This window comes from Mustelus asterias, chromosome 23, assembly GCF_964213995.1.
Source record: "Mustelus asterias chromosome 23, sMusAst1.hap1.1, whole genome shotgun sequence".
NCBI lineage: Eukaryota > Metazoa > Chordata > Chondrichthyes > Carcharhiniformes > Triakidae > Mustelus > Mustelus asterias.
Genome location: NC_135823.1, coordinates 31,451,063 through 31,523,151, shown reverse-complemented (window position 1 = coordinate 31,523,151; position 72,089 = coordinate 31,451,063).

Sequence of the window (72,089 nt, the reverse complement as noted above, 5' to 3'; positions counted from 1 at the left end):
TCCCCATCACCACTGACATTCCATCAACACTGATATTCACATCAACACTGACATTCCCATCACCACACACATTCCCATCAACAATGACATTCCCATCAACACTGACATTCCCATCAACACTGACATTCCCATCACACTGACAATCCCTTTAGCATTGACATTTCCATCAAAACTGACATTCCCATCAATACTGACATTCCCATCAACACTGACATTCCCATCAACACTGAGAATCCCATCAGCATTGACATTCCCATCAATACTGATATTCCCATCAGCACTGACACTCCCATCAACACTGAGATTCCCGCCAACACTGACATTCCATCAATATTGACATTCCCATCAACACTGACATTCCCATCAGCAATGACATTCCCATGAACACTGACATTCCATCAACACTGACATTCCCATCAACACCGACATTCCCATCAACGCTCATATTCCCATCAGCACTGACATTCCCATCAGCACTGACATTCCCATCAACACTGATATTCCCATCAGAACTGCCATTCCCATCTGCACTGACATTCCCATCAGCACCGACATTCCCATCAACACTGTCATTCCAATCAAGACTGACATTCCCATCAGCACTGATATTCCTATCAGCACTGACATTCCCATCAGCACTGACATTCCCATCAGCTCGACATTCCCATCAGCTCTGTCATTCCAATCAGGACTGACATTCGCATCAGCACTGACATTCCCATCAACACTGACATTCCCATCAACACTGTCAATCCCATCAGCATTGACATTCCCATCAATACTGATATTCCCATCAGCACTGACACTCCCATCAACACTGACATTCCCGCCAACACTGACATTCCATCAATATTGACATTCCCATCAACACTGACATTCCCATCAGCAATGACATTCCCATGAACACTGACATTCCATCAACACTGACATTCCCATCAACACCGACATTCCCATCAACGCTCATATTCCCATCAGCACTGACATTCCCATCAGCACTGACATTCCCATCAACACTGATATTCCCATCAGAACTGCCATTCCCATCTGTACTGACATTCCCATCAGCACCGACATTCCCATCAACACTGTCATTACAATCAAGACTGACATTCCCATCAGCACTGATATTCCTATCAGCACTGACATTCCCATCAGCACTGACATTCCCATCAGCTCAACATTCCCATCAACACTGTCATTCCAATCAAGACTGACATTCGCATCAGCACTGACATTCCCATCAAGACTGACATTCCCATCAACGCTGGCATTCCCATCAACACTGACACTCCCATCAGCATTGACATTCCCATCAACACTGACATTCCCATCAACACTGACATTCCCAACACTGACATTCTCATGAACACTGACATCCCCATCAGCACTGACATTCCATCAACACTGATATTCACATCAACACTGACATTCCCATCACCACTCACATTCCCATCAGCAATGACATTCCCATCAACACTGACATTCCAATCAACACTGACATTCCCATCAACACTGACAATCCTGTGAGCATTGACATTTCCATCAACACTGACATTCCCATCAACACTGACATTCCCATCAACGCTCATATTCCCATCAACACTGACATTCCTATCTGCACTGACATTCCCATCAGCACTGACATTCCCAACAACACTGTCATTCCAATCAAGATTGACATTACCATCAGCACTGATATTCCTATCAGCACTGACATTCCCATCAGCAGTGACATTCCCAAAACTGACATTCTCATGAACACTGAAATTCCCATCAGCACTGTCATTCCAATCAGGACTGACATTCGCATCAGCACTGACATTCCCATCAAGACTGACATTCCCATCATCACTGACATTCCCAAAACTGACATTCTCATGAACACTGACATCCCCATCAGCACTGACATTCCATCAACACTGATATTCACATCAACGCTGACATTCCCATCACCACTGACATTCCCATCAGCAATGACATTCCCATCAACACTGACATTCCCATCAACACTGACATTCCCATCAACACTGACAATCCCATTAGCATTGACATTTCCATCAAAACTGACATTCCCATCAACACTGACATTCCCATCAATACACATATTCCCATCTGCACTGACATTCCCTTCACAACAGACATTCCATCAGCACTGACATTCCCATCAGCTCTGACATTCCCATCAGCACAGACATTCCCATCAACACTGACATTCCCATCAAGACTGAAATTCCAATCAAGACTGATATTCCCATCAGCACTGGCATTCCCATCAGCATTGACATTCCCATCACCACTGAAATTCCCATCAGCACTGACATTCCCATCAGCATAGACATTCCCATCAACAATGACATTCCCATCAACACTGACATTCCCATCAACATTCACATGCCAATCAAGACTGACATTCGCGGCAACACTGACATTACCATCAACACAGACACTCCCATCAGTATTGACATTCCCATCAATACTGTCATTCCCATCAGCACTGACATTCCCATGAGCACAGTCATTACCATCAACACTGACATGCCCATCCGCACTGACATTCCATCAGCACTGACATTCCATCAACACTGACGTTCCCATCAATGCTCGTATTGCCATCAGTACTGACATTCCCATCAGCACTGACATTCCCAGCAACACTGATATTTCCATCAGAAGTGACATTCCCATCAGCACTGACATTCCCTTGAGCACTGAGATTCCCAACAACACTGACATTCCCGTCAACAATGACATTTCCATCCGCACTGACATTCCCATCAACACCGACCTTCCCAACAACACTGACATTCCTGTCAACAATGTCATTTCCATCCGCACTGACATTCCCATCAACACTGACATTCCCATCAACACCGACATTACATCAGCACTGACATTCCCATCAACACTGACATTACATCAACACTGACATTCCCATCAACATTGACATCCCCATCAGCACAGACATTCCCATTAGCACTGACATTCCCATCAGCATTGACATTCCCATCAGCACTAACATTCCCATCAGCACTGACATTCCCATCAACACTGACATTCCCAACAACACTGACATTCCCGTCAACAATGTCACTTCCATCCGCACTAACATTCCCATCAACACTGACATTCCATCCACACTGACATTCCCATCAACACTGACATTCCCATCTACGCTCATATTCCCATGAGCACTGACATTCCCATCAGCACAGACATTCCCATCAAGACTGATATTGCCATCAGCACTGACATTCCCATCAGCATTGACATTCCCATCACCACTGAAATTCCCCTCAGCACTGACATTCCCATCAGCACTGACATTCCCATGAACAATGACATTCCCATCAACGCTGACATTCCATTCAAAACTGAAATTCGAATCAAGACTGACATTTCCGTCAACACTGACATTCCCATGAACACAGACACTCCCATCAGCATTGACATTCCCATCAGCATTAACATTCCCAATAGCACTGACATTCCCATCAGCAATTACATTCCCATCAGCATTGACATTCCCATCAGCATTAACATTCCTCTCAACACTGACATTCCATCAACACTGACATTCACATCAACACTGACATCCCCATCAACACTGACATTCCAATCAATGCTCATACTCCCATCAGCACTGACATGCCCATCAACGCTGAAATTCCCATCACCACTGAAATTCCCCTCAGCACTGACATTCCCATCAGCACTGACATTCCCATGAACAATGACATTCCCATCAACGCTGACATTCCATTCAAAACTGAAATTCGAATCAAGACTGACATTTCCGTCAACACTGACATTCCCATGAATACAGACACTCCCATCAGCATTGACATTCCCATCAGCAATAACATTCCCATCAGCACTGACATTCCCATCAGCAATTACATTCCCATCAGCATTGACATTCCCATCAGCATTAACATTCCTCTCAACACTGACATTCCATCAACACTGACATTCACATCAACACTGACATTCCCATCAACACTGACATTCCCATCAATGCTCATATTCCCATCAGCACTGACATGCCCATCAACGCTGAAATTCCCATCAGAACTGACATTCCCATCAGCACTGACATTCCCATCAGCACTGACATTCGCTTGATCACTGAGATTCCCAACAACACTGACATTCCTGTCAGAAATGACATTTCCATCAGCACTGACATTCCCATCAACGCTGACATTCCCGTCAACGCTGACATTCATCAGCGCTGACATTCCCATCAACATTGACATTCCCGACAGCACTGACATTCACTTCAGCACTGACATTCCCATCAGAATTGACATTCCCATCAGCACTGACATTCCCATCAACACTGACATTCCCATCAATGCTCATATTCCCATCAGCGCTGACATTCCCATCAACGCTGACATTCCGGTCAGCACTGACATTCGCATCAACACTGACAGTCCCATCAACACTCTCATTCCAATCAACACTGACATTCCAATCAACACTGACATTCCCATCTGCACTGCTATTCCCATCAGCACTCACATTCCAATGAACACAGACAATCCCATCAGTCTGACTCTCCCATCGAAAGTGACATTCCCATCAATACTTTCATTCCCATCAGCACTGACATTCCCATCGACACTCACAATCCCATCAGTCTGACATTCCCTTCAACACTGACATTCCCATCAACACTTACATTCCCATCAGTCTGACATTCCCGCCAACACTGGCAGTCCCATCAACACTGACAGTCCCATCAGCATTGACATTCCCATCAGCATTAACATTCCTCTCAACACAGACATTCCATCAACACTGACATTCACATCAACACTGACATTCCCATCAATGCTCATTTTCCTATCAGCACTGATATTCCCATCAGCACTGACATTCCCATCAACGCTGATATTCCCATCAGAACGGACATTCCCATCAGCACTGACATTCCCATCAGCACTGACATTCCCTTCAGCACTGAGATTCACAACAACACTGACATTCCTGTCAACAATGACATTTCCATCAGCACTGACATTCCCATCAACACTGACATTCCCATCAACGCTCATATTCCCATCAGCACTGACATTCCAATCAGCACTGACATTCCCATCAACACTGATATTCCCATCAGAACTGACATTCCCATCTGCACTGACATTCCCATCAGCACTGACATTCCCAACAACACTGTCATTCCAATCAAGACTGACATTCCCATCAGCACTGACATTCCCATCAACACTGATATTCCCATCAGAACTGACATTCCCATCTGCACTGACATTCCCATCAGCACTGACATTCCCAACAACACTGTCATTCCAATCAAGACTGACATTCCCATCAGCACTGACATTCCCATCAGCACTGACATTCCCATCAGCATTAACATTCCTCTCAACACAGACATTCCATCAACACTGACATTCACATCAACACTGACATTCCCATCAATGCTCATTTTCCTATCAGCACTGATATTCCCATCAGCACTGACATTCCCATCAACGCTGATATTCCCATCAGAACGGACATTCCCATCAGCACTGACATTCCCATCAGCACTGACATTCCCTTCAGCACTGAGATTCACAACAACACTGACATTCCTGTCAACAATGACATTTCCATCAGCACTGACATTCCCATCAACACTGACATTCCCATCAACGCTCATATTCCCATCAGCACTGACATTCCCATCAGCACTGACATTCCCATCAACACTGATATTCCCATCAGAACTGACATTCCCATCTGCACTGACATTCCCATCAGCACTGACATTCCCAACAACACTGTCATTCCAATCAAGACTGACATTCCCATCAGCACTGACATTCCCATCAACACTGATATTCCCATCAGAACTGACATTCCCATCTGCACTGACATTCCCATCAGCACTGACATTCCCAACAACACTGTCATTCCAATCAAGACTGACATTCCCATCAGCACTGACATTCCCATCAGCACTGACATTCCCATCAGCTCGACATTCCCATCAACACTGTCATTCCAATCAAGACTGACATTCGCATCAGCACTGACATTCCCATGAAGACTGACATTCCCATCAACGCTGGCATTCCCATCAACACTGACACCCCCATCAGCATTGATATTACCACCAACACTGACATTCCCATCAACACTGACATTCCCAACACTGACATTCTCATGAACACTGACATCCCCATCACCACTGACATTCCATCAACACTGATATTCACATCAACACTGACATTCCCATCACCACACACATTCCCATCAACAATGACATTCCCATCAACACTGACATTCCCATCAACACTGACATTCCCATCAACACTGACAATCCCTTTAGCATTGACATTTCCATCAAAACTGACATTCCCATCAATACTGACATTCCCATCAACACTGACATTCCCATCAACACTGACAATCCCATCAGCATTGACATTCCCATCAATACTGATATTCCCATCAGCACTGACACTCCCATCAACACTGACATTCCCGCCAACACTGACATTCCATCAATATTGACATTCCCATCAACACTGACATTCCCATCAGCAATGATATTCCCATGAACACTGACATTCCATCAACACTGACATTCCCATCAACACCGACATTCCCATCAACGCTCATATTCCCATCAGCACTGACATTCCCATCAGCACTGACATTCCCATCAACACTGATATTCCCATCAGAACTGCCATTCCCATCTGCACTGACATTCCCATCAGCACCGACATTCCCATCAACACTGTCATTCCAATCAAGACTGACATTCCCAACAGCACTGATATTCCTATCAGCACTGACATTCCCATCAGCACTGACATTCCCATCAGCTCGACATTCCCATCAGCACTGACATTCCAATCAGGACAGACATTCGCATCAGCACTGACATTCCCATCAACACTGACATTCCCATCAACACTGTCAATCTCATCAGCATTGACATTCCCATCAATACTGATATTCCCATCAGCACTGACACTCCCATCAACACTGACATTCCCGCCAACACTGACATTCCATCAATTTTGACATTCCCATCAACACTGACATTCCCATCAGCAATGACATTCCCATGAACACTGACATTCCATCAACACTGACATTCCCATCAACACCGACATTCCCATCAACGCTCATATTCCCATCAGCACTGACATTCCCATCAGCACTGACATTCCCATCAACACTGATATTCCCATCAGAACTGCCATTCCCATCTGTACTGACATTCCCATCAGCACCGACATTCCCATCAACACTGTCATTACAATCAAGACTGAAATTCCCATCAGCACTGATATTCCTATCAGCACTGACATTCCCATCAGCACTGACATTCCCATCAGCTCGACATTCCCATCAACACTGTCATTCCAATCAAGACTGACATTCGCATCAGCACTGACATTCCCATCAAGACTGACATTCCCATCAACGCTGGCATTCCCATCAACACTGACACTCCCATCAGCATTGACATTCCCATCAACACTGACATTCCCATCAACACTGACATTCCCAACACTGACGTTCTCATGAACACTGACATCCCCATCAGCACTGACATTCCATCAACACTGGTATTCACATCAACACTGACATTCCCATCACCACTCACATTCCCATCAGCAATGACATTCCCATCAACACTGACATTCCCATCAACACTGACATTTCCATCAACACTGACAATCCTATGAGCATTGACATTTCCATCAACACTGACATTCCCATCAACACTGACATTCCCATCAACGCTCATATTCCCATCAGCACTGACATTCCCATCAGAACTGACATTCCTATCTGCACTGACATTCCCATCAGCACTGACATTCCCAGCAACACTGTCATTCCAATCAAGAGTGACATTACCATCAGCACTGATATTCCTATTAGCACTGACATTCCCATCAGCACTGACATTCCCATCAGCTCGACATTCCCATCAGCACTGTCATTCCAATCAGGACTGACATTCGCATCAGCACTGACATTCCCATCAAGACTGACATTCCCATCATCACTGACATTCCCAAAACTAACATTCTCATGAACACTGACATCCCCATCAGCACTGACATTCCATCAACACTGATATTCACATCAACGCTGACATTCCCATCACCACTGACATTCCAATCAGCAATGACATTCCCATCAACACTGACATTCCCATCAACACTGACATTCCCATCAACACTGACAATCCCTTTAGCATTGACATTTCCATCAAAACTGACATTCCCATCAATACTGACATTCCCATCAACACTGACATTCCCATCAACACTGACAATCCCATCAGCATTGACATTCCCATCAATACTGATATTCCCATCAGCACTGACACTCCCATCAACACTGACATTCCCGCCAACACTGACATTCCATCAATATTGACATTCCCATCAACACTGACATTCCCATCAGCAATGACATTCCCATGAACACTGACATTCCATCAACACTGACATTCCCATCAACACCGACATTCCCATCAACGCTCATATTCCCATCAGCACTGACATTCCCATCAGCACTGACATTCCCATCAACACTGATATTCCCATCAGAACTGCCATTCCCATCTGCACTGACATTCCCATCAACACTGTCATTCCAATTAAGACTGACATTCCCATCAGCACTGACATTCCCATCAGCTCGACATTCCCATCAGCACTGTCATTCCAATCAGGACTGACATTCGCATCAGCACCGACATTCCCATCAACACTGACATTCCCATCAACACTGACAATCCCATCAGCATTGACATTCCCATCAATACTGATATTCCCATCAGCACTGACACTCCCATCAACACTGACATTCCCGCCAACACTGACATTCCATCAATTTTGACATTCCCATCAACACTGACATTCCCATCAGCAATGACATTCCCATGAACACTGACATTCCATCAACACTGACATTCCCATCAACACCGACATTCCCATCAACGCTCATGTTCCCATCAGCACTGACATTCCCATCAGCACTGACATTCCCATCAACACTGATATTCCCATCAGAACTGCCATTCCCATCTGTACTGACATTCCCATCAGCACCGACATTCCCATCAACACTGTCATTACAATCAAGACTGACATTCCCATCAGCACTGATATTCCTATTAGCACTGACATTCCCATCAGCACTGACATTCCCATCAGCTCGACATTCCCATCAACACTGTCATTCCAATCAAGACTGACATTCGCATCAGCACTGACATTCCCATCAAGACTGACATTCCCATCAACGCTGGCATTCCCATCAACACTGACACTCCCATCAGCATTGACATTCCCATCAACACTGACATTCCCATCAACACTGACATTCCCAACACTGACATTCTCATGAACACTGACATCCCCATCAGCACTGACATTCCATCAACACTGATATTCACACCAACACTGACATTCCCATCACCACTCGCATTCCCATCAGCAATGACATTCCCATCAACACTGACATTCCCATCAACACTGACATTTCCATCAACACTGACAATCCTATGAGCATTGACATTTCCATCAACACTGACATTCCCATCAACACTGACATTCCCATCAACGCTCATATTCCCATCAGCACTGACATTCCCATCAGAACTGACATTCCTATCTGCACTGACATTCCCATCAGCACTGACATTCCCAACAACACTGTCATTCCAATCAAGATTGACATTACCATCAGCACTGATATTCCTATCAGCACTGACATTCCCATCAGCACTGACATTCCCATCAGCTCGACATTCCCATCAGCACTGTCATTCCAATCAGGACTGACATTCGCATCAGCACTGACATTCCCATCAAGACTGACATTCCCATCATCACTGACATTCCCAAAACTGACATTCTCATGAACACTGACATCCCCATCAGCACTGACATTCCATCAACACTGATATTCACATCAACGCTGACATTCCCATCACCACTGACATTCCCATCAGCAATGACATTCCCATCAACACTGACATTCCCATCAACACTGACAATCCCATTAGCATTGACATTCCCATCAACACTGACATTCCCATCAATACACATATTCCCATCTGCACTGACATTCCCATCACAACAGACATTCCATCAGCACTGACATTCCCATCAGCTCTGACATTCCCATCAGCACAGACATTCCCATCAACACTGACATTCCCATCAAGACTGAAATTCCAATCACGACTGATATTCCCATCAGCACTGGCATTCCCATCAGCATTGACATTCCCATCACCACTGAAATTCCCATCAGCACTGACATTCCCATCAGCATAGACATTCCCATCAACAATGACATTCCCATCAACACTGACATTCCCATCAACATTCACATGCCAATCAAGACTGACATTCCCGGCAACACTGACATTCCCATCAACACAGACACTCCCATCAGCATTGACATTCCCATCAATACTGACATTCCCATCAGCACTGACATTCCCATGAGCACAGTCATTACCATCAACACTGACATGCCCATCCGCACTGACATTCCATCAGCACTGACATTCCATCAACACTGACGTTCCCATCAATGCTCGTATTGCCATCAGCACTGACATTCCCATCAGCACTGACATTCCCAGCAACACTGATATTTCCATCAGAACTGACATTCCCATCAGCACTGACATTCCCATCAGCACTGACATTCCCATCAGCACTGAGATTGCCAACAACACTGACATTCCCGTCAACAATGACATTTCCATCCGCACTGACAATTCCCATCAACACCGACATTCCCAACAACACTGACATTCCTGTCAACAATGTCATTTCCATCCGCACTGACATTCCCATCAACACTGACATTCCCATCAACACTGACATTACATCAGCACTGACATTCCCATCAACACTGACATTACATCAACACTGACATTCCCATCAACACTGACATTCCCATCAACACTGACATTCCCATCCATGCTCATATTCCCATCAGCACTGACATTCCCATCAACACTGATATTCCCATCAGAACTGACATTCCTATCCATGCTCATATTCCCATCAGCACTGACATTCCCATCAACACTGATATTCCCATCAGAACTGACATTCCCATCAGCACTGACATTCCCATCACCACTGACATTCGCATCAAAACTGACATTCACATCAACACTGACATTACATCAACACTGACATTCCCATCAACATTGACATCCCCATCAGCACAGACATTCCCATCAACACTGACATTACATCAACACTGACATTCCCATCAACATTGACATCCCCATCAGCACAGACATTCCCATTAGCACTGACATTCCCATCAGCATTGACATTCCCATCAGCACTAACATTCCCATCAGCACTGACATTCCCATCTACACTGACATTCCCAACAACACTGACATTCCCGTCAACAATGTCATTTCCATCCGCACTAACATTCCCATCAACACTGACATTCCATCAACACTGACATTCCCATCAACACTGACATTCCCATCTACGCTCATATTCCCATGAGCACTGACATTCCCATCAGCACAGACATTCCCATCAAGACTGATATTGCCATCAGCACTGACATTCCCATCAGCATTGACATTCCCATCACCACTGAAATTCCCCTCAGCACTGACATTCCCATCAGCACTTACATTCCCATGAACAATGACATTCCCATCAACGCTGACATTCCATTCAAAACTGAAATTCGAATCAAGACTGACATTTCCGTCAACACTGACATTCCCATGAACACAGACACTCCCATCAGCATTGACATTCCCATCAGCATTAACATTCCCATCAGCACTGACATTCCCATCAGCAATTACATTCCCATCAGCATTGACATTCCCATCAGCATTAACATTCCTCTCAACACTGACATTCCATCAACACTGACATTCCCATCAACACCGACATTCCCATCAACGCTCATATTCCCATCAGCACTGACATTCCCATCAGCACTGACATTCCCATCAACACTGATATTCCCATCAGAACTGCCATTCCCATCTGTACTGACATTCCCATCAGCACCGACATTCCCATCAACACTGTCATTACAATCAAGACTGAAATTCCCATCAGCACTGATATTCCTATCAGCACTGACATTCCCATCAGCACTGACATTCCCATCAGCTCGACATTCCCATCAACACTGTCATTCCAATCAAGACTGACATTCGCATCAGCACTGACATTCCCATCAAGACTGACATTCCCATCAACGCTGGCATTCCCATCAACACTGACACTCCCATCAGCATTGACATTCCCATCAACACTGACATTCCCATCAACACTGACATTCCCAACACTGACGTTCTCATGAACACTGACATCCCCATCAGCACTGACATTCCATCAACACTGATATTCACATCAACACTGACATTCCCATCACCACTCACATTCCCATCAGCAATGACATTCCCATCAACACTGACATTCCCATCAACACTGACATTTCCATCAACACTGACAATCCTATGAGCATTGACATTTCCATCAACACTGACATTCCCATCAACACTGACATTCCCATCAACGCTCATATTCCCATCAGCACTGACATTCCCATCAGAACTGACATTCCTATCTGCACTGACATTCCCATCAGCACTGACATTCCCAACAACACTGTCATTCCAATCAAGAGTGACATTACCATCAGCACTGATATTCCTATTAGCACTGACATTCCCATCAGCACTGACATTCCCATCAGCTCGACATTCCCATCAGCACTGTCATTCCAATCAGGACTGACATTCGCATCAGCACTGACATTCCCATCAAGACTGACATTCCCATCATCACTGACATTCCCAAAACTGACATTCTCATGAACACTGACATTCCCATCAGCACTGACATTCCATCAACACTGATATTCACATCAACGCTGACATTCCCATCACCACTGACATTCCAATCAGCAATGACATTCCCATCAACACTGACATTCCCATCAACACTGACAATCCCTTTAGCATTGACATTTCCATCAAAACTGACATTCCCATCAATACTGACATTCCCATCAACACTGACATTCCCATCAACACTGACAATCCCATCAGCATTGACATTCCCATCAATACTGATATTCCCATCAGCACTGACACTCCCATCAACACTGACATTCCCGCCAACACTGACATTCCATCAATATTGACATTCCCATCAACACTGACATTCCCATCAGCAATGACATTCCCATGAACACTGACATTCCATCAACACTGACATTCCCATCAACACCGACATTCCCATCAACGCTCATATTCCCATCAGCACTGACATTCCCATCAGCACTGACATTCCCATCAACACTGATATTCCCATCAGAACTGCCATTCCCATCTGCACTGACATTCCCATCAGCACCGACATTCCCATCAACACTGTCATTCCAATTAAGACTGACATTCCCATCAGCACTGATATTCCTATCAGCACTGACATTCCCATCAGCACTGACATTCCCATCAGCTCGACATTCCCATCAGCACTGTCATTCCAATCAGGACTGACATTCGCATCAGCACTGACATTCCCATCAACACTGACATTCCCATCAACACTGACAATCCCATCAGCATTGACATTCCCATCAATACTGATATTCCCATCAGCACTGACACTCCCATCAAAACTGACATTCCCGCCAACACTGACATTCCATCAATTTTGACATTCCCATCAACACTGACATTCCCATCAGCAATGACATTCCCATGAACACTGACATTCCATCAACACTGACATTCCCATCAACACCGACATTCCCATCAACGCTCATGTTCCCATCAGCACTGACATTCCCATCAGCACTGACATTCCCATCAACACTGATATTCCCATCAGAACTGCCATTCCCATCTGTACTGACATTCCCATCAGCACCGACATTCCCATCAACACTGTCATTACAATCAAGACTGACATTCCCATCAGCACTGATATTCCTATCAGCACTGACATTCCCATCAGCACTGACATTCCCATCAGCTCGACATTCCCATCAACACTGTCATTCCAATCAAGACTGACATTCGCATCAGCACTGACATTCCCATCAAGACTGACATTCCCATCAACGCTGGCATTCCCATCAACACTGACACTCCCATCAGCATTGACATTCCCATCAACACTGACATTCCCATCAACACTGACATTCCCAACACTGACATTCTCATGAACACTGACATCCCCATCAGCACTGACATTCCATCAACACTGATATTCACATCAACACTGACATTCCCATCACCACTCACATTCCCATCAGCAATGACATTCCCATCAACACTGACATTCCCATCAACACTGACATTTCCATCAACACTGACAATCCTATGAGCATTGACATTTCCATCAACACTGACATTCCCATCAACACTGACATTCCCATCAACGCTCATATTCCCATCAGCACTGACATTCCCATCAGAACTGACATTCCTATCTGCACTGACATTCCCATCAGCACTGACATTCCCAACAACACTGTCATTCCAATCAAGATTGACATTACCATCAGCACTGATATTCCTATCAGCACTGACATTCCCATCAGCACTGACATTCCCATCAGCTCGACATTCCCATCAGCACTGTCATTCCAATCAGGACTGACATTCGCATCAGCACTGACATTCCCATCAAGACTGACATTCCCATCATCACTGACATTCCCAAAACTGACATTCTCATGAACACTGACATCCCCATCAGCACTGACATTCCATCAACACTGATATTCACATCAACGCTGACATTCCCATCACCACTGACATTCCCATCAGCAATGACATTCCCATCAACACTGACATTCCCATCAACACTGACAATCCCATTAGCATTGACATTCCCATCAACACTGACATTCCCATCAATACACATATTCCCATCTGCACTGACATTCCCATCACAACAGACATTCCATCAGCACTGACATTCCCATCAGCTCTGACATTCCCATCAGCACAGACATTCCCATCAACACTGACATTCCCATCAAGACTGAAATTCCAATCAAGACTGATATTCCCATCAGCACTGGCATTCCCATCAGCATTGACATTCCCATCACCACTGAAATTCCCATCAGCACTGACATTCCCATCAGCATAGACATTCCCATCAACAATGACATTCCCATCAACACTGACATTCCCATCAACATTCACATGCCAATCAAGACTGACATTCCCGGCAACACTGACATTACCATCAACACAGACACTCCCATCAGCATTGACATTCCCATCAATACTGACATTCCCATCAGCACTGACATTCCCATGAGCACAGTCATTACCATCAACACTGACATGCCCATCCGCACTGACATTCCATCAGCACTGACATTCCATCAACACTGACGTTCCCATCAATGCTCGTATTGCCATCAGCACTGACATTCCCATCAGCACTGACATTCCCAGCAACACTGATATTTCCATCAGAACTGACATTCCCATCAGCACTGACATTCCCATCAGCACTGACATTCCCATCAGCACTGAGATTCCCAACAACACTGACATTCCCGTCAACAATGACATTTCCATCCGAACTGACAATTCCCATCAACAGCGACATTCCCAACAACACTGACATTCCTGTCAACAATGTCATTTCCATCCGCACTGACATTCCCATCAACACTGACATTCCCATCAACACTGACATTACATCAGCACTGACATTCCCATCAACACTGACATTACATCAACACTGACATTCCCATCAACACTGACATTCCCATCAACACTGACATTCCCATCCATGCTCATATTCCCATCAGCACTGACATTCCCATCAACACTGATATTCCCATCAGAACTGACATTCCTATCCATGCTCATATTCCCATCAGCACTGACATTCCCATCAACACTGATATTCCCATCAGAACTGACATTCCCATCAGCACTGACATTCCCATCACCACTGACATTCGCATCAACACTGACATTCACATCAACACTGACATTACATCAACACTGACATTCCCATCAACATTGACATCCCCATCAGCACAGACATTCCCATCAACACTGACATTACATCAACACTGACATTCCCATCAACATTGACATCCCCATCAGCACAGACATTCCCATTAGCACTGACATTCCCATCAGCATTGACATTCCCATCAGCACTAACATTCCCATCAGCACTGACATTCCCATCTACACTGACATTCCCAACAACACTGACATTCCCGTCAACAATGTCATTTCCATCCGCACTAACATTCCCATGAACACTGACATTCCATCAACACTGACATTCCCATCAACACTGACATTCCCATCTACGCTCATATTCCCATGAGCACTGACATTCCCATCAGCACAGACATTCCCATCAAGACTGATATTGCCATCAGCACTGACATTCCCATCAGCATTGACATTCCCATCACCACTGAAATTCCCCTCAGCACTGACATTCCCATCAGCACTTACATTCCCATGAACAATGACATTCCCATCAACGCTGACATTCCATTCAAAACTGAAATTCGAATCAAGACTGACATTTCCGTCAACACTGACATTCCCATGAACACAGACACTCCCATATGCATTGACATTCCCATCAGCATTAACATTCCCATCAGCACTGACATTCCCATCAGCAATTACATTCCCATCAGCATTGACATTCCCATCAGCATTAACATTCCTCTCAACACTGACATTCCATCAACACTGACATTCACATCAACACTGACATTCCCATCAACACTGACATTCCCATCAATGCTCATATTCCCATCAGCACTGACATTCCCATCAGCACTGACATTCGCTTGATCACTGAGATTCCCAACAACACTGACATTCCTGTCAACACTGACATTTCCATCAGCACTGACATTCCCATCAACGCTGACATTCCCGTCAACGCTGACATTCATCAGCGCTGACATTCCCATCAACATTGACATTCCCCACAGCACTGACATTCACATCAGCACTGACATTCCCATCAGAATTGACATTCCCATCAGCACTGACATTCCCATCAGCACTGACATTCCCATCAATGCTCATATTCCCATCAGCACTGACATTCCCATCAACGCTGACATTCCGGTCAGCACTGACATTCGCATCAACACTGACATTCCCATCAACACTGTCTTTCCAATCAACACTGACATTCCAATCAACACTGACATTCCCATCTGCACTGCTATTCCCATCAGCACTCACATTCCAATGAACACAGACAATCCCATCAGTCTGACTTTCCCATCAAAAGTGACATTCCCATCAATACTTTCATTCCCATCAGCACTGACATTCCCATCGACACTCACAATCCCATCAGTCTGACATTCCCGTCAACACTGACATTCCCATCAACACTTACATTCCCATCAGTCTGACATTCCCGTCAACACTGGCAGTCCCATCAACACTGACAGTCCCATCAGCATTGACATTCCCATCAGCATTAACATTCCTCTCAACACAGACATTCCATCAACACTGACATTCACATCAACACTGACATTCCCATCAATGCTCATTTTCCTATCAGCACTGATATTCCCATCAGCACTGACATTCCCATCAACCCTGATATTCCCATCAGAACTGACATTCCCATCAACACTGACATTCCCATCAGCACTGACATTCCCTTCAGCACTGAGATTCACAACAACACTGACATTCCTGTCAACAATGACATTTCCATCAGCACTGTCATTCCCATGAACGCTGACATCCAATAAACCCTGACATTCCTATCAACACTGACATTCCCATCAGCACTGACATTCCCATCCACACTGACATTCCCATCAGCACTGACATTCCAATCAACACTGATGTTCTCATCAACACTGACATTCCCGTCAACACTGACATTCCCATCAACACTGACATTCCCAACAACACTGACATTCCAAACAGCACTGACATTCTCATCAGCACTATTTTTCCCATGAGTCTGATATTCCCATCAACACTGACATTCTCAACAACACTGACAATCACATCAACACACACAATTCCATCAACACCGAAATTCCCATCAATTCTGACATTCCCATCAGCACTGACATCCCAATCAACACTGATGTTCTCATCAACACTGACATTCCCGTCAACATTGACACTCCCATCAGTCTGACATTCCCGTCAACAGTGACATTCCCATCACCACTGACATTCCAGTCAAAACTGACATTCCAATCAGCACTGACATTCCCAACAAAACTGACATTCCCATCAGTCTGACATTCCCATCAGCGCCGACATTCCCATCAACACTGACGTTCCCATCAGCACTAACATTGCCAACAAAACTGACATTCCCATGAGCACTGACATTCCCATCAGTCTGACATTCCCATCAATACTGTCACTCCCAAAAGCACTGACATTCCCATCGACACTCACAATCCCATCAGTCTTTCATTCCCATCAACACTGACATTCCCATCAGCACTGACATTCCCATCAGTCTGACATTCCCGTCAACACTGACATTCCCTTCAACACGGACATTCCCATCAATCTGATATCCGCATCAACACTGACATTCCAAACAAGTCTGACTTTCCCATCAAGAATGACATTCCCATCAACAGTGACATTCCCTTCAGTCTGACATTCCTATCAACACTGACATTCCCAAAAACACTGACATCCCCATCAGCACTGACATTTCCATCGACACTGAAAATCCCATCAACACTGACATTCCAAACAACACTGACGTTCCCATCAACAATGACATTCCCGTCAACAGTGACATTCCCTTCAGTCTGTCATTCCCATCAACAGTGACATTCTCAGCAACACCGACATTCCCATCAACACTGACATTCCCATCAGTCTGACATTCCCATCAGCACTGACATTCCAAACAAGACTGACGTTCCCATCAACAATGACATTCCCGTCAACAGTGACATTCCCTTCAGTCTGACATTCCCATCAACAGTGACATTCTCAGCAACACCGACATTCCCATCAACACTGACTTTCCCATCAGTCTGACATTCCCATCAGCACTGACATTCCCATCAACGCCGACATTCCAATCAACAGTGACATTCCCATCAGCACTGACATTCCCATCAACAGTGACATTCCCATCAACACTGATATTCCCATCAGCACTGACATTCCAACCAACACTGACTTTCCCTTCAACTTTGACATTCCCGTCAATAGTGACATTCCTGTCAGCCTGACATTCGCATCAACACTGACATTCCCAACAAGACTGACATGCCCATCAGCACAGACATTCCTATTGACACGGACATTCCCATCAAAGCTGATAAACCCATCAACACTGACATACCCAACAACACCGAAATTCCCATCACCACTGACATTCCCATCACCACTGACATTCCAATCAGCACTGATATTCCCATGAAAACTAACATTCCGGCACGGTAGCACAGTGGTTGGGGCGGCACGGTAGCACAGTGGTTAGCACTGCTGCTTCACAGCTCCAGGGTCCCGGGTTCGATTCCCGGCTCGGGTCACTGTCTGTGTGGAGTTTGCACATTCTCCTCGTGTCTGCGTGGGTTTCCTCCGGGTGCTCAGGTTTCCTCCCACAGTCCAAAGATGTGCGGGTTAGGTTGATTGGCCAGGTTACAAATTGCCCCTTAGAGTCCTGAGATGCATAGGTTAGAGGGATTAGCGGGTAAAATATGTGGGGGTAGGGCCTGGGTGGGATTGTGGTCGGTGCAGACTCGATGGGCCGAATGGCCTCCTTCTGCACTGTAGGGTTTCTATGATTCTATGATTCTATGATTCCCATCAGCACTGACATTCCCAACAAACTGACATTCCCATCAGTCTGACATTCCCATCAGCGCCGACATTCCCATCAATACTGACGTTCCCATCAGCACTGACATTCCCAACAAAACTGACATTCCCATCAGTCTGACATTCCCATCAGCCCTGACATTCCCATCAACGCTGACATTCCCATCAACACTGACATTCCCAACAACGCTGACATTCCCATCAGCACTGACATTCCAATAAACCCTGACATTCCCAACAGCACTGACATTCCGATCAACGCTAAAATTCCAATAAATCCTGACATTCCCAACAGCACTGACATTCCCAACAACACTGACATTCCCATCAACACTGACATTCCCATCAGCGTTGAATTTCGCATCAACACTGACATTCCCATCAGCACTGCCATTCCAATCAACACTGATATTTCCATCAATACTGACTTACCCATCAGATTGACATTCCCATCAGCACTGACATTCACGTCAATGCTGACATTCCCATCAGCACCGTCATTCCCATCAAAAATGAAATTCCCATCAACTCTGACATTCCAATCAACAATGACATTCCCATCAGCACTGACACTCCAATCAACACAGACAATACCATCAGTCTGACATTCCCATGAAAAGTGACATTCCCATTAATACTGTCATTCCCAAAAACACTGACATTCCCATCAGCACTGAAATTCCCATCGACACTCCCAATCACATCAGTCTGACATTCCCATCGACACTCCCAATCCCATCAGTCTGACATTCCCATCAACACTGACATTCCCATCAGGACTGACACTCCAATCAACACAGACAATCCCATAAGTCTGACATTCCCATCAAAAGTGACATTCCCATCAATACTGTCATTCCCAACAACACTGACATTCCCATCAACACTGACATTACCAGCGACACTCCCAAACCCATCAGTCTGACATTCCCATCGACACTCCCAATTCCATCAGTCTGACATTCCCATCAACACTGACATTCCCATCAGCACTGACATTCCCATCAATATTGACATTCCCGTCAACAGTGGCATTCCCATCTGTCTGACATCCCCTAAGGGCTGACATTCCCAACAACACTGACATCCCAATCAGCACTGACATTCCCATCAGCACTGACATTCCCATCAACACTGACATTCACATCAGTGCTGGCTTTCCTATTAGTCTGACATTCCCATCAACACCGACATTCCTGTCAACACTGACAATTCCATCAACAATCACAATCCCATCAACAACGACATTCCCATCAATACTGACATTCCCATCAGTCTGACATTCCCAACAACACTGACATTCCAGTCAGCACTGACATTCCAATCAACACAGACAATCGCATCATCTGACATTTCCATCCAAAGTGACATTCCCATCAATACTGCCATTCTCAACAGCACTGATATTCCCATCAGCACTGACATTCCCTTCAACACTCACAATCCCATCAGTCTGTCATTCCCATCAACACGGACATTCCCGTCAGTACTGACATTCCCATCAGCCTGACATTTCCATCAACACTGACATTCCCAAAAACACTGAGATCCCCATCAGCACTGACATTGCCATCAACACTGATATTCCCATCAACACTGACTTTCCCATCATCACAGACATTCCAATCAACACGGACATTCCCATCAACACTGCCATTCCCATCAACACTGATTTTCCCATCAACACTGACATTCCCATCTTCTCAGACACTCCATTCAAAACTGACATTCCCATCAGCACTGACATTCCCACCAACACTGACATTCCCATCAACGCTGACATTCCAATAAACCCTGACATTCCCATCAACACTGACATTCCCATCAGCACTGACATTCCCATGAACAATGACATTCCCATCAACGCTGACATTCCATTCAAAACTGAAATTCGAATCAAGACTGACATTTCCGTCAACACTGACATTCCCATGAACACAGACACTCCCATCAGCATTGACATTCCCATCAGCATTAACATTCCCATCAGCACTGACATTCCCATCAGCAATTACATTCCCATCAGCATTGACATTCCCATCAGCATTAACATTCCTCTCAACACTGACATTCCATCAACACTGACATTCACATCAACACTGACATTCCCATCAACACTGACATTCCCATCAATGCTCATATTCCCATCAGCACTGACATGCCCATCAACGCTGAAATTCCCATCAGAACTGACATTCCCATCAGCACTGACATTCCCATCAGCACTGACATTCGCTTGATCACTGAGATTCCCAACAACACTGACATTCCTGTCAGAAATGACATTTCCATCAGCACTGACATTCCCATCACCGCTGACATTCCCGTCAACGCTGACATTCATCAGCGCTGACATTCCCATCAACATTGACATTCCCGACAGCACTGACTTTTACTTCAGCACTGACATTCCCATCAGAATTGACATTCCCATCAGCACTGACATTCCCATCAACACTGACATTCCCATCAATGCTCATATTCCCATCAGCGCTGACATTCCCATCAACGCTGACATTCCGGTCAGCACTGACATTCGCATCAACACTGACAGTCCCATCAACACTCTCATTCCAATCAACACTGACATTCCAATCAACACTGACATTCCCATCTGCACTGCTATTCCCATCAGCACTCACATTCCAATGAACACAGACAATCCCATCAGTCTGACTCTCCCATCAAAAGTGACATTCCCATCAATACTTTCATTCCCATCAGCACTGACATTCCCATCGACACTCACAATCCCATCAGTCTGACATTCCCGTCAACACTGACATTCCCATCAACACTTACATTCCCATCAGTCTGACATTCCCGCCAACACTGGCAGTCCCATCAACACTGACAGTCCCATCAGCATTGACATTCCCATCAGCATTAACATTCCTCTCAACACAGACATTCCATCAACACTGACATTCACATCAACACTGACATTCCCATCAATGCTCATTTTCCTATCAGCACTGATATTCCCATCAGCACTGACATTCCCATCAACGCTGATATTCCCATCAGAACGGACATTCCCATCAGCACTGACATTCCCATCAGCACTGACATTCCCTTCAGCACTGAGATTCACAACAACACTGACATTCCTGTCAACAATGACATTTCCATCAGCACTGACATTCCCATCAACACTGACATTCCCATCAACGCTCATATTCCCATCAGCACTGACATTCCCATCAGCACTGACATTCCCATCAACACTGATATTCCCATCAGAACTGACATTCCCATCTGCACTGACATTCCCATCAGCACTGACATTCCCAACAACACTGTCATTCCAATCAAGACTGACATTCCCATCAGCACTGTCATTCCCATCAACACTGATATTCCCATCAGAACTGACATTCCCATCAGCACTGACATTCCCAACAACACTGTCATTCCAATCAAGACTGACATTCCCATCAGCACTGACATTCCCATCAGCACTGACATTCCCATCAGCTCGACATTCCCATCAACACTGTCATTCCAATCAAGACTGACATTCGCATCAGCACTGACATTCCCATGAAGACTAACATTCCCATCAGCGCTGGCATTCCCATCAACACTGACACCCCCATCAGCATTGACATTCCATCAACACTGACATTCCCATCAACACTGACATTCCCAACACTGACATTCTCATGAACACTGACATCCCCATCACCACTGACATTCCATCAACACTGATATTCACATCAACACTGACATTCCCATCACCACACACATTCCCATCAACAATGACATTCCCATCAACACTGACATTCCCATCAACACTGACAATCCCTTTTGCATTGACATTTCCATCAAAACTGACATTCCCATCAATACTGACATTCCAGTCAGCACTGACATTCCAATTAACACAGACAATCGCATCATCTGACATTTCCATCCAAAGTGACATTCCCATCAATACTGCCATTCTCAACAGCACTGATATTCCCATCAGCACTGACATTCCCTTCAACACTCACAATCCCATCAGTCTGTCATTCCCATCAACACGGACATTCCCGTCAGTACTGACATTCCCATCAGCCTGACATTTCCATCAACACTGACATTCCCAAAAACACTGAGATCCCCATCAGCACTGACATTGCCATCAACACTGATATTCCCATCAACACTGACTTTCCCATCATCACAGACATTCCAATCAACACGGACATTCCCATCAACACTGCCATTCCCATCAACACTGATTTTCCCATCAACACTGACATTCCCATCTTCTCAGACACTCCATTCAAAACTGACATTCCCATCAGCACTGACATTCCCACCAACACTGACATTCCCATCAACGCTGACATTCCAATAAACCCTGACATTCCCATCAACACTGACATTCCCATCAGCACTGACATTCCCATGAATAATGACATTCCCATCAACGCTGACATTCCATTCAAAACTGAAATTCGAATCAAGACTGACATTTCCGTCAACACTGACATTCCCATGAACACAGACACTCCCATCAGCATTGACATTCCCATCAGCATTAACATTCCCATCAGCATTGACATTCCCATCAGCATTAACATTCCTCTCAACACTGACATTCCATCAACACTGACATTCACATCAACACTGACATTCCCATCAACACTGACATTCCCATCAATGCTCATATTCCCATCAGCACTGACATGCCCATCAACGCTGAAATTCCCATCACCACTGAAATTCCCCTCAGCACTGACATTCCCATCAGCACTGACATTCCCATGAACAATGACATTCCCATCAACGCTGACATTCCATTCAAAACTGAAATTCGAATCAAGACTGACATTTCCGTCAACACTGACATTCCCATGAACACAGACACTGCCATCAGCATTGACATTCCCATCAGCATTAACATTCCCATCAGCACTGACATTCCCATCAGCAATTACATTCCCATCAGCATTGACATTCCCATCAGCATTAACATTCCTCTCAACACTGACATTCCATCAACACTGACATTCACATCAACACTGACATTCCCATCAACACTGACATTCCCATCAATGCTCATATTCCCATCAGCACTGACATGCCCATCAACGCTAAAATTCCCATCAGAACTGACATTCCCATCAACGCTGACATTCCCGTCAACGCTGACATTCATCAGCGCTGACATTCCCATCAACATTGACATTCCCGACAGCACTGACATTCACATCAGCACTGACATTCCCATCAGAATTGACATTCCCATCAGCACTGACGTTCCCATCAACGCTGACATTCCGGTCAGCACTGACATTCGCATCAACACTGACAGTCCCATCAACACTGTCATTCCAATCAACACTGACATTCCAATCAACACTGACATTCCCATCTGCACTGCTATTCCCATCAGCACTCACATTCCAATGAACACAGACAATCCCATCAGTCTGACTCTCCCATCAAAAGTGACATTCCCATCAATACTTTCATTCCCATCAGCACTGACATTCCCATCGACACTCACAATCCCATCAGTCTGACATTCCCGTCAACACTGACATTCCCATCAACACTTACATTCCCATCAGTCTGACATTCCCGCCAACACTGGCAGTCCCATCAACACTGACAGTCCCATCAGCATTGACATTCCCATCAGCATTAACATTCCTCTCAACACAGACATTCCATCAACACTGACATTCACATCAACACTGACATTCCCATCAATGCTCATTTTCCTATCAGCACTGATATTCCCATCAGCACTGACATTCCCATCAACGCTGATATTCCCATCAGAACTGACATTCCCATCAGCACTGACATTCCCATCAGCACTGACATTCCCTTCAGCACTGAGATTCACAACAACACTGACATTCCTGTCAACAATGACATTTCCATCAGCACTGACATTCCCATCAACACTGACATTCCCATCAACGCTCATATTCCCATCAGCACTGACATTCCCATCAGCACTGACATTCCCATCAACACTGATATTCCCATCAGAACTGACATTCCCATCTGCACTGACATTCCCATCAGCACTGACATTCCCAACAACACTGTCATTCCAATCAAGACTGACATTCCCATCAGCACTGACATTCCCATCAACACTGATATTCCCATCAGAACTGACATTCCCATCTGCACTGACATTCCCATCAGCACTGACATTCCCAACAACACAGTCATTCCAATCAAGACTGACATTCCCATCAGCACTGACATTCCCATCAGCACTGACATTCCCATCAGCTCGACATTCCCATCAACACTGTCATTCCAATCAAGACTGACATTCGCATCAGCACTGACATTCCCATGAAGACTGACAGTCCCATCAACGCTGGCATTCCCATCAACACTGACACCCCCATCAGCATTGACATTACCACCAACACTGACATTCCCATCAACACTGACATTCCCAACACTGACATTCTCATGAACACTGACATCCCCATCACCACTGACATTCCATCAACACTGATATTCACATCAACACTGACATTCCCATCACCACACACATTCCCATCAACAATGACATTCCCATCAACACTGACATTCCCATCAACACTGACAATCCCTTTAGCATTGACATTGCCATCAAAACTGACATTCCCATCAATACTGACATTCCCATCAACACTGACATTCCCATCAACACTGACAATCCCATCAGCATTGACATTCCCATCAATACTGATATTCCCATCAGCACTGACACTCCCATCAACACTGACATTCCCACCAACACTGACATTCCATCAATATTGACATTCCCATCAACACTGACATTCCCATCAGCAATGACATTCCCATGAACACTGACATTCCATCAACACTGACATTCCCATCAACACCGACATTCCCATCAACGCTCATATTCCCATCAGCACTGACATTCCCATCAGCACTGACATTCCCATCAACACTGATATTCCCATCAGAACTGCCATTCCCATCAGCACTGACATTCCCATCAGCTCGACATTCCCATCAGCACTGTCATTCCAATCAGGACTGACATTCGCATCAGCACTGACATTCCCATCAACACTGACATTCCCATCAACACTGACAATCCCATCAGCATTGACATTCCATCAATATTGACATTCCCATCAACACTGACATTCCCATCAGCAACGACATTCCCATGAACACTGACATTCCATCAACACTGACATTCCCATCAACACCGACATTCCCATCAACGCTCATATTCCCATCAGCACTGACATTCCCATCAGCACTGACATTCCCATCAACACTGATATTCCCATCAGAACTGCCATTCCCATCTGTACTGACATTCCCATCAGCACCGACATTCCCATCAACACTGTCATTACAATCAAGACTGAAATTCCCATGAGCACTGATATTCCTATCAGCACTGACATTCCCATCAGCACTGACATTCCCATCAGCTCGACATTCCCATCAACACTGTCATTCCAATCAAGACTGACATTCGCATCAGCACTGACATTCCCATCAAGACTGACATTCCCATCAACGCTGGCATTCCCATCAACACTGACACTCCCATCAGCATTGACATTCCCATCAACACTGACATTCCCATCAACACTGACATTCCCAACACTGACATTCTCATGAACACTGACATCCCCATCAGCACTGACATTCCATCAACACTGATATTCACATCAACACTGACATTCCCATCACCACTCACATTCCCATCAGCAATGACATTCCCATCAACACTGACATTCCCATCAACACTGACATTTCCATCAACACTGACAATCCTATGAGCATTGACTTTTCCATCAACACTGACATTCCCATCAACACTGACATTCCCATCAACGCTCATATTCCCATCAGCACTGACATTCCCATCAGAACTGACATTCCTATCTGCACTGACATTCCCATCAGCACTGACATTCCCAACAACACTGTCATTCCAATCAAGATTGACATTACCATCAGCACTGATATTCCTATTAGCACTGACATTCCCATCAGCACTGACATTCCCATCAGCTCGACATTCCCATCAGCACTGTCATTCCAATCAGGACTGACATTCGCATCAGCACTGACATTCCCATCAAGACTGACATTCCCATCATCACTGACATTCCCAAAACTGACATTCTCATGAACACTGACATCCCCATCAGCACTGACATTCCATCAACACTGATATTCACATCAACGCTGACATTCCCATCACCAGTGACATTCCCATCAGCAATGACATTCCCATCAACACTGACATTCCCATCAACACTGACATTCCCATCAACACTGACAATCCCTTTAGCATTGACATTTCCATCAAAACTGACATTCCCATCAATACTGACATTCCCATCAACACTGACATTCCCATCAACACTGACAATCCCATCAGCATTGACATTCCCATCAATACTGATATTCCCATCAGCACTGACACTCCCATCAACACTGACATTCCCGCCAACACTGACATTCCATCAATATTGACATTCCCATCAACACTGACATTCCCATCAGCAATGACATTCCCATGAACACTGACATTCCATCAACACTGACATTCCCATCAACACCGACATTCCCATCAACGCTCATATTCCCATCAGCACTGACATTCCCATCAGCACTGACATTCCCATCAACACTGATATTCCCAACAGAACTGCCATTCCCATCTGCACTGACATTCCCATCAGCACCGACATTCCCATCAACAGTGTCATTCCAATTAAGACTGACATTCCCATCAGCACTGATATTCCTATCAGCACTGACATTCCCATCAGCACTGACATTCCCATCAGCTCGACATTCCCATCAGCACTGTCATTCCAATCAGGACTGACATTCGCATCAGCACTGACATTCCCATCAACACTGACATTCCCATCAACACTGACAATCCTATCAGCATTGACATTCCCATCAATACTGATATTCCCATCAGCACTGACACTCCCATCAATACTGACATTCCCGCCAACACTGACATTCCATCAATATTGACATTCCCATCAACACTGACATTCCCATCAGCAATGACATTCCCATGAACACTGACATTCCATCAACACTGACATTCCCATCAACACCGACATTCCCATCAACGCTCATATTCCCATCAGCACTGACATTCCCATCAGCACTGACATTCCCATCAACACTGATATTCCCATCAGAACTGCCATTCCCATCTGTACTGACATTCCCATCAGCACCGACATTCCCATCAACACTGTCATTACAATCAAGACTGACATTCCCATCAGCACTGATATTCCTATCAGCACTGACATTCCCATCAGCACTGACATTCCCATCAGCTCGACATTCCCATCAACACTGTCATTCCAATCAAGACTGACATTCGCATCAGCACTGACATTCCCATCAAGACTGACATTCCCATCAACGCTGGCATTCCCATCAACACTGACACTCCCATCAGCATTGACATTCCCATCAACACTGACATTCCCATCAACACTGACATTCCCAACACTGACATTCTCATGAACACTGACATCCCCATCAGCACTGACATTCCATCAACACTGATATTCACATCAACACTGACATTCCCATCACCACTCACATTCCCATCAGCAATGACATTCCCATCAACACTGACATTCCCATCAACACTGACATTTCCATCAACACTGACAATCCTATGCGCATTGACATTTCCATCAACACTGACATTCCCATCAACACTGACATTCCCATCAACGCTCATATTCCCATCAGCACTGACATTCCCATCAGAACTGACATTCCTATCTGCACTGACATTCCCATCAGCACTGACATTCCCAACAACACTGTCATTCCAATCAAGATTGACATTACCATCAGCACTGATATTCCTATCAGCACTGACATTCCCATCAGCACTGACATTCCCATCAGCTCGACATTCCCATCAGCACTGTCATTCCAATCAGGACTGACATTCGCATCAGCACTGACATTCCCATCAAGACTGACATTCCCATCATCACTGACATTCCCAAAACTGACATTCTCATGAACACTGCCATCCCCATCAGCACTGACATTCCATCAACACTGATATTCACATCAACGCTGACATTCCCATCACCACTGACATTCCCATCAGCAATGACATTCCCATCAACACTGACATTCCCATCAACACTGACATTCCCATCAACACTGACAATCCCATTAGCATTGACATTCCCATCAACACTGACATTCCCATCAATACACATATTCCCATCTGCACTGACATTCCAATCACAACAGACATTCCATCAGCACTGACATTCCCATCAGCTCTGACATTCCCATCAGCACAGACATTCCCATCAACACTGACATTCCCATCAAGACTGAAATTCCAATCAAGACTGATATTCCCATCAGCACTGGCATTCCCATCAGCATTGACATTCCCATCACCACTGAAATTCCCATCAGCACTGACATTCCCATCAGCATAGACATTCCCATCAACAATGACATTCCCATCAACACTGACATTCCCATCAACATTCACATGCCAATCAAGACTGACATTCCCGGCAACACTGACATTACCATCAACACAGACACTCCCATCAGCATTGACATTCCCTTCAATACTGACATTCCCATCAGCACTGATATTCCCATGAGCACAGTCATTACCATCAACACTGACATGCCCATCCGCACTGACATTCCATCAGCACTGACATTCCATCAACACTGACGTTCCCATCAATGCTCGTATTGCCATCAGCACTGACATTCCCATCAGCACTGACATTCCCAGCAACACTGATATTTCCATCAGAACTGACATTCCCATCAGCACTGACATTCCCATCAGCACTGACATTCCCTTGAGCACTGAGATTCCCAACAACACTGACATTCCCGTCAACAATGACATTTCCATCCGCACTGACAATTCCCATCAACACCGACATTCCCAACAACACTGACATTCCTGTCAACAATGTCATTTCCATCCGCACTGACATTCCCATCAACACTGACATTCCCATTAACACTGACATTACATCAGCACTGACATTCCCATCAACACTGACATTACATCAACACTGACATTCCCATCAACACTGACATTCCCATCAACACTGACATTCCCATCCATGCTCATATTCCCATCAGCACTGACATTCCCATCAACACTGATATTCCCATCAGAACTGACATTCCTATCCATGCTCATATTCCCATCAGCACTGACATTCCCATCAACACTGATATTCCCATCAGAACTGACATTCCCATCAGCACTGACATTCCCATCACCACTGACATTCGCATCAACACTGACATTCACATCAACACTGACATTACATCAGCACTGACATTCCCATCAACACTGACATTACATCAACACTGACATTCCCATCAACATTGACATCCCCATCAGCACAGACATTCCCATTAACACTGACATTCCCATCAGCATTGACATTCCCATCAGCACTAACATTCCCATCAGCACTGACATTCCCATCAACACTGACATTCCCAACAACACTGACATTCCCGTCAACAATGTCATTTCCATCCGCACTAACATTCCCATCAACACTGACATTCCATCAACACTGACATTCCAATCAACACTGACATTCCCATCTACGCTCATATTCCCATGAGCACTGACATTCCCATCAGCACAGACATTCCCATCAAGACTGATATTGCCATCAGCACTGACATTCCCATCAGCATTGACATTCCCATCACCACTGAAATTCCCCTCAGCACTGACATTCCCATCAGCACTGACATTCCCATGAACAATGACATTCCCATCAACGCTGACATTCCATTCAAAACTGAAATTCGAATCAAGACTGACATTTCCGTCAACACTGACATTCCCATGAACACAGACACTCCCATCAGCATTGACATTCCCATCAGCATTAACATTCCCATCAGCGCTGACATTCCCATCAGCAATTACATTCCCATCAGCATTGACATTCCCATCAGCATTAACATTCCTCTCAACACTGACATTCCATCAACACTGACATTCACATCAACACTGACATTCCCATCAACACTGACATTCCCATCAATGCTCATATTCCCATCAGCACTGACATTCCCATCAGCACTGACATTCGCTTGATCACTGAGATTCCCAACAACACTGACATTCCTGTCAAAAATGACATTTCCATCAGCACTGACATTCCCATCAACGCTGACATTCCCGTCAACGCTGACATTCATCAGCGCTGACATTCCCATCAACATTGACATTCCCGACAGCACTGACATTCCCATCAGAATTGACATTCCCATCAGCACTGACATTCCCATCAGCACTGACATTCCCATCAACGCTCATATTCCCATTAGCACTGACATTCCCATCAACGCTGACATTCCGGTCAGCACTGACATTCGCATCAACACTGACATTCCCATCAACACTGTCATTCCAATCAACACTGACATTCCAATCAACACTGACATTCCCATCTGCACTGCTATTCCCATCAGCACTCACATTCCAATGAACACAGACAATCCCATCAGTCTGACTTTCCCATCAAAAGTGACATTCCCATCAATACTTTCATTCCCATCAGCACTGACATTCCCATCGACACTCACAATCCCATCAGTCTGACATTCCCGTCAACACTGACATTCCCATCAACACTTACATTCCCATCAGTCTGACATTCCCGTCAACACTGGCAGTCCCATCAACACTGGCAGTCCCATCAACACTGACAGTCCCATCAGCATTGACATTCCCATCAGCATTAACATTCCTCTCAACACAGACATTCCATCAACACTGACATTCACATCAACACTGACATTCCCATCAATGCTCATTTTCCTATCAGCACTGATATTCCCATCAGCACTGACATTCCCATCAACGCTGATATTCCCATCAGAACTGACATTCCCATCAACACTAACATTCCCATCAGCACTGACATTCCCTTCAGCACTGAGATTCACAACAACACTGACATTCCTGTCAACAATGACATTTCCATCAGCACTGTCATTCCCATGAACGCTGACATCCAATAAACCCTGACATTCCCATCAACATTGACATTCCCATCAGCACTGACATTCCCATCAACACTGACATTCCCATCAGCACTGACATTCCAATCAACACTGATGTTCTCATCAACACTGACATTCCCGTCAACACTGACATTCCCATCAACACTGACATTCCCAACAACACTGACATTCCAAACAGCACTGACATTCTCATCAGCACTATTTTTCCCATGAGTCTGATATTCCCATCAACACTGACATTCTCAACAACACTGACAATCACATCAACACACACAATTCCATCAACACCGAAATTCCCATCAATACTGACATTCCCATCAGCACTGACATCCCAATCAACACTGATGTTCTCATCAACACTGACATTCCCGTCAACATTGACGCTCCCATCAGTCTGACATTCCCGTCAACAGTGACATTCCCATCACCACTGACATTCCAGTCAAAACTGACATTCCAATCAGCACTGACATTCCCAACAAAACTGACATTCCCATCAGTCTGACATTCCCATCAGCGCCGACATTCCCATCAACACTGACGTTCCCATCAGCACTAACATTGCCAACAAAACTGACATTCCCATGAGCACTGACATTCCCATCAGTCTGACATTCCCATCAATACTGTCACTCCCAAAAGCACTGACATTCCCATCGACACTCACAATCCCATCAGTCTGACATTCCCATCAACACTGACATTCCCATCAGCACTGACATTCCCATCAGTCTGACATTCCCGTCAACACTGACATTCCCTTCAACACGGACATTCCCATCAATCTGATATCCGCATCAACACTGACATTCCAAACAAGTCTGACTTTCCCATCAAGAATGACATTCCCATCAACAGTGACATTCCCTTCAGTCTGACATTCCTATCAACACTGACATTCCCAAAAACACTGACATCCCCATCAGCACTGACATTTCCATCGACACTGAAAATCCCATCAACACTGACATTCCAAACAACACTGACATTCCCATCAACAATGACATTCCCGTCAACAGTGACATTCCCTTCAGTCTGACATTCCCATCAACAGTGACATTCTCAGCAACACCGACATTCCCATCAACACTGACTTTCCCATCAATACTGACATTCCCATCAGCACTGACATCCCAATCAACACTGATGTTCTCATCAACACTGACATTCCCGTCAACATTGACACTCCCATCAGTCTGACATTCCCGTCAACAGTGACATTCCCATCACCACTGACATTCCAGTCAAAACTGACATTCCAATCAGCACTGACATTCCCAACAAAACTGACATTCCCATCAGTCTGACATTCCCATCAGCGCCGACATTCCCATCAACACTGACGTTCCCATCAGCACTAACATTGCCAACAAAACTGACATTCCCATGAGCACTGACATTCCCATCAGTCTGACATTCCCATCAATACTGTCACTCCCAACAGCACTGACATTCCCATCGACACTCACAATCCCATCAGTCTGACATTCCCATCAACACTGACATTCCCATCAGCACTGGCATTCCCATCAGTCTGACATTCCCGTCAACACTGACATTCCCTTCAACACGGACATTCCCATCAATCTGATATCCGCATCAACACTGACATTCCAAACAAGTCTGACTTTCCCATCAAGAATGACATTCCCATCAACAGTGACATTCCCTTCAGTCTGACATTCCTATCAACACTGACATTCCCAAAAACACTGACATCCCCATCAGCACAGACATTTCCATCGACACTGATAATCCCATCAACACTGACATTCCAAACAACACTGACATTCCCATCAACAATGACATTCCCGTCAACAGTGACATTCCCTTCAGTCTGACATTCCCATCAACAGTGACATTCTCAGCAACACCGACATTCCCATCAACACTGACTTTCCCATCAGTCTGACATTCCCATCAGCACTGACATTCCAAACAAGACTGACGTTCCCATCAACAATGACATTCCCGTCAACAGTGACATTCCCTTCAGTCTGACATTCCCATCAACAGTGACATTCTCAGCAACACCGACATTCCCATCAACACTGACTTTCCCATCAGTCTGACATTCCCATCAGCACTGACATTCCCATCAACGCCGACATTCCAATCAACAGCGACATTCCCATCAGCACTGACATCCCATCAACAGTGACATTCCCATCAACACTGATATTCCCATCAGCACTGACATTCCAACCAACACTGACTTTCCCTTCAACTTTGACATTCCCGTCAATAGTGACATTCCTGTCAGCCTGACATTCCCATCAACACTGACATTCCCATCAACGCTCATATTCCCATCAGCACTGACATTCCCATCAGAACTGACATTCCTATCTGCACTGACATTCCCATCAGCACTGACATTCCCAACAACACTGTCATTCCAATCAAGATTGACATTACCATCAGCACTGATATTCCTATCAGCACTGACATTCCCATCAGCACTGACATTCCCATTAACTCGACATTCCCATCAGCACTGTCATTCCACTCAGGACTGACATTCGCATCAGCACTGACATTCCCATCAACACTGACATTCCCATCAACACTGACAATCCCATCAGCATTGACATTCCATCAATATTGACATTCCCATCAATACTGACATTCCCATCAACGCTCATATTCCCATCAGCACTGACATTCCCATCAGAACTGACATTCCTATCTGCACTGACATTCCCATCAGCACTGACATTCCCAACAACACTGTCATTCCAATCAAGATTGACATTACCATCAGCACTGATATTCCTATCAGCACTGACATTCCCATCAGCACTGACATTCCCATCAAATCGACATTCCCATCAGCACTGTCATTCCAATCAGGACTGACATTCGCATCAGCACTGACATTCCCATCAAGACTGACATTCCCATCATCACTGACATTCCCAAAACTGACATTCTCATGAACACTGCCATCCCCATCAGCACTGACATTCCATCAACACTGATATTCACATCAACGCTGACATTCCCATCACCACTGACATTCCCATCAGCAATGACATTCCCATCAACACTGACATTCCCATCAACACTGACATTCCCATCAACACTGACAATCCCATTAGCATTGACATTCCCATCAACACTGACATTCCCATCAATACACATATTCCCATCTGCACTGACATTCCAATCACAACAGACATTCCATCAGCACTGACATTCCCATCAGCTCTGACATTCCCATCAGCACAGACATTCCCATCAACACTGACATTCCCATCAAGACTGAAATTCCAATCAAGACTGATATTCCCATCAGCACTGGCATTCCCATCAGCATTGACATTCCCATCACCACTGAAATTCCCATCAGCACTGACATTCCCATCAGCATAGACATTCCCATCAACAATGACATTCCCATCAACACTGACATTCCCATCAACATTCACATGCCAATCAAGACTGACATTCCCGGCAACACTGACATTACCATCAACACAGACACTCCCATCAGCATTGACATTCCCTTCAATACTGACATTCCCATCAGCACTGATATTCCCATGAGCACAGTCATTACCATCAACACTGACATGCCCATCCGCACTGACATTCCATCAGCACTGACATTCCATCAACACTGACGTTCCCATCAATGCTCGTATTGCCATCAGCACTGACATTCCCATCAGCACTGACATTCCCAGCAACACTGATATTTCCATCAGAACTGACATTCCCATCTGCACTGACATTCCCATCAGCACTGACATTCCCTTGAGCACTGAGATTCCCAACAACACTGACATTCCCGTCAACAATGACATTTCCATCCGCACTGACAATTCCCATCAACACCGACATTCCCAACAACACTGACATTCCTGTCAACAATGTCATTTCCATCCGCACTGACATTCCCATCAACACTGACATTCCCATTAACACTGACATTACATCAGCACTGACATTCCCATCAACACTGACATTACATCAACACTGACATTCCCATCAACACTGACATTCCCATCAACACTGACATTCCCATCCATGCTCATATTCCCATCAGCACTGACATTCCCATCAACACTGATATTCCCATCAGAACTGACATTCCTATCCATGCTCATATTCCCATCAGCACTGACATTCCCATCAACACTGATATTCCCATCAGAACTGACATTCCCATCAGCACTGACATTCCCATCACCACTGACATTCGCATCAACACTGACATTCACATCAACACTGACATTACATCAGCACTGACATTCCCATCAACACTGACATTACATCAACACTGACATTCCCATCAACATTGACATCCCCATCAGCACAGACATTCCCATTAACACTGACATTCCCATCAGCATTGACATTCCCATCAGCACTAACATTCCCATCAGCACTGACATTCCCATCAACACTGACATTCCCAACAACACTGACATTCCCGTCAACAATGTCATTTCCATCCGCACTAACATTCCCATCAACACTGACATTCCATCAACACTGACATTCCAATCAACACTGACATTCCCATCTACGCTCATATTCCCATGAGCACTGACATTCCCATCAGCACAGACATTCCCATCAAGACTGATATTGCCATCAGCACTGACATTCCCATCAGCATTGACATTCCCATCACCACTGAAATTCCCCTCAGCACTGACATTCCCATCAGCACTGACATTCCCATGAACAATGACATTCCCATCAACGCTGACATTCCATTCAAAACTGAAATTCGAATCAAGACTGACATTTCCGTCAACACTGACATTCCCATGAACACAGACACTCCCATCAGCATTGACATTCCCATCAGCATTAACATTCCCATCGGCGCTGACATTCCCATCAGCAATTACATTCCCATCAGCATTGACATTCCCATCAGCATTAACATTCCTCTCAACACTGACATTCCATCAACACTGACATTCACATCAACACTGACATTCCCATCAACACTGACATTCCCATCAATGCTCATATTCCCATCAGCACTGACATTCCCATCAGCACTGACATTCGCTTGATCACTGAGATTCCCAACAACACTGACATTCCTGTCAAAAATGACATTTCCATCAGCACTGACATTCCCATCAACGCTGACATTCCCGTCAACGCTGACATTCATCAGCGCTGACATTCCCATCAACATTGACATTCCCGACAGCACTGACATTCCCATCAGAATTGACATTCCCATCAGCACTGACATTCCCATCAGCACTGACATTCCCATCAATGCTCATATTCCCATTAGCACTGACATTCCCATCAACGCTGACATTCCGGTCAGCACTGACATTCGCATCAACACTGACATTCCCATCAACACTGTCATTCCAATCAACACTGACATTCCAATCAACACTGACATTCCCATCTGCACTGCTATTCCCATCAGCACTCACATTCCAATGAACACAGACAATCCCATCAGTCTGACTTTCCCATCAAAAGTGACATTCCCATCAATACTTTCATTCCCATCAGCACTGACATTCCCATCGACACTCACAATCCCATCAGTCTGACATTCCCGTCAACACTGACATTCCCATCAACACTTACATTCCCATCAGTCTGACATTCCCGTCAACACTGGCAGTCCCATCAACACTGGCAGTCCCATCAACACTGACAGTCCCATCAGCATTGACATTCCCATCAGCATTAACATTCCTCTCAACACAGACATTCCATCAACACTGACATTCACATCAACACTGACATTCCCATCAATGCTCATTTTCCTATCAGCACTGATATTCCCATCAGCACTGACATTCCCATCAACGCTGATATTCCCATCAGAACTGACATTCCCATCAACACTAACATTCCCATCAGCACTGACATTCCCTTCAGCACTGAGATTCACAACAACACTGACATTCCTGTCAACAATGACATTTCCATCAGCACTGTCATTCCCATGAACGCTGACATCCAATAAACCCTGACATTCCCATCAACATTGACATTCCCATCAGCACTGACATTCCCATCAACACTGACATTCCCATCAGCACTGACATTCCAATCAACACTGATGTTCTCATCAACACTGACATTCCCGTCAACACTGACATTCCCATCAACACTGACATTCCCAACAACACTGACATTCCAAACAGCACTGACATTCTCATCAGCACTATTTTTCCCATGAGTCTGATATTCCCATCAACACTGACATTCTCAACAACACTGACAATCACATCAACACACACAATTCCATCAACACCGAAATTCCCATCAATACTGACATTCCCATCAGCACTGACATCCCAATCAACACTGATGTTCTCATCAACACTGACATTCCCGTCAACATTGACACTCCCATCAGTCTGACATTCCCGTCAACAGTGACATTCCCATCACCACTGACATTCCAGTCAAAACTGACATTCCAATCAGCACTGACATTCCCAACAAAACTGACATTCCCATCAGTCTGACATTCCCATCAGCGCCGACATTCCCATCAACACTGACGTTCCCATCAGCACTAACATTGCCAACAAAACTGACATTCCCATGAGCACTGACATTCCCATCAGTCTGACATTCCCATCAATACTGTCACTCCCAAAAGCACTGACATTCCCATCGACACTCACAATCCCATCAGTCTGACATTCCCATCAACACTGACATTCCCATCAGCACTGACATTCCCATCAGTCTGACATTCCCGTCAACACTGACATTCCCTTCAACACGGACATTCCCATCAATCTGATATCCGCATCAACACTGACATTCCAAACAAGTCTGACTTTCCCATCAAGAATGACATTCCCATCAACAGTGACATTCCCTTCAGTCTGACATTCCTATCAACACTGACATTCCCAAAAACACTAACATCCCCACCAGCACTGACATTTCCATCGACACTGAAAATCCCATCAACACTGACATTCCAAACAACACTGACATTCCCATCAACAATGACATTCCCGTCAACAGTGACATTCCCTTCAGTCTGACATTCCCATCAACAGTGACATTCTCAGCAACACCGACATTCCCATCAACACTGACTTTCCCATCAATACTGACATTCCCATCAGCACTGACATCCCAATCAACACTGATGTTCTCATCAACACTGACATTCCCGTCAACATTGACACTCCCATCAGTCTGACATTCCCGTCAACAGTGACATTCCCATCACCACTGACATTCCAGTCAAAACTGACATTCCAATCAGCACTGACATTCCCAACAAAACTGACATTCCCATCAGTCTGACATTCCCATCAGCGCCGACATTCCCATCAACACTGACGTTCCCATCAGCACTAACATTGCCAACAAAACTGACATTCCCATGAGCACTGACATTCCCATCAGTCTGACATTCCCATCAATACTGTCACTCCCAACAGCACTGACATTCCCATCGACACTCACAATCCCATCAGTCTGACATTCCCATCAACACTGACATTCCCATCAGCACTGGCATTCCCATCAGTCTGACATTCCCGTCAACACTGACATTCCCTTCAACACGGACATTCCCATCAATCTGATATCCGCATCAACACTGACATTCCAAACAAGTCTGACTTTCCCATCAAGAATGACATTCCCATCAACAGTGACATTCCCCTCAGTCTGACATTCCTATCAACACTGACATTCCCAAAAACACTGACATCCCCATCAGCACTGACATTTCCATCGACACTGAAAATCCCATCAACACTGACATTCCAAACAACACTGACATTCCCATCAACAATGATATTCCCGTCAACAGTGACATTCCCTTCAGTCTGACATTCCCATCAACAGTGACATTCTCAGCAACACCGACATTCCCATCAACACTGACTTTCCCATCAGTCTGACATTCCCATCAGCACTGACATTCCAAACAAGACTGACGTTCCCATCAACAATGACATTCCCGTCAACAGTGACATTCCCTTCAGTCTGACATTCCCATCAACAGTGACATTCTCAGCAACACCGACATTCCCATCAACACTGACTTTCCCATCAGTCTGACATTCCCATCAGCACTGACATTCCCATCAACGCCGACATTCCAATCAACAGCGACATTCCCATCAGCACTGACATCCCATCAACAGTGACATTCCCATCAACACTGATATTCCCATCAGCACTGACATTCCAACCAACACTGACTTTCCCTTCAACTTTGACATTCCCGTCAATAGTGACATTCCTGTCAGCCTGACATTCGCATCAACACTGACATTCCCAACAAGACTGACATGCCCATCAGCACAGGCATTCCCATTGACACGGACATTCCCATCAAAGCTGATAAACCCATCAACACTGACATTCCCAACAACACCGAAATTCCCATCACCACTGACATTCCCATCACCACTGACATTCCAATCAGCACTGATATTCCCATGAAAACTAACATTCCGGCACGGTAGCACAGTGGTTGGGGCGGCACGGTAGCACAGTGGTTAGCACTGCTGCTTCACAGCTCCAGGGTCCCGGGTTCGATTCCCGGCTCGGGTCACTGTCTGTGTGGAGTTTGCACATTCTCCTCGTGTCTGCGTGGGTTTCCTCCGGGTGCTCAGGTTTCCTCCCACAGTCCAAAGATGTGCGGGTTAGGTTGATTGGCCAGGTTACAAATTGCCCCTTAGAGTCCTGAGATGCATAGGTTAGAGGGATTAGCGGGTAAAATATGTGGGGGTAGGGCCTGGGTGGGATTGTGGTCGGTGCAGACTCGATGGGCCGAATGGCCTCCTTCTGCACTGTAGGGTTTCTATGATTCTATGATTCTATGATTCCCATCAGCACTGACATTCCCAACAAACTGACATTCCCATCAGTCTGACATTCCCATCAGCGCCGACATTCCCATCAATACTGACGTTCCCATCAGCACTGACATTCCCAACAAAACTGACATTCCCATCAGTCTGACATTCCCATCAGCCCTGACATTCCCATCAACGCTGACATTCCCATCAACACTGACATTCCCAACAACGCTGACATTCCCATCAGCACTGACATTCCAATAAACCCTGACATTCCCAACAGCACTGACATTCCGATCAACGCTAAAATTCCAATAAATCCTGACATTCCCAACAGCACTGACATTCCCAACAACACTGACATTCCCATCAACACTGACATTCCCATCAGCGTTGAATTTCGCATCAACACTGACATTCCCATCAGCACTGCCATTCCAATCAACACTGATATTTCCATCAATACTGACTTACCCATCAGATTGACATTCCCATCAGCACTGACATTCACGTCAATGCTGACATTCCCATCAGCACCGTCATTCCCATCAAAAATGAAATTCCCATCAACTCTGACATTCCAATCAACAATGACATTCCCATCAGCACTGACACTCCAATCAACACAGACAATCCCATCAGTCTGACATTCCCATGAAAAGTGACATTCCCATTAATACTGTCATTCCCAAAAACACTGACATTCCCATCAGCACTGAAATTCCCATCGACACTCCCAATCACATCAGTCTGACATTCCCATCGACACTCCCAATCCCATCAGTCTGACATTCCCATCAACACTGACATTCCCATCAGGACTGACACTCCAATCAACACAGACAATCCCATAAGTCTGACATTCCCATCAAAAGTGACATTCCCATCAATACTGTCATTCCCAACAACACTGACATTCCCATCAGCACTGACATTCCCAGCGACACTCCCAAACCCATCAGTCTGACATTCCCATCGACACTCCCAATCCCATCAGTCTGACATTCCCATCAACACTGACATTCCCATCAGCACTGACATTCCCATCAATATTGACATTCCCGTCAACAGTGGCATTCCCATCTGTCTGACATCCCCTAAGGGCTGACATTCCCAACAACACTGACATCCCAATCAGCACTGACATTCCCATCAGCACTGACATTCCCATCAACACTGACATTCACATCAGTGCTGGCTTTCCTATTAGTCTGACATTCCCATCAACACCGACATTCCTGTCAACACTGACAATTCCATCAACAATCGCAATCCCATCAACAACGACATTCCCATCAATACTGACATTCCCATCAGTCTGACATTCCCAACAACACTGACATTCCAGTCAGCACTGACATTCCAATCAACGCAGACAATCGCATCATCTGACATTTCCATCCAAAGTGACATTCCCATCAATACTGCCATTCTCAACAGCACTGATATTCCCATCAGCACTGAGATTCCCTTCAACACTCACAATCCCATCAGTCTGTCATTCCCATCAACACGGACATTCCCGTCAGTACTGACATTCCCATCAGCCTGACATTTCCATCAACACTGACATTCCCAAAAACACTGAGATCCCCATCAGCACTGACATTGCCATCAACACTGATATTCCCATCAACACTGACTTTCCCATCATCACAGACATTCCAATCAACACTGACATTCCCATCAACACTGCCATTCCCATCAACACTGATTTTCCCATCAACACTGACATTCCCATCTTCTCAGACACTCCATTCAAAACTGACATTCCCATCAGCACTGACATTCCCATCAACACTGACATTCCCATCAACGCTGACATTCCAATAAACCCTGACATTCCCATCAACACTGACATTCCCATCAGCACTGACATTCCCATCAACACTGACATTCCCATCAGCACTGACATTCCCAACAAACTGACATTCCCATCAGTCTGACATTCCCATCAGCGCCGACATTCCCATCAATACTGACGTTCCCATCAGCACTGACATTCCCAACAAAACTGACATTCCCATCAGTCTGACATTCCCATCAGCCCTGACATTCCCATCAACGCTGACATTCCCATCAACACTGACATTCCCAACAACGCTGACATTCCCATCAGCACTGACATTCCAATAAACCCTGACATTCCCAACAGCACTGACATTCCGATCAACGCTAAAATTCCAATAAATCCTGACATTCCCAACAGCACTGACATTCCCAACAACACTGACATTCCCATCAACACTGACATTCCCATCAGCGTTGAATTTCGCATCAACACTGACATTCCCATCAGCACTGCCATTCCAATCAACACTGATATTTCCATCAATACTGACTTACCCATCAGATTGACATTCCCATCAGCACTGACATTCACGTCAATGCTGACATTCCCATCAGCACCGTCATTCCCATCAAAAATGAAATTCCCATCAACTCTGACATTCCAATCAACAATGACATTCCCATCAGCACTGACACTCCAATCAACACAGACAATCCCATCAGTCTGACATTCCCATGAAAAGTGACATTCCCATTAATACTGTCATTCCCAAAAACACTGACATTCCCATCAGCACTGAAATTCCCATCGACACTCCCAATCACATCAGTCTGACATTCCCATCGACACTCCCAATCCCATCAGTCTGACATTCCCATCAACACTGACATTCCCATCAGGACTGACACTCCAATCAACACAGACAATCCCATAAGTCTGACATTCCCATCAAAAGTGACATTCCCATCAATACTGTCATTCCCAACAACACTGACATTCCCATCAGCACTGACATTCCCAGCGACACTCCCAAACCCATCAGTCTGACATTCCCATCGACACTCCCAATCCCATCAGTCTGACATTCCCATCAACACTGACATTCCCATCAGCACTGACATTCCCATCAATATTGACATTCCCGTCAACAGTGGCATTCCCATCTGTCTGACATCCCCTAAGGGCTGACATTCCCAACAACACTGACATCCCAATCAGCACTGACATTCCCATCAGCACTGACATTCCCATCAACACTGACATTCACATCAGTGCTGGCTTTCCTATTAGTCTGACATTCCCATCAACACCGACATTCCTGTCAACACTGACAATTCCATCAACAATCGCAATCCCATCAACAACGACATTCCCATCAATACTGACATTCCCATCAGTCTGACATTCCCAACAACACTGACATTCCAGTCAGCACTGACATTCCAATCAACGCAGACAATCGCATCATCTGACATTTCCATCCAAAGTGACATTCCCATCAATACTGCCATTCTCAACAGCACTGATATTCCCATCAGCACTGAGATTCCCTTCAACACTCACAATCCCATCAGTCTGTCATTCCCATCAACACGGACATTCCCGTCAGTACTGACATTCCCATCAGCGTGACATTTCCATCAACACTGACATTCCCAAAAACACTGAGATCCCCATCAGCACTGACATTGCCATCAACACTGATATTCCCATCAACACTGACTTTCCCATCATCACAGACATTCCAATCAACACTGACATTCCCATCAACACTGCCATTCCCATCAACACTGATTTTCCCATCAACACTGACATTCCCATCTTCTCAGACACTCCATTCAAAACTGACATTCCCATCAGCACTGACATTCCCATCAACACTGACATTCCCATCAACGCTGACATTCCAATAAACCCTGACATTCCCATCAACACTGACATTCCCATCAGCACTGACATTCCCATCAACACTGACATTCCCATCAGCACTGACATTCCCAACAACACTGACATTCCAAACAGCACTGACATTCTCATCAACACTGACATTCCCATCAGCATTATTTTTCCCATGAGTCTGACATTCCCATCAACACTGACTTTCTCATAAACACTGACAATCACATCAACACACACAATTCCATCAACACCGAAATTCCAAACAAGACTGACGTTCCCATCAACAATGACATTCCCGTCAACAGTGACATTACCTTCAGTCTGACATTCCCATCAACAGTGACATTCTCAGCAACACTGACATTCCCATCAACACAGACTTTCCCATCAGCCTGACATTCCCATCAGCCCTGACATTCCCATCAACACTGACATTCCCATCAGCACTGACATTCCCATCAACACTGACATTCCCATCAGCACTGACATTCCCATGAAAACTAACATTCCCATCAGTACTGACATTCCCAAGAAAACTGACAGACCCATGAGGCTGACATTCCCATCAGCGCAGACATTCCCATCAACACTGACATTCCCAGCAGCACTGACATTCCCATGAAAACTAACATTTCCATCAGCACTGACATTCCAGTCAAAACTGACATTCCCATCAGCACTGACATTTCCATCAACACTGAAAATCCCATCAACACTGACATTCCCATCAGCACTGACATTCCAAACAAGACTGACGTTCCCATCAACAATGACATTCCCGTCAACAGTGACATTCCCTTCAGTCTGACATTCCGATCAACACTCACATTCCCAAAAACACTGACATCCCCATCAACAGTGACATTCCCAACAACACCGACATTCCCATCAACACTGACTTTCCCATCAGTCTGACATTCCCATCAGCCCTGACATTCCCATCAACACTGACATTCCCATCAGCACTGACATTCCCATCAACACTGACATTCCCATCAGCACTGACATTCCCATGAAAACTAACATTCCCATCAGTACTGACATTCCCAAGAAAATTGACAGACCCATGAGGCTGACATTCCCATCAGCGCAGACATTCCCATCAACACTGACATTCCCAGCAGCACTGACATTCCCATGAAAACTAACATTTCCATCAGCACTGACATTCCCAGCAAAACTCACATTCCATTAAGTCTGACATTCCCATCAGCGCTGACATTCCCATCGGCGCTGACATTCCCATCAACCATGACACTCCCATCAAAACTGACATTCCATTCAACACTGATATTCCCATCAGTCTGACATTCCTATCAACATTGACATTCTAATCAGCAATGAGATTCCCAACAATACTCACATTCCCATCAGTCTGACATTCCCAGCAGCCCTGACATTCCCAACAACAACGACATTCCCAACAACAGTGGCATTCCCATCAACACTGACATTCCCATCAGCACTGATTTTCCCATCAACACTGACATTCCCATCATCACTCCCATTCCAATCAACACTGACATTCCAATCAAAATTGATAATCCCATCAACACTGACTTTCCCATCATTCTGACATTCCCATCAATACTGACATTCCCATCAGACTGACATTACCAACTACACTGCCATTCCCTTCAACACTACCATTCCCATCAATCCCAACATTCCGTCAGCACTGAAATTCGAATCAACACGGACAATCCCATCAGTCTCACATTCCCATCAGAAGTGACATTCCCATCAATACTGTCATTATCAACAGCACTGGCATTCCTATCAACACTCACAATCCCATCAGTCTGACATTCCCATCAACACTGACATTCCCATCAGCACTGACATTCCCATCAGTCTGACATTCCCGTCATCACTGACATTCGCTTCAACACGGACATTCCCATCAATGTGACATCCCCATCAACACTGACATTCCAAACAACACTGACATTCCCATAAGCACTGACATTCCCATCAGCACTGACATTCTCATCAACAACACTGACATTCCCATCATCACTTTTTTTCCCATGAGTCTGACATTCCCATCAACACTGACATTCCAAAGAGCACTGACATTCCCATCAGCAATGACATTCCAAATAAGACTGACGTTCCCATCAACACAGACATTCCCGTCAACAGTGACATTCCCTTCAGCACTGACATTCCCATTAACACTGACATTCCCAAAAACACTGACATCATCATCAGCACTGACATTGCCAATAACACTGATATTCCCATCAACACTGACAGTCCCGTCAACAGTGACATTCCCAACAACACCGACATTCCCATCAACACTGACGTTCCCATCAGTCTGACATTCCCATCAGCACTGACATCCCCATCAACACTGACATTCCCATCAGCACTGACATTCCCATCAGCACTGACATTCCCATGAAATCTAACATTCCCATCAGCACTGACATTCCCAAGAAAACTGACAAACCCATCAGGTTGACATTCCCATCAGCGCAGACATTCCCAGCAGCACTGACATTCCCATTAAGTCTGACATTCCCATCAGCACTGACATTCCCATCAACGCTGACATTCCCGTCAAGACTGACATTCCCATCGTCACTGACATTCCCATGATCACTGACATTCGCATCAGTTTGACATTCCCGTCAACACTGACATTCCCGTCAACACTGACATTCCCATCATCACTGACATTCCCATGAGCACTGACAGTCCCATCAGTCAGATATTCCCATCAACACTGACATTCCCAACAACACTGACATTCCAAACAGCACTGACATTCCCATCAGCACTGACATTCTCATCAACACTGACATTCCCAACAACACTGACATTCCAAGCAGCACTGACATTCCCATCAGCACTGACATTCCAATCAACACTGATGTTCTCATCAACACTGACATTCTCGTCAACATTGACATCCCCATCAGTCTGACATTCCCGTCAACACTGACATTCCCATCACCACTGACATTCCCATCACCACTGACATTCCATTATAAACTGACATTCCTATCAGCACTGACAGTCCCATGAAAACTAACATTTCTATCAGCACTGACATTCCCAACAAAACTGACATTCCCATCAGTCTGACATTCCCATCAGCGCCGACAATCCCATCAACACTAACATTCCAAACAACACTGACATTCCCATCATCACTGACATTCCAAACAACACTGACATTCCCATCATCACTGACATTCCAAACAAGACTGACGTTCCCATCAACAATGACATTCCCGTCAACAGTGACATTCCCTTCAGTCTGAATTTCCCATCAACACTGACATTCCCAAAAACACTGACATCCCCATCAACAGTGACATTCCCAACAACACCGACATTCCCATCAACACTGACTTTCCCATCAGTCTGACATTCCCATCAGCACTGACATTCCCATCAACACTGACATTCCCATCAGCATTGACATTCCCATCAACACTGACATTCCCATCAGCACTGACGTTCCCATGAAAACTGACATTCCCATCAGTCCTGACATTTCCAAGAAAACTGACAAACCCATGAGGCTGACATTCCCATCAGCGCAGGCATTCCCATCAACACTGACATTCCCAGCAGCGCTGACATTCCCATGAAAACTAACATTTCCATCAGCACCGACATTCCCAACAAAACTCACAACCATTAAGTCTGACATTCCCATCAGCGCTGACATTCCCATCAGCGCTGACATTCCCATCAAACATGACACTCCCATCAACACTGACATTCCAATCAACACTGATATTCCATTAAGATTGGCATTCCCATCAACATTGACATTCTATCAGCAATGAGATTCCCAACAATACTCACATTCCCATCAGTCTGACATTCCCATCATCCCATACATTCCCATCAACACAGATATTCCCATCAATACTGACATTCCCATCAGTCTGACATTACCAACAACACTGACATTCCCTTCAACACTACCATTCCCATCAATACCAACATTCCAGTCAGCACTGAAATTCGAATCAACACGGACAATCCCATCAGTCTGACATTCCCATCAGAAATGACATTCCCATCAATACTGTCATTCCCAACAGCACTGACATTCCCATCAACTCTCACAATCCCATCAGTCTGACATTCCCATCAACACTGACATTCCCATCAGCACTGACATTCCCATCAGTCTGACATTCCCGTCAACACTGACATTCCCTTCAAAACGGACATTCCCATCAATCTGACATCCCCATCAACACTGACATTCCAATCAACACTGACATTCCCATAAGCAATGACATTCCCATCAGCACTGACATTCTCATCAACACTGACATTCCCATCATCACTCTTTTTCCCATGAGTCTGACCTTCCCATCAACACTGACATTCCAAAGAGCACTGACATTCCCATCAGCAATGACATTCCAAATAAGACTGACGTTCCCATCAACACTGACATTCCCGTCAATAGTGACATTCCCTTCAGCACTGACATTCCCATCAACACTGACATTCCAAAAACACTGACATCCCCATCAGCACTGACATTGCCATTAACACTGATATTTCCTTCAACACTGACATTCCCATCAACAGTGACATTCCCATCAACACCGACATTCCCATCAACACTGACGTTCCCATCAGTCTGACATTCCCATCAGCACTGACATCCCCATCAAAACTGACATTCCCATCAGCACTGACATTCCCATCAACACTGACATTCCCATCAGCACTGACATTCCCATGAAATCTAACATTCCCATCAGCACTGACATTCCCAAGAAAACTGACAAACCCATCAGGTTGACATTCCCATCAGCGCAGAAATTCCCAGCAGCACTGACATTCCCATGAAAACTAACATTCCCATCAGCACTGACATTCCCAACAAAACTCGCATTCCATTAAGTCTGACATTCCCATCAGCGCTGACATTCCCATCAACGCTTACATTCCCGTCAACGCTGACATTCCCATCATCACTGACATTCCCGTCAACACTGACATTCCCATCATCACTGACATTCCCATGATCACTGACATTCCCATCAGTTTGACATTCCCGTCAACACTGACATTCCCAGCATCACTGACATTCCCATGAGCACTGACAGTCCCATCAGTCTGATATTCCCATCAACATTGACATTCCCAACAACACTGACATTCCAAACAGCACTGACATTCCCATCAGCACTGACATTCTCATCAACACTGCCATTCCCATTAACACCGACATTCCCATTAATACTGACATTCCTATCAGCACTGACATTCCAATCAACACTGATGTTCTCATCAACACTGACATTCCCGTCAACATTGACATTCCCATCAGTCTGACATTCCCGTCAACACTGACATTCCCATCACCACTGAAATTCCAATCACCACTGACATTCCAGTCAAAACTGACATTCCAAACAGCACTGACAGTCCCATGAAAACAAACATTCCCATCAGCACTGACATTCCCAACAAAACTGACATTCCCATCCGTCTGACATTCCCTTCAATGCTGTCAGTCCCAACAGCACTGACATTCCCATCGACACTCACAATCCCATCAGTCTGACATTCCCATCAACACTGACATTCCCATCAGCACTGACATTCCCATCAGTCTGACATCCGCATCAACACTGACATTCCAAACAAGACTGGCTTTCCCATCAACAATGACATTCCCATCAACAGTGACATTCCCTTCAGTCTGACATTCCTATCAACACTGACATTCCCAAAAGCACTGACATTCCCATCAGCACTGACATTTCCATCAACACTGAAAATCCCATCAACACTGACAGTCCAAACAACACTGACATTCCCATCAGTACTGACATTCCAAACAAGACGGACGTTCCCATCAACAATGACATTCCCGTCAACAGTGACATTCCCTTCAGTCTGACATTCCCATCAACAGTGACATTCTCAGCAACACCGACATTCCCATCAACACTGACTTTCCCATCAGTCTGACATTCCCATCAGCCCTGACATTCCCATCAACACTGACATTCCCATCAACACTGACATTCCCATCAGCACTGACATTCCCATGAAAACTAACATTCCCATCAGTACTGACATTCCCAAGAAAACTGACAGACCCATGAGGCTGACATTCCCATCAACGCAGACATTCCCATCAACACTTACATCCCCATCAGCACAGACATTGCCATCAAAACTGATATTCCCATCAACAGTGACATTCCCATCAACACCGACATTCCCATCAACACTGACGTTCCCATCAGCACTGACATTCCCATGAAAACTAACATTCCCATCAGTACTGACTTTCCCAAGAAAACTGACAAACCCATGAGGCTGACATTCCCATCAGCGCAGACATTCCCATCAACACTGACATTCCCAGCCGCATTGACATTCCCATGAAAACTAACATTTCCATCAACACTGACATTCCCAACAAAACTCACATTCCATTAAGTCTGACATTCCCATCAGCGCTGACATTCCCATCAACGCTGACATTCCCGTCAACACTGACATTCCCATCGTCACTGACATTCCCATGGTCACTGACATTCGCATCAGTTTGACATTCCCGTCAACACTGACATTCCCATCATCACTGACATTCCCATGAGCACTGACAGTCCCATCAGTCAGATATTCCCATCAACACTGACATTCCCAACAACACTGACATTCCAAACAGCACTGACATTCCCATCAGCACTGACATTCTCATCAACACTGACATTCCCAACAACACTGACATTCCAAACAGCACTGACATTCCCATCAGCACTGACATTCCAATCAACACTGATGTTCTCATCAACACTGACATTCTCGTCAACATTGACATTCCCATCAGTCTGACATTCCCGTCAACACTGACATTCCCGTCAACACTGACATTCCCATCACCACTGACATTCCCATCACCACTGACATTCCATTATAAACTGACATTCCTATCAGCTCTGACAGTCCCATGAAAACTAACATTCCTATCAGCACTGACATTCCCAATAAAACTGACATTCCCATCAGTCTGACATTCCCATCAGCGCCGACAATCCCATCAACACTGACATTCCAAACAACACTGACATTCCCATCATCACTGACATTCCAAACAACACTGACATTCCCATCATCACTGACATTCCAAACAAGACTGACGTTCCCATCAACAATGACATTCCCGTCAACAGTGACATTCCCTTCAGTCTGAATTTCCCATCAACACTGACATTCCCAAAAACACTGACATCCCCATCAACAGTGACATTCCCAACAACACCGACATTCCCATCAACACTGACTTTCCCATCAGTCTGACATTCCCATCAGCACTGACATTCCCATCAACACTGACATTCCCATCAGCACTGACATTCCCATCAACACTGACATTCCCATCAGCACTGACGTTCCCATGAAAACTGACATTCCCATCAGTCCTGACATTTCCAAGAAAACTGACAAACCCATGAGGCTGACATTCCCATCAGCACAGGCATTCCCATCAACACTGACATTCCCAGCAGCGCTGACATTCCCATGAAAACTAACATTTCCATCAGCACCGACATTCCCAACAAAACTCACAACCATTAAGTCTGACATTCCCATCAGCGCTGACATTCCCATCAGCGCTGACATTCCCATCAAACATGACACTCCCATCAACACTGACATTCCAATCAACACTGATGTTCCCATCAGATTGACATTCCCATCAACATTGACATTCTATCAGCAATGAGATTCCCAACAATACTCACATTCCCATCAGTCTGACATTCCCATCATCCCAGACATTCCCATCAACACAGATATTCCCATCAATACTGACATTCCCATCAGTCTGACATTACCAACAACAGTGACATTCCCTTCAACACTACCATTCCCATCAATACCAACATTCCAGTCAGCACTGAAATTCGGATCAACACGGACAATCCCATCAGTCTGACATTCCCATCAGAAGTGACATTCCCATCAATACTGTCATTCCCAACAGCACTGACATTCCCATCAACACTCACAATCCCATCAGTCTGACATTCCCATCAACACTGACATTCCCATCAGCACTGACATTCCCATCAGTCTGACATTCCCGTCAACACTGACATTCCCTTCAAAACGGACATTCCCATCAATCTGACATCCCCATCAACACTGACATTCCAAACAACACTGACATTCCCATAAGCACTGACATTCCCATCAGCACTGACATTCTCATCAACACTGACATTCCCATCATCACTCTTTTTCCCATGAGTCTGACCTTCCCATCAACACTGACATTCCACACAGCACTGACATTCCCATCAGCAATGACATTCCAAATAAGACTGACGTTCCCATCAACACTGACATTTCCGTCAACAGTGAAATTCCCTTCAGTCTGACATTCCCATCAACACTGACATTCCCAAACCACTGACATCCCCATCAGCACTGACATTGCCATTAACACTGATATTCCCTTCAACACTGACATTCCCATCAACAGTGACATTCCCATCAACACCGACATTCCCATCAACACTGACGTTCCCATCAGCACTGACATTCCCATGAAAACTAACATTCCCATCAGTACTGACTTTCCCAAGAAAACTGACAAACCCATGAGGCTGACATTCCCATCAGCGCAGACATTCCCATCAACACTGACATTCCCAGCCGCATTGACATTCCCATGAAAACTAACATTTCCATCAACACTGACATTCCCAACAAAACTCACATTCCATTAAGTCTGACATTCCCATCAGCGCTGACATTCCCATCAACGCTGACATTCCCGTCAACACTGACATTCCCATCGTCACTGACATTCCCATGGTCACTAACATTCGCATCAGTTTGACATTCCCGTCAACACTGACGTTCCCATCATCACTGACATTCCCATGAGCACTGACAGTCCCATCAGTCAGATATTCCCATCAACACTGACATTCCCAACAACACTGACATTCCAAACAGCACTGACATTCCCATCAGCACTGACATTCTCATCAACACTGACATTCCCAACAACACTGACATTCCAAACAGCACTGACATTCCCATCAGCACTGACATTCCAATCAACACTGATGTTCTCATCAACACTGACATTCTCGTCAACATTGACATTCCCATCAGTCTGACATTCCCGTCAACACTGACATTCCCGTCAACACTGACATTCCCATCACCACTGACATTCCCATCACCACTGACATTCCATTATAAACTGACATTCCTATCAGCTCTGACAGTCCCATGAAAACTAACATTCCTATCAGCACTGACATTCCCAATAAAACTGACATTCCCATCAGTCTGACATTCCCATCAGCGCCGACAATCCCATCAACACTGACATTCCAAACAACACTGACATTCCCATCATCACTGACATTCCAAACAACACTGACATTCCCATCCTCACTGACATTCCAAACAAGACTGACGTTCCCATCAACAATGACATTCCCGTCAACAGTGACATTCCCTTCAGTCTGAATTTCCCATCAACACTGACATTCCCAAAAACACTGACATCCCCATCAACAGTGACATTCCCAACAACACCGACATTCCCATCAACACTGACTTTCCCATCAGTCTGACATTCCCATCAGCACTGACATTCCCATCAACACTGACATTCCCATCAGCACTGACATTCCCATCAACACTGACATTCCCATCAGCACTGACGTTCCCATGAAAACTGACATTCCCATCAGTCCTGACATTTCCAAGAAAACTGACAAACCCATGAGGCTGACATTCCCATCAGCGCAGGCATTCCCATCAACACTGACATTCCCAGCAGCGCTGACATTCCCATGAAAACTAACATTTCCATCAGCACCGACATTCCCAACAAAACTCACAACCATTAAGTCTGACATTCCCATCAGCGCTGACATTCCCATCAGCGCTGACATTCCCATCAAACATGACACTCCCATCAACACTGACATTCCAATCAACACTGATATTCCCATCAGATTGACATTCCCATCAACATTGACATTCTATCAGCAATGAGATTCCCAACAATACTCACATTCCCATCAGTCTGACATTCCCATCATCCCAGACATTCCCATCAACACAGATATTCCCATCAATACTGACATTCCCATCAGTCTGACATTACCAACAACACTGACATTCCCTTCAACACTACCATTCCCATCAATACCAACATTCCAGTCAGCACTGAAATTCGAATCAACACGGACAATCCCATCAGTCTGACATTCCCATCAGAAGTGACATTCCCATCAATACTGTCATTCCCAACAGCACTGACATTCCCATCAACACTCACAATCCCATCAGTCTGACATTCCCATCAACACTGACATTCCCATCAGCACTGACATTCCCATCAGTCTGACATTCCCGTCAACACTGACATTCCCTTCAAAACGGACATTCCCATCAATCTGACATCCCCATCAACACTGACATTCCAAACAACACTGACATTCCCATAAGCACTGACATTCCCATCAGCACAGACATTCTCATCAACACTGACATTCCCATCATCACTCTTTTTCCCATGAGTCTGACCTTCCCATCAACACTGACATTCCACACAGCACTGACATTCCCATCAGCAATGACATTCCAAATAAGACTGACGTTCCCATCAACACTGACATTCCCGTCAACAGTGAAATTCCCTTCAGTCTGACATTCCCATCAACACTGACATTCCAAAAACACTGACATCCCCATCAGCACTGACATTGCCATTAACACTGATATTCCCTTCAACACTGACATTCCCATCAACAGTGACATTCCCATCAACACCGACATTCCCATCAACACTGACGTTCCCATCAGTCTGACATTCCCATCAGCACTGACATCCCCATCAAAACTGACATTCCCATCGGCACTGACATTCCCATCAACACTGACATTCCCATCAGCACTGACATTCCCATGAAATCTAACATTCCCATCAGCACTGACATTCCCAAGAAATCTAACATTCCCTTCAGTCTGACATTCCCATCAACACTGACATTCCAAAAACACTGACATCCCCATCAGCACTGACATTGCCATTAACACTGATATTCCCTTCAACACTGACATCCCCATCAGCACTGACATTTCCATCAACACTGAAAATCCCATCAACACTGACAGTCCAAACAACACTGACATTCCCATCAGTACTGACATTCCAAACAAGACTGACATTCCCATCAGTACTGACATTCCAAACAAGACTGACGTTCCCATCAACAATGACATTCCCGTCAACAGTGACATTCCCTTCAGTCTGACATTCCCATCAACAGTGACATTCTCAGCAACACTGACATTCCCATCAACACAGACTTTCCCATCAATCTGACATTCCCATCAGCCCTGACATTCCCATCAACACTGACATTCCCATCAGCACTGACATTCCCATCAACACTGACATTCCCATCAGCACTGACATTCCCATGAAAACTAACATTCCCAACAGTACTGACATTCCCAAGAAAACTGACAGACCCATGAGGCTGACATTCCCATCAACGCAGACATTCCCATCAACACTGACATCCCCATCAGCACTGACATTGCCATCAAAACTGATATTCCCATCAACAGTGACATCCCCATCAACACTGACATTCCCGTCAACAGTGACATTCCCTTCAGTCTGACATTCCCATCAGCACTGACATCCCCATCAACACTGACATTCCCGTCAACAGTGACATTCCCTTCAGTCTGACGTTCCCATCAACACTGACATTCCCAAAAACACTGACATTCCCATCAGCACTGCCATTCCCATGAAAACTAACATTCCCATCAGTACTGACTTTCCCAAGAAAACTGACAAACCCATGAGGCTGACATTCCCAACAGCGCAGACATTCCCATCAACACTGACATTCCCAGCCGCATTGACATTCCCATGAAAACTAACATTTCCATCAGCACTGACATTCCCAACAAAACTCACATTTCATTAAGTCTGACATTCCCATCAGCGCTGACATTCCCATCAACGCTGACATTCCCGTCAACACTGATATTCCCATCGTCACTGACATTCCCATGATCACTGACATTCGCATCAGTTTGACATTCCCGTCAACACTGACATTCCCATCATCACTGACATTCCCATGAGCACTGACAGTCCCATCAGTCAGATATTCCCATCAACACTGACATTCCCAACAACATTGACATTCCAAACAGCACTGACATTCCCATCAGCACTGACATTCTCATCAACACTGACATTCCCAACAACACTGACATTCCAAACAGCATTGACATTCCCATCAGCACTGACATTCCAATCAACACTGATGTTCTCATCAACACTGACATTCTCGTCAACATTGACATTCCCATCAGTCTGACATTCCCGTCAACACTGACATTCCCGTCAACACTGACATTCCCATCACCACTGACATTCCCATCACCACTGACATTCCATTATAAACTGACATTCCTATCAGCACTGATAGTCCCATGGAAACTAACATTCCTATCAGCACTGACATTCCCAACAAAACTGACATTCCCATCAGTCTGACATTCCCATCAGCGCCGACAATCCCATCAACACTGACATTCCAAACAACGCTGACATTCCCATCAACACTGACATTCCAAACAAGACTGACGTTCCCATCAACAATGACATTCCCGTCAACAGTGACATTCCCTTCAGTCTGAATTTCCCATCAACACTGACATTCCCAAAAACACTGACATCCCCATCAACAGTGACATTCCCATGATCACTGACATTCGCATCAGTTTGACATTCCCGTCAACACTGACATTCCCATCATCACTGACATTCCCATGAGCACTGACAGTCCCATCAGTCAGATATTCCCATCAACACTGACATTCCCATCAACACTGACATTCCCATCAGCACTGACGTTCCCATGAAAACTGACATTCCCATCAGTCCTGACATTTCCAAGAAAACTGACAAACCCATGAGGCTGACATTCCCATCAGCGCAGGCATTCCCATCAACACTGACATTCCCAGCAGCGCTGACATTCCCATGAAAACTAACATTTCCATCAGCACCGGCATTCCCAACAAAACTCACAACCATTCAGTCTGACATTACCATCAGCGCTGACATTCCCATCAGCGCTGACATTCCCATCAAACATGACACTCCCATCAACACTGACATTCCAATCAACACTGATGTTCCCATCAGATTGACATTCCCATCAACATTGACATTCTATCAGCAATGAGATTCCCAACAATACTCACATTCCCATCAGTCTGACATTCCCATCATCCCAGACATTCCCATCAACACAGATATTCCCATCAATACTGACATTCCCATCAGTCTGACATTACCAACAACAGTGACATTCCCTTCAACACTACCATTCCCATCAATACCAACATTCCAGTCAGCACTGAAATTCGAATCAACACGGACAATCCCATCAGTCTGACATTCCCATCAGAAGTGACATTCCCATCAATACTGTCATTCCCAACAGCACTGACATTCCCATCAACACTCACAATCCCATCAGTCTGACATTCCCATCAACACTGACATTCCCATCAGCACTGACATTCCCATCAGTCTGACATTCCCGTCAACACTGACGTTCCCTTCAAAACGGACATTCCAATCAATCTGACATCCCCATCAACACTGACATTCCAAACAACACTGACATTCCCATAAGCACTGACATTCCCATCAGCACTGACATTCTCATCAACACTGACATTCCCATCATCACTCTTTTTCCCATGAGTCTGACCTTCCCATCAACACTGTCATTCCAAACAGCACTGACATTCCCATCAGCAATGACATTCCTAATAAGACTGACGTTCCCATCAACACTGACATTCCCGTCAACAGTGAAATTCCCTTCAGTCTGACATTCCCTTCAACACTGACATTCCAAAAACACTGACATCCTCATCAGCACTGACATTGCCATTAACACTGATATTCCCTTCAACACTGACATTCCCATCAACAGTGACATTCCCATCAACACCGACATTCCCATCAACACTGACGTTCCCATCAGTCTGACATTCCCATCAGCACTGACATTCCCATCAACACTGACATTCCCATCAGCACTGACATTCCCATCAACACTGACATTCCCATCAGCACTGACGTTCCCATGAAAACTGACATTCCCATCAGTCCTGACATTTCCAAGAAAACTGACAAACCCATGAGGCTGACATTCCCATCAGCGCAGGCATTCCCATCAACACTGACATTCCCAGCAGCGCTGACATTCCCATGAAAACTAACATTTCCATCAGCACCGGCATTCCCAACACAACTCACAACCATTCAGTCTGACATTACCATCAGCGCTGACATTCCCATCAGCGCTGACATTCCCATCAAACATGACACTCCCATCAACACTGACATTCCAATCAACACTGATGTTCCCATCAGATTGACATTCCCATCAACATTGACATTCTATCAGCAATGAGATTCCCAACAATACTCACATTCCCATCAGTCTGACATTCCCATCATCCCAGACATTCCCATCAACACAGATATTCCCATCAATACTGACATTCCCATCAGTCTGACATTACCAACAACAGTGACATTCCCTTCAACACTACCATTCCCATCAATACCAACATTCCAGTCAGCACTGAAATTCGAATCAACACGGACAATCCCATCAGTCTGACATTCCCATCAGAAGTGACATTCCCATCAATACTGTCATTCCCAACAGCACTGACATTCCCATCAACACTCACAATCCCATCAGTCTGACATTCCCATCAACACTGACATTCCCATCAGCACTGACATTCCCATCAGTCTGACATTCCCATCAACACTGACGTTCCCTTCAAAACGGACATTCCAATCAATCTGACATCCCCATCAACACTGACATTCCAAACAACACTGACATTCCCATAAGCACTGACATTCCCATCAGCACTGACATTCTCATCAACACTGACATTCCCATCATCACTCTTTTTCCCATGAGTCTGACCTTCCCATCAACACTGACATTCCAAACAGCACTGACATTCCCATCAGCAATGACATTCCAAATAAGACTGACGTTCCCATCAACACTGACATTCCCGTCAACAGTGAAATTCCCTTCAGTCTGACATTCCCATCAACACTGACATTCCAAAAACACTGACATCCCCATCAGCACTGACATTGCCATTAACACTGATATTCCCTTCAACACTGACATTCCCATCAACAGTGACATTCCCATCAACACCGACATTCCCATCAACACTGACGTTCCCATCGGTCTGACATTCCCATCAGCACTGACATCCCCATCAAAACTGACATTCCCATCAGCACTGACATTCCCATCAACACTGACATTCCCATCAGCACTGACATTCCCATGAAATCTAACATTCCCATCAGCACTGACATTCCCAAGAAATCTAACATTCCCTTCAGTCTGACATTCCCATCAACACTGACATTCCAAAAACACTGACATCCCCATCAGCACTGACATTGCCATTAACACTGATATTCCCTTCAACACTGACATTCCCATCAACAGTGACATTCCCATCAACACCGACATTCCCATCAACACTGACGTTCCCATCAGTCTGACATTCCCATCAGCACTGACATCCCCATCAAAACTGACATTCCCATCAGCACCGACATTCCCATCAACACTGACATTCCCTTCAACACTACCATTCCCATCAATACCAACATTCCAGTCAGCACTGAAATTCGAATCAACACGGACAATCCCATCAGTCTGACATTCCCATTAGAAGTGACATTCCCATCAATACTGTCATTCCCAACAGCACTGACATTCCCATCAACACTCACAATCCCATCAGTCTGACATTCCCATCAACACTGACATTCCCATCAGGACTGACATTCCCATCAGTCTGACATTCCCGTCAACACTGACATTCCCTTCAAAACGGACATTCCCATCAATCTGACATCCCCATCAACACTGACATTCCAAACAACACTGACATTCCCATAAGCACTGACATTCCCATCAGCACAGACATTCTCATCAACACTGACATTCCCATCATCACTCTTTTTCCCATGAGTCTGACCTTCCCATCAACACTGACATTCCACACAGCACTGACATTCCCATCAGCAATGACATTCCAAATAAGACTGACGTTCCCATCAACACTGACATTCCCGTCAACAGTGAAATTCCCTTCAGTCTGACATTCCCATCAACACTGACGTTCCCATCAGTCTGACATTCCCATCAGCACTGACATCCCCATCAAAACTGACATTCCCATCAGCACTGACATTCCCATCAACACTGACATTCCCATCAGCACTGACATTCCCATGAAATCTAACATTCCCATCAGCACTGACATTCCCAAGAAATCTAACATTCCCTTCAGTCTGACATTCCCATCAACACTGACATTCCAAAAACACTGACATCCCCATCAGCACTGACATTGCCATTAACACTGATATTCCCTTCAACACTGACATTCCCATCAACAGTGACATTCCCATCAACACCGACATTCCCATCAGCACTGACGTTCCCATCAGTCTGACATTCCCATCAGCACTGACATCCCCATCAAAACTGACATTCCCATCAGCACCGACATTCCCATCAACACTGACATTCCCTTCAACACTACCATTCCCATCAATACCAACATTCCAGTCAGCACTGAAATTCGAATCAACACGGACAATCCCATCAGTCTGACATTCCCATCAGAAGTGACATTCCCATCAATACTGTCATTCCCAACAGCACTGACATTCCCATCAACACTCACAATCCCATCAGTCTGACATTCCCATCAACACTGACATTCCCATCAGCACTGACATTCCCATCAGTCTGACATTCCCGTCAACACTGACATTCCCTTCAAAACGGACATTCCCATCAATCTGACATCCCCATCAACACTGACATTCCAAACAACACTGACATTCCCATAAGCACTGACATTCCCATCAGCACAGACATTCTCATCAACACTGACATTCCCATCATCACTCTTTTTCCCATGAGTCTGACCTTCCCATCAACACTGACATTCCACACAGCACTGACATTCCCATCAGCAATGACATTCCAAATAAGACTGACGTTCCCATCAACACTAACATTCCCGTCAACAGTGAAATTCCCTTCAGTCTGACATTCCCATCAACACTGACATTCCAAAACCACTGACATCCCCATCAGCACTGACATTGCCATTAAGACTGATATTCCCTTCAACACTGACATTCCCATCAACAGTGACATTCCCATCAACACCGACATTCCCATCAACACTGACGTTCCCATCAGTCTGACATTCCCATCAGCACTGACATCCCCATCAAAACTGACATTCCCATCAGCACTGACATTCCCATCAACACTGACATTCCCATCAGCACTGATATTCCCATGAAATCTAACATTCCCATCAGCACTGACATTCCCAAGAAATCTAACATTCCCTTCAGTCTGACATTCCCATCAACACTGACATTCCAAAAACACTGACATCCCCATCAGCACTGACGTTGCCATTAACACTGATATTCCCTTCAACACTGACATCCCCATCAGCACTGACATTTCCATCAACACTGAAAATCCCATCAACACTGACAGTCCAAACAACACTGACATTCCCATCAGTACTGACATTCCAAACAAGACTGACGTTCCCATCAACAATGACATTCCCGTCAACAGTGACATTCCCTTCAGTCTGACATTCCCATCAACAGTGACATTCTCAGCAACACTGACTTTCCCATCAACACAGACTTTCCCATCAGTCTGACATTCCCATCAGCCCTGACATTCCCATCAACACTGACATTCCCATCAGCACTGACATTCCCATCAACACTGACATTCCCATCAGCACTGACATTCCCATGAAAACTAACATTCCCAACAGTACTGACATTCCCAAGAAAACTGACAGACCCATGAGGCTGACATTCCCATCAACGCAGACATTCCCATCAACACTGACATCCCCATCAGCACTGACATTGCCATCAAAACTGATATTCCCATCAACAGTGACATCCCCATCAACACTGACATTCCCGTCAACAGTGACATTCCCTTCAGTCTGACATTCCCATCAGCACTGACATCCCCATCAACACTGACATTCCCGTCAACAGTGACATTCCCTTCAGTCTGACGTTCCCATCAACACTGACATTCCCAAAAACACTGACATTCCCATCAGCACTGACATTCCCATGAAAACTAACATTCCCATCAGTACTGACTTTCCCAAGAAAACTGACAAACCCATGAGGCTGACATTCCCAACAGCGCAGACATTCCCATCAACACTGACATTCCCAGCCGCATTGACATTCCCATGAAAACTAACATTTCCATCAGCACTGACATTCCCAACAAAACTCACATTTCATTAAGTCTGACATTCCCATCAGCGCTGACATTCCCATCAACGCTGACATTCCCGTCAACACTGATATTCCCATCGTCACTGACATTCCCATGATCACTGACATTCGCATCAGTTTGACATTCCCGTCAACACTGACATTCCCATCATCACTGACATTCCCATGAGCACTGACAGTCCCATCAGTCAGATATTCCCATCAACACTGACATTCCCAACAACATTGACATTCCAAACAGCACTGACATTCCCATCAGCACTGACATTCTCATCAACACTGACATTCCCAACAACACTGACATTCCAAACAGCATTGACATTCCCATCAGCACTGACATTCCAATCAACACTGATGTTCTCATCAACACTGACATTCTCGTCAACATTGACATTCCCATCAACACTGACATTCCCATCAGCACTGACATTCCCATGAAAACTAACATTCCCAAAAGTATTGACATTCCCACGAAAACTGACAAACCCATGAGGCTGACATTCCCATCAGCACAGACATTCCCATCAACACTGACATTCCAAACAAGACTGGCTTTCCCATCAGCACTGACATTCCCATCAACAGTGACATTCCCTTCAGTCTGACATTCCTATCAACACTGACATTCCCAAAAACACTGACATTCCCATCAGCACTGACATTTCCATCCACACTGAAAATCCCATCAACACTGACAGTCCAAACAACACTGACATTCCCATCAGTACTGACATTCCAAACAAGACTGACGTTCCCATCAACAATGACATTCCCGTCAACAGTGACATTGCCATCAAAACTGCTGATGACACCAAAGTCGGTGGTGTGGTAGACAGTGAGGAAGGGTGTCGTAGTTTGCAGGAGGACTTAGACAGGTTGCAAAGTTGGGCCGAGAGGTGGCGGATGGAGTTTAATGCGGAGAAGTGTGAGGTAATTCACTTTGGTAGGAATAACAGATGTGTTGAGTATAGGGCTAACGGGAGGACTTTGAATAGTGTGGAGGAGCAGAGGGATCTAGGTGTATGTGTGCATAGATCCCTGAAAGTTGGGAATCAAGTAGATAAGGTTGTTAAGAAGGCATATGGTGTCTTGGCGTTTATTGGTAGGGGGATTGAATTTAGGAGTCGTAGCGTTATGTTGCAACTGTACACAACTCTGGTGCGGCCGCACTTGGAGTACTGTGTGCAGTTCTGGTCCCCACATTACAGGAAGGATGTGGAGGCTTTGGAGAGGGTGCAGAGGAGGTTTACCTGGATGTTGCCTGGTATGGAGGGGAGATCCTATGAGGAGAGGCTGAGGGATTTGGGATTGTTTTCGCTGGAAAGGCGGCGGCTAAGAGGGGATCTTATTGAAACATATAAGATGATTAGAGGTTTAGATAGGGTGGATAGTGATAGCCTTTTTCCTCTGATGGAGAAATCCAGCACGAGGGGGCATGGCTTTAAATTGAGGGGGGGTAGTTATAGAACCGATGTCAGGGGTAGGTTCTTTACCCAGAGGGTGGTGAGGGATTGGAATGCCCTGCCAGCATCAGTAGTAAATGCGCCTAGTTTGGGGGCGTTTAAGAGATCCGTAGATAGGTTCATGGACGAAAAGAAATTGGTTTAGGTTGGAGGGTCACAGTTTTTTTTTTTAACTGGTCGGTGCAACATCGTGGGCCGAAGGGCCTGTTCTGCGCTGTAATGTTCTATGTTCTATGTTCTATTCCCTTCAGTCTGACATTCCCATCAACAGTGACATTCTCAGCAACACCGACATTCCCATCAACACTGACTTTCCCATCAGTCTGACATTCCCATCAGCCCTGACATTCCCATCAACACTGACATTCCCATCAGCACTGACATTCCCATCAACACTGACATTCCCATCAGCACTGACATTCCCATGAAAACTAACATTCCCATCAGTACTGACATTCCCAAGAAAACTGACAGACCCATGAGGCTGACATTCCCATCAACGCAGACATTCCCATCAACACTGACATCCCCATCAGCACTGACATTGCCATCAAAACTGATATTCCCATCAACAGTGATATCCCCATCAACACTGACATTCCCGTCAACAGTGACATTCCCTTCAGTCTGACATTCCCATCAGCACTGACATCCCCATCAACACTGACATTCCCGTCAACAGTGACATTCCCTTCAGTCTGACGTTCCCATCAACACTGACATTCCCAAAAACACTGACATTCCCATCAGCACTGACATTCCCATGAAATCTAACATTCCCATCAGTACTGACTTTCCAAGGAAAACTGACAAACCCATGAGGCTGACATTCCCATCAGCGCAGACATTCCCATCAACACTGACATTGCCAGCCGCATTGACATTCCCATGAAAACTAACATTTCCATCAGCACTGACATTCCCAACAAAACTCACATTTCATTATGTCTGACATTCCCATCAGCGCTGACATTCCCATCAACGCTGGCATTCCCGTCAACACTGACATTCCCATCGTCACTGACATTCCCATGATCACTGACATTCGCATCAGTTTGACATTCCCGTCAACACTGACATTCCCATCATCACTGACATTCCCATGAGCACTGACAGTCCCATCAGTCAGATATTCCCATCAACACTGACATTCCCAACATCACTGACATTCCAAACAGCACTGACATTCCCATCAGCACTGACATTCTCATCAACACTGACATTCCCAACAACACTGACATTCCAAACAGCACTGACATTCCCATCAGGACTGACATTCCAATCAACACTGATGTTCTCATCAACACTGACATTCTCGTCAACATTGACATTCCCATCAGTCTGACATTCCCGTCAACACTGACATTCCCGTCAACACTGACATTCCCATCACCACTGACATTCCCATCACCACTGGCATTCCATTATAAACTGACATTCCTATCAGCACTGACAGTCCCATGAAAACTAACATTCCTATCAGCACTGACATTCCCAACAAAACTGACATTCCCATCAGTCTGACATTCCCATCAGCGCCGACAATCCCATCAACACTGACATTCCAAACAACACTGACATTCCCATCATCACTGACATTCCAAACAACACTGACATTCCCATCAACAATGACATTCCCGTCAACAGTGATATTCCCTTCAGTCTGAATATCCCATCAACACTGACATTCCCAACAACACCGACATTCCCATCAACACTGACTTTCCCATCAGTCTGACATTCCCATCAGCGCCGACAATCCCATCAACACTGACATTCCAAACAACACTGACATTCCCATCATCACTGACATTCCAAACAACACTGACATTCCCATCAACAATGACATTCCCGTCAACAGTGACATTCCCTTCAGTCTGAATTTCCCATCAACACTGACATTCCCAAAAACACTGACATCCCCATCAACAGTGACATTCCCAACAACACCGACATTCCCATCAACACTGACTTTCCCATCAGTCTGACATTCCCATCAGCGCCGACAATCCCATCAACACTGACATTCCAAACAACACTGACATTCCCATCATCACTGACATTCCAAACAACACTGACATTCCCATCAACAATGACATTCCCGTCAACAGTGACATTCCCTTCAGTCTGAATTTCCCATCAACACTGACATTCCCAAAAACACTGACATCCCCATCAACAGTGACATTCCCAACAACACCGACATTCCCATCAACACTGACTTTCCCATCAGTCTGACATTCCCATCAGCACTGACATTCCCATCAACACTGACATTCCCATCAGCACTGACATTCCCATCAACACTGACATTCCCATCAGCACTGACGTTCCCATGAAAACTGACATTCCCATCAGTCCTGACATTTCCAAGAAAACTGACAAACCCATGAGGCTGACATTCCCATCAGCGCAGGCATTCCCATCAACACTGACATTCCCAGCAGCGCTGACATTCCCATGAAAACTAACATTTCCATCAGCACCGACATTCCCAACAAAACTCACAACCATTAAGTCTGACATTCCCATCAGCGCTGACATTCCCATCAGCGCTGACATTCCCATCAAACATGACACTCCCATCAACACTGACATTCCAATCAACACTGATATTCCCATCAGATTGACATTCCCATCAACATTGACATTCTATCAGCAATGAGATTCCCAACAATACTCACATTCCCATCAGTCTGACATTCCCATCATCCCAGACATTCCCATCAACACAGATATTCCCATCAATACTGACATTCCCATCAGTCTGACATTACCAACGACACTGACATTCCCTTCAACACTACCATTCCCATCAATACCAACATTCCAGTCAGCACTGAAATTCGAATCAACACGGACAATCCCATCAGTCTGACATTCCCATCAGAAGTGACATTCCCATCAATACTGTCATTCCCAACAGCACTGACATTCCCATCAACACTCACAATCCCATCAGTCTGACATTCCCATCAACACTGACATTCCCATCAGCACTGACATTCCCATCAGTCTGACATTCCCGTCAACACTGACGTTCCCTTCAAAACGGACATTCCCATCAATCTGACATCCCCATCAACACTGACATTCCAAACAACACTGACATTCCCATAAGCACTGACATTCCCATCAGCACTGACATTCTCATCAACACTGACATTCCCATCATCACTCTTTTTCCCATGAGTCTGACCTTCCCATCAACACTGACATTCCAAACAGCACTGACATTCCCATCAGCAATGACATTCCAAATAAGACTGACGTTCCCATCAACGCTGACATTCCCGTCAACAGTGAAATTTCCTTCAGTCTGACATTCCCATCAACACTGACATTCCAAAAACACTGACATCCCCATCAGCACTGACATTGCCATTAACACTGATATTCCCTTCAACACTGACATTCCCATCAACAGTGACATTCCCATCAACACCGACATTCCCATCAACACTGACGTTCCCATCAGTCTGACATTCCCATCAGCACTGACATCCCCATCAAAACTGACATTCCCATCAGCACTGACATTCCCATCAACACTGACATTCCCATCAGCACTGACATTCCCATGAAATCTAACATTCCCATCAGCACTGACATTCCCAAGAAATCTAACATTCCCTTCAGTCTGACATTCCCATCAGCACTGACATCCCCATCAAAACTGACATTCCCATCAGCACCGACATTCCCATCAACACTGACATTCCCATCAGCAATGACATTCCCATGAAATCTAACATTCCCATCGGCACTGACATTCCCAAGAAAACTGACAAACCCATCAGGTTGACATTCCCATCAGCGCAGACATTCCCAGCAGCACTGACATTCCCATGAAAACTAACATTCCATCAGCACTGACATTCCCAACAAAACTCACATTCCATTAAGTCTGACATTCCCATCAGCGCTGACATTCCCATCGACGCTTACATTCCCGTCAACACTGACATTCCCATCATCACTGACATTCCCATGATCACTGACATTCCCATCAGTTTGACATTCCCGTCAACACTGACATTCCCATCATCACTGACATTCCCATGAGCACTGACAGTCCCATCAGTCTGAAATTCCCATCAACACTGACATTCCCAACAACACTGACATTCCAAACAGCACTGACATTCCCATCAGCACTGACATTCTCATCAACACGGACATTCCCATCAACACCGACATTCCCATCAATACTGACATTCCTATCAGCACTGACATTCCAATCAACACTGATGTTCTCATCAACACTGACATTCCCGTCAACATTGACATTCCCATCAGTCTGACATTCCCGTCAACACTGACATTCCCATCACCACTGAAATTCCCATCACCACTGACATTCCAGTCAAAACTGACATTCCAAACAGCACTGACAGTCCCATGAAAACTAACATTCCCATCAGCACTGACATTCCCAACAAAACTGACATTCCCATCAGTCTGACATTCCCATCAGTGCCGACATTCCCATCAACACTGACGTTCCCATCAGCACTGACATTGCCAACAAAACTGACATTCCCATGAGCACTGTCATTCCCATCCGTCTGACATTCCCTTCAATGCTGTCAGTCCCAACAGCACTGACATTCCCATCGACACTCACAATCTCATCAGTCTGACATTCCCATCAACACTGACATTCCCATCAGCACTGACATTCCCATCAGTCTGACATTCCCATCAACACTGACATTCCCTTCAACACGGACATTCCCATCAATCTGACATCCGCATCAACACTGACATTCCAAACAAGACTGACTTCCCCATCAACAATGACATTCCCATCAACAGTGACATTCCCTTCAATCTGACATTCCTATCAACACTGACATTCCCAAAATCACTGACATTCCCATCAGCACTGACATTTCCATCAACACTGAAAATCCCAACAACACTGACATTCCAAAGAACACTGACATTCCCATCAGCACTGACATTCCAAACAAGACTGACGTTCCCATCAACAATGCCATTCCCGTCAACAGTGACATTCCCTTCAGTCTAACATTCCCATCAACACTGACATTCCCATCAACACTGACTTTCCCATCAGTCGGACATTCCCATCAGCAATGACATTCCCATCAACACTGACATTCCCACCAGCACTGACATTCCCATCAACACTGACATTCCCATCAGCACTGACATTCCCATGAAAACTAACATTCCCAAAAGTACTGACATTCCCACGAAAACTGACAAACCCATGAGGCTGACATTCCCATCAGCACAGACATTCCCATCAACACTGACAATTCCAGCAGCACTGACATTCCCATGAAAACTAACATTTCCATCAGCACTGACATTCCCAACAAAACTCACATTCCATTAAGTCTGACATTCCCATCAGCGCTGACATTCCCATCAGCGCTGACATTCCCATCAACCATGACACTCCCATCAACACTGACATTCCAATCAACACTGATATTCCCATCAGTCTGACATTCCCATCAACATTGACATTCTAATCAGCAATGAGATTCCCAACAATACTCACATTCCCATCAGTCTGACATTCCCATCAGCCCTGACATTCCCATCAACAACGACATTCCCAACAACACTGGCATTCCCATCAACACTGACATTCCCATCAGCACTGATTTTCCCATCAACACTGACATTCCCATCATCACTGACATTCCAATCAACACTGACATTCCAATCAAAACTGATAATCCCTTCAACACTGACTTTCCCATCATTCTGTCATTCCCATCAGCACTGACATTCCCATCAACACAGATATTCCCATCAACGCTGACATTCCCATCAACACTGACATTCTCATCAAAACCGACATTCCCATCAATACTGACATTCCCATCAGTCTAACATTACCAACAACACTGACATTCCCTTCAACACTACCATTCCCATCAATACCAACATTCCAGTCAGCACTGAAATGCGAATCAACACGGACAATCCCATCAGTCTGACATTCCCATCAGAAGTGATATTCCCATCAATACTGTCATTCCCAACAGCACTGACATTCCCATCAACACTCACAATCCCATCAGTCTGACATTCCCATCAACACTGACATTCCCATCAGCACTGACTTTCCCATCAGTTTGACATTCCCGTCAACACTGACATTCCCTTCAACACGGACATTCCCATCAATCTGACATCCCCATCTACACTGACATTCCAAACAACACTGACATTCCCATAAGCACTGACATTCCCATCAGCACTGACATTCTCATCAACACTGACATTCCCATCAGCACTCTTTTTCCCAAGAGTCTGACATTCCCATGAACACTGACATTCCAAACAGCACTGACATTCCCATCAGCAATGACATTCCAAATAAGACTGACGTTCCCATCAACACTGACATTCCCGTCAACAGTGACATTCCCTTCAGTCTGACATTCCCATCAACACTGACATTCCCAAAAACACTGACATCCCCATCAGCACTGACATTGCCATCAAAACTGATATTCCCATCAACAGTGACATTCCCAACAACACCGACATTCCCATCAACACTGACGTTCCCATCAGTCTGACATCCCCATCAACACTGACATTCCCGTCAACAGTGACATTCCCTTCAGTCTGACATTCCCGTCAACACCGACATTCCCATCTGCAATGACATTCCCATCAGCACTGACATTCCCATCAGTCTGACAGTTCCATCAACACTGACATTCCCATCAGCACTGACATTCCCATCAGTCTGACATTCCCATCAACA